This window comes from Diadema antillarum, unplaced genomic scaffold, assembly GCF_040938485.1.
Source record: "Diadema antillarum isolate AM-2024a unplaced genomic scaffold, OU_Dant_1.0 seq00001455_RagTag, whole genome shotgun sequence".
NCBI classification, from domain to species: domain Eukaryota; kingdom Metazoa; phylum Echinodermata; class Echinoidea; order Diadematoida; family Diadematidae; genus Diadema; species Diadema antillarum.
In genome coordinates this window covers 1,391,628-1,452,575 of record NW_027272201.1, presented here as the reverse complement: position 1 = coordinate 1,452,575, position 60,948 = coordinate 1,391,628, and the positions used below count along the sequence as shown (strand labels likewise).

Here is a 60,948-nt window from a genome sequence, read left to right as displayed (position 1 = left end):
AGATCTTTAAGAAAAACAAGAACTTGGCATTTGGTTGGTGATATAAGTTCTACTGCCTGTTGTAATTTGAAGTAAAGTTGTGTGTCATTTGGCTTGAACTGAATATTTGTGCAATTTGTCAGTCTTTTCAGCACATCAGAACAATAATTTTCTTCAAAGACTACAATGCAAAGTATTATAGTACTCTGAGCCCCCAAAGCACAGATATGAATCATTAATATTCATGAAGTGAAAACAGGAGGGATAACTGTTCAGAAAATGAAGTGACAATAAATACATAAATGGCACAAGTATCAATTAAATCTTCTGCACCCGTGCAGATGTTATGAACAATTGCAATTGACACTCTTCCCTTACACCATCTTGCTGGTGCAGTATAGATGCATGCATGATGCTTGTAGTGATAAGATGGTGTTTCGGGTTAAAGCAAAGTTTTGAAAGGTGAAGTGTTACACCTATATTGTTTCTATTACAGTGTATTAATACTTCAGCATGCTAAAAATCAATCTGAGATCTAGCATCTGGCAGCATCAATGTCATTGACCTTCGGCCAAAGGTCATTAAAAAGAGCTGGAAATTACTCTTGCAAAAGTATTGTGTGTCTCTCCATTTAAAAAGTAGGATGTTTCCTTCTTTCCAGGATATGATTTTTAAGTAGTCACCTCAAGAAGTCAGACACCTGTGCCTGGGTTTAAATCATATGTTGGAATGCCAGTTTGCCCTGTGTGCTGATTGAGGACCCTATGGTCAAAATACCCCAACAGTTGGAGATGTTTCTTCAGTACATGTATGTTGTACAAAACTTGTATATGAGTTAAGTCAATAAAATATTTTGCAATGCAAATGATTGTATTTGTCTTTATTGTCACTCTCAATTCTGTTAGGAATCATAGTGTGTAGATATGCTTGTTCTCTTCTGAGCATAACTTCTGCCAATGCCATGAAATTTTTAGCGCAAGCACCCAGTTTCTAAACCTCTATGTATACATGTACATTATATATATTCTTATATATTATATTCTTTCTCATAAACATATACAATATATTGTTGCCATATACACTTTAATACACAAAATATAAATTGTATTTCTGGTATGAATATACTGTACATGTACACCTCTACATTTTGATTTGAATATGGATATCTTTTACAGTATACTTTTAGTACTCTCATCATGCAAAGCCATTACAAAGACACACACTTTCCTCCTATATATGGACATTTCTGTTATTACCAATAAATGTACATGTATTTACATGTTTAGCACTTATGGGTAAGAAGTAAACAGCTTACCAACAATCTATTCAATCTGAAGCTAACAATCCACAGGAAAACTTGTACAATGTCGACAGAAATGCAATGTACTCAAATTTCTCATTGTACAGAAACTGATGTGAACTCAAAACAGTAAAATATGTAAATATACATGAATATTATCATGCATACACCTAGTCTCAGGCAGCAACTTGCTTGACGTTCAAATCAAAAACAAGCTGATAATATGTTCCATTTTAGAAATACAACACATGTGCCAATACACCACTAATAGAAATACAATGTACTATAAACTGCAATAGTTGAAAATGTATGTAAAAAAGAACAATAACTGGCATGAACCAAATATGATGAGTTCGAGTGTTGTACAGCAGTCAAAAGCATCTTACATCTACAGTGTAAACTCAAAGCAAAGACTCTGGCTCTGAATCCATTTCATTACAGAAGTGGTGTCTTGAAAGAAGCCCTACATCAAATAGCTTTCTTAATGCAAACCAAACCTGGGAAAGCATGTACAGTATAAAATCACAGTCTGATCAGCATAAAAGTATGTTCCTTATGCACAAATTGGGCAAATGAGGGGAATTTAACTTCATATTAAAATGCTTCTCTGAGATGCAGAACCACGGTTAGTCTACCTGAAGTCTGGGCTCATTCTCGGGAGAGAAGACATGGCGAGATGAGCCTTTTCTGGACTCAAAAGACCGAGTTTGACCATGGGTGGGGTAGCTGAGCTGCCTTTGATGCTGCTACTTTCTTGCCTTACATCCACCATCAGTAATTTGGCGGCTGCTGTGTAGCCTTGGAATGACAAAGGAGAATGACATATTACAAAGTAGACATTGTGTGTGCATCATGCATACTTGTACCAAGGAAAAGTTGATGAAAATGTGATATGTTCTTGTACAGTGTACTTGCGTTATAGTGAACACGGTTATAACGAAATTGTCGTTCCAAGGAAGTAAAAATTCTGTTCCCAAAATTCTAATCTGTATCTTTATACTGTTTGGCTATATGAATTTTCGATGTAACAAAAGAAAAGTGCCAGTCCCCAGGACTTTGCTATAATGGGAGTCACCTGTACAATAGTGAAAAAAAAGTGCTATACATTTGCATTTGAGGAGAATCAGATAATTTTCAATGAATTCTTATGATTTAAACGTCATGCAATCATCAAGTTAAATCTCCCTCACTCACATCATCTCAGTTGCTATCTTGCTCACATGACTCGAGATTTCATAACACATTAAAAAAATCACAGAACTCTTTCACATTCTTTGGAGAAGAAAAAGAAACATCTCTTTGATTCTAGTTAAGATATGCTACAGGGTATTCATGTTTTAACATGGTGCATATCATCCTTCACACAACGGTAAAGAAATACAATTGTAGCATGTCTCTGAATTAATTCATGTGACTGAAATAGTGAGCCATTTAGAGCAACATCATGTCCTTCAGCCACGTTGAATTAACTTAAGCAAAAAAGGAACTCATTTGCACAATATGACTACCAGTAGTTAGTATTCATCAAAGGTCAACGGGCCAAAATACAGTACTGGGACATTTCTCTTCATATTCTTTTCTAAACCATGCACTGATTACTCCAGAAAAATCATAAATCACACCTTCATATTACTATGGGGTTTTTGTTTTGTTTTAATTTTTGTTTTTCCAAAATCAACACAGCTTCTGTGCTTCTTGAAACAGCCAACTATGGCCTTCTAAGTTAAAGCTAAGATGAGTCACTCTATCATGCAATGTGTCAGCAACAGTTACCTGAGTTGAGTGCAATGTACATGGGAAGAATGCCATCTGGTGTACATGAAGCTGAATCAGCACCTGATGTAATCAAACAAAAAATATAAACAAAAATTAAACAAGACTGACAAAGATGAGGATAAGCAAAATAAGGCAACAGTTCCATATGGAGCTGGACAGTGCACACATGCTTTGCTCACATTAAGATTTAACTATGGAATCAACAAAACTGATGCATGAAAAGTGAATCTAGAATGGTTGGTATAACAGGCTCATGCATACGATGATGCCACAATATTTTCTCCAAAATGAACAATTACAGTGTCTAAAAATGAGAACTCATACCACGCAAAGTTTATAATTGACATGTTAAATAAGAGATCAAAACATCAATGTTCTGATTTCATTATATTCTATCTTATATTCAATTACAATGAGGTAGTTATACTATGCAGAAACTGTTTACAAGTGCACAAAATAGTATTTTTGTGCTACACATTTGAATGGGACACTCATGACATTTTCATTCCATTCAATATTTGACAAATTCAGGCACTTCAATTCCTGCAGATAACTCACTCATCCTTGATGATAACTTCACTTTTTATGAACAAATTAATGAATACACATCTGTTTCTTACATTTGGAACACTGCAGAACTGGGAACAGGCAAAGAAAAGTTTTACCATATCTCAAAAGAAGTTGTATCATGTCAGAATCCCCTTCCATGGCAGCAATGTGGAGTGGTGTGGTACCAGAATTGTTCCTTGCATTCACATTAGCACCTGTTGATTACAAGGATGAAAGTGAACTGTCAGACACAATAGATATAGATTTTTTTTTAAAATTTTTTATTTATTCATTAATTCATTTTTCATTATTATTATTATTATTTTTTATTTCTATTTTTATTCTATTTATCTATTTATTATTATTATTATTATTATTTTTTTTTTTTTTGGGGGGGGGGGGGTAATTGATTGAACTGCTGGACATCATTCCATTCTCTTCCTGGAAATAGGTTTTCTGTCTTTAAACCCAATGTTTTCTCAGTAGCAACAGTTCAACAACTATGCTGGCCACTTTGTAATCAGAAATAAAAAGATTTGGATGATTAACTTTGTTTAAAAATGTTTTACTAGCTATCTCCCAGGCCATTTAAACTTCACAGGGTATTGAAATAAAGTCTACTAAGCAGAGAATACATATGTACTTCAATGCTGAATTGCATGACATAAAGCTTTAGAAAGATGATAGATGCAAGATGAATTCTTAAACAAGCACAGAAATTACCTCGCATGTTACTATATGATCGACTCATCTGACCTGTTACATCAGGAAAATCAAATACACTTCAAAACATATCTCTTTTGATGCTGTCCCATCAATATAGACATATACCAGTATTTGTGTGATTTGTCCAGTAGTTCTTACCTTTCTCCAAGAGAAGATTGACAAGATCCTTGTTTGGGTACTTTGACCCAGAGGTGGCAAAGACAGCCAGATGGAGACAAGTATCACCATGGTAATTCCTGACATGATAATCAGCTCCTGGCAATGTAAACAACAGCACACAGTCACAATTCAAAGCTAAGCAAATGCATTTGCACACATACACATGTATGTACACATTTAAACAAACGACCTGATGCTTTACAATAGTTGTTGAAAAAGGTTTAAAATATGTGTTTGTTTTCACCCTATTTCTATTATATCCTAACAATACAAAGAACCTGCATAATATCTCATTATCTTACATCACATCTAATATCAACTGGACATAAAATACATGGACATCATACGACATCATGCATTAAATGAAAGAGAAGAATACTGCAGATGGTCAAAACAATCCCAGATAACATGCAAGGCTGACCATGAGAAAGTTACGTCTCCTAACACTAAGTCATACCTTTCTTCAACAAGTGCTGTGCAAGTTGAGCACTTCCACCAATGCAGGCACACTGAAAAAAATAGATAAAAACAATTTACAGTCTGTTGAAGTAGGAGCTGTTTTTAAGTTTGTTCATTAAACTTGAAGAAATTATGAAATATGCCATTATGTTATCAATGCAAAATGCACAGCTCAAATTACATGTGAAATTGTAACTCACCATATTTTCTGCACAAGTTTACAAACAAAATTATTATTTGCTACTTCACAAAATCAGTTCAGCACCTGTTATTACATGCAGAATCAATACACAGCAAGAACAGACCAAATGATAGGTCATATAACAACTTATCAACAGAGTAAAAATACACCAAAAAAAAAAAAAAAAAAATGTGACTGCTCCAGGGGCGGATCCAGGAATTCTGTAAAGGGGGGGGGGGGGGGGGGGGGGCGTGACTAATATTTCTGGTGCCACTTCCGGGTTTCATTTCATTTTTTTCTTTTTATTTCTTTCGGTATTTACGACAAATAAAGGGGGGCGTGCGCCTATTGTGCCCCCCTCTGGATCCGCCACTGCACTCCTTGTTAGGACTTATCAGTCAATGACTTTGTACAACACAAAGATTAAAAAGAAAAAATCATCTTGAGTATTTACCAAGAAGAGCGTCATGCCATTAGAAGGAATGTGGTAATTGCAGTCAAAATTGAAGACATCCACCAGTCTCACGACTTCTGAAGCATTCCGCTCCATGTAAGCAGTCTGCAATGATATGGAAATTAAGAAAATAAAGATATTGCTGATGAAGTTGTAACAAGCTATCCTTACAATGCAAGCAAGGTTCATGATAAATGTGTATTTTCTCTGTTTAGTGTTTACTGCCTACTTTTGCATGTACTTTCACAAACCTGATTGAGTGACATCAACAAAAAAAAAAATCACACCAAGGAAGAGCACTGACATTGAATCTTGAGTATTCAACAAAGCTTCACTCTTTCAAGAAGTATGTACATGGTTCTATCTGAAGTTGGATTGTGGAAATCATTGTCATCATTTTATAACACACAAGCATACTTTCTGTAGATCATGCAGAGGTAAATTCTTTTACAAATTTATCATGCATCATTTCCAGTGTGCCTGCCACAAGAACACGGATATACTGTGAAAGTGGTTTCTTTCGCGTACAGATGCTTTCGCAGTTTCCATCGGTGCCGACTTTTTCGCGTGTGTTTAAATTCGCAGTCGGCAAAATCTGTGAATTCACAGTCGGCAAAAACTGTTTTATTTTGCACATGAAAACCCAAACTATAATCCAATTGCTCTTTTATTTATTAAATAGAAATTAAAATTAAATGCAGGCTCACCTGAAATCCCGTCTCTCGAGTACTTTATAGCATGCTTTACCTACATTGCGCGGTATCGCTGTGTGTGTGTTGACCATCAATATGCACTCAATGCGTGGAATCTTCGTGTGTGCATGTGTGCAATAGCCTTGTAACAAGCGGAGAGCTCAAAACATTTCCTTGCGTGGTTAATTTTGCACGACTTTTCAAAACATTTTCGTGTGATGTTAAATTCGCGGTTCAACCTCAAAGCGCAAAAAGCGCCAAAATAAAACCACCGCGAAAGAAACCACTTTTACAGTAAGGTTATGAAGGAAAGTCAAATGAATCATAAAAAAAAAAGTTCTTGCAGACTACTGCACAACTTAACTCTCATCAAGTCACTACCTTTGATTCATTAGTAATACATAAATAAATCTGTACTCACCTTGGCAAGATCAAATATGCTGTATTCAGAGAAAGATTCTGAAAAATAAAGAATATTTCCTACGATTCAATGTAAGTCATTCATAGACAGCTATAAGAAAACAAACAAAACGATCAAAAAGTCATGCCAGGACAGATAATATCATGCGTCATCAACACCAATTTCCATTTAATTAATTGTCATACAGCACTGTGAGCGACAGGTTGCATATGATGTTTTTTCTTGATGAAGATACAGAAGAAAGTGTAAATGCTACTATTAGCTTGTAGCAAGAGCATTTGCTCAAAGAATGGATAACATAAAATGTTTTGATAGAATTGTGTTGTTGACAAAGGCCAAAGATTCCTTACACTAGCTCTTAAATGAATGCCGTAAAACTACCAGTAATGATATAGAAAACTTGAAACAAAATATTGTGCAAAAGTCCCAAGCACCTGGTATAGCTCTACCACAACATAAAATGAACATTTCCACAAGTCAATACATAATTTTCAATGAATATTTTTCCTATTCTTATGCCTTTTAAAAAGTGTATGCACCTTGCAAGGCTGTGTGGCACAAGAATAACAATCAGCACAATCAATGAAAATATGAAGAATTCTTTGTTGTTGCCATTTTGTGAGTCTTTAATTGCAGAAGTACAATGTGTGCTGAATAGTCAGCAAGAAAAAGTTTAATACACAGTTATGTCCATTACATCCCCTCACCACCACTGAGCTTTCAGAAGTAATAGTGATCAGACAGTGATGCTGAACATTTGAAACATCTCATCTACTTAAGCTGCTGGCGATCTACAGTAGATATCAATGTATTAGTTACACTATATGTAATATTACTGCACACTTGTTCGTTTCAGGTTCAGTTTTTTTTTAAATCTTGTCTACTCTGTCTTTAAAAGGTGTTGAGGATATTGTGCACTAATGATTGATAACCTCACAGATTAAATCATGAAAGCCAATTTCTAGATTCCTTATGGTCACTATCTGTTTAAAGATAATATAAAGTTTTGGTACCTCAAAAGTTTCCCTGAGTTTCCTTGTCTTAGTTTGTGTTTCAGGTTAATGTACCTTTAATATAACTAACACTGTGAGACTTACTCGCCCCAAAGTGCTCTCATGTCTTAGTAATCATGCAATAATGGTTTCGTACCAGAGTAGAGCGGGCTCTGAAAAATTCAAACGAGCCGTTAGTTTGACTTGACGCGGTACCGCGAGAATCAATATACATGTATTGTACGAAACCATTATTGCATGATTACTAAGACATGAGAGCACTTTGGGGCGAGTAAGTCTCACAGTGTTAGTTATATGAAAGGTACTTTAACCTGAAACACAAACTAAGACAAGGAAACTCAGGGAAACTTTTGAGGTACCAAAACTTTATTTTATCTTTCATGCGCCATCAGGATAGTAGTTCTTGACAACAGAGATACTTTTACGGACATCCTGCAATTTATTTCAATATTCTACAATTACAAATTACAATCATACCATTGCACCAAGGGAAAAAAAAGTATCTAAACGTCATTGTAGAGCAAACTTGGCTTTATATGCTGACAAATCTACTTGCTGCCAAATGGTATACTAGTATGTACTAACACCATCATATTCTTACCTGTCCCTCCTTTCGCCTGTGTAGACGCGGAGCATTGACAAATAAGCCACATAGTCCACAGGAAGAATGCAGTAAAGAAAGCTGCTATTGCCATTTCCCTCCATGACAGCTCCATGGCTACTTCAGACACATCATTGAACAGAATCTTGAGCTCATTTTGTGCAGCTGGAATGACAAGCAGATAGAGCAAGAGATATCATACAGTAGGTATAAAAGAGAGGTAGACCACAATTACTGCTAAGATTCTAAATATCTTCATAATCTCACATGACTTCATTCATGGTGTAATTGATCACTTCCATGTAGTTTCTATTTTGCTGAAAAAACAACAACACGTTGATCGAATCTTTGCCTTTTCCTGTCACAAAAAGATGTCTTTTACTATGGTACAACTTACTGCCAACTGAAATCAAGTCATTTTTTTTTCTTGTACATGAGGCCGTTCCTTTATCTTTTCCCTCCCTATCCCCTACTTTTTTTTTCAGATGATATATAATTATTTCTTGACAGCACAACATTTTAATTTGTTGTCAATTCTCATCCAAAACCTTTATTCTTCCACGATTGTTTCTCATCTATGGATCAACAATTTTACTGAACATCTATTTTTTTTTTCTTTCAAATGACACACAGATTTAAATACTTTTATAAGAAAGAGACCTACAGAAAGATGTTTACTCACAATGCAGTGATATTGCTGCTAATGTTTCCACCTGCTCATATGCATTCAGCCCTTTGGCCTTCCACATCTGTATGTCGATAGAGGAAAGTGCATCTGTGACGAAGGAGCCTGCTGTTTCAGCCCTGGAGATGGCTGTTTTTAACAGCCATATCACTCTCTGCTCCATTTCAAGCATTAGCTCCATTCCCCTGGTCAGGTAAATTATCTGGAACATAGTCATAGAGGTCTACAGTGGAATCAAACAAATTTAGACAAAAACAAAAGGCAATGTACTGGTAGGCCTACCAATTAGGCCCTACCCTACGTTGATGCAATTATTCAAAACTTTTGCTTTTGATATGTTGGGAGATCAAAACACTGATGACTTACCCTAGTACTACTAAAACTAGTGACATTACTAACTTTGACTCATGTGTAGTCTAGTAGCAGTTCTAACTTTGTTAGAATGTGTGATATTGGATCAGTAATTCAGAGATCATTCCTTTTTGGACAAGCATTGTCGATAGAGATGCATTAGGATATTGCAATCTGATCAACTCATGTACCGGTAGCCTATTTTCATCAACATTTCTTGGCCAGTCTGACTGATCACGCAAGCTTGCAAGCCATCGTCGTCATTCTTTATTTATAGGCCTAACACTAGACATTGACATTGAAGGAGGCAGACTTAACCTGAAGAAGAAGAAGAAGAAGAAGAAGAAGAAGAAGAAAAGATCAAGAACTTAACAGAAGAAGAAGAAGAACTTCAATTCAAGAAGATGAAGAATTGAATTGATGCTAGTGGAATAACAAGGGCAAAGCTGCTTCTTCTGGGGGTACCAGGTAATCTGCCTCCCCTTCAATCCTGGTTGAAGACAGTGAAGTCTTGCACAGTTGCAGATAGGCCTATCATCTATTTTTTTTTAAAATGACTAACAATTAGAAGAGGGCCTAACGTGAGACCTAACATTAGGTTCTAACAAATGATACTATATTGATAGTCGCTAGATACGGTACCGGTATGGCCTATAGATATGCTATGCATGGGTTGACCGAAAGATCGGTCTGTATCTGTCCGTCGGGGAATGTTCCGCGGAGACTGCATCTGGCTTCACGGATCCCTACAGAGGACAGCGTTAATGGCAAAATATAAAAGAGTCCTCCGGACAGACGGATCTTTCTGTCTATGCATGGGATGTGTTTTACCAGGTAACTTGTTAACGTTAGAGTTTTCTATTTGTTTTTCTTACATTAGAAAATGTACCGGTAACCCTACTCTCCAACGACTAACATGTTACATACTAACACGTTAGAACTCTAGATAGTTACTATAGTTCTATAAGTCTAGACATCTCTAGATCTAGTAGAATTCTAATCATCATCACAGCATTTATCATAATCAGTGTAACACACGTTAGTCAATACGCCTAGAGTAGAGGCTAGGGCGCCTTACTGTTGGAGTGTTAACGTTATTAGTCAGTAACAGTTAGTGTATTTCCGACCTTGGTTGGCTTTGCTTTGTTTGACAATTTTGTAGTCTCTAGGCCCTATTTCTAAGCCATAAATAGGCCACACCTGGCAACATCCATCATACATTCTACCACCCGTATGAGGAAATAAATCTTACCCTTATTCGCCAATTTATGGGCTTGTCGTCTGTAGCAAGCTGTCAAGTGTCAGTCATGTTTAGGGGCGGCCGCCGGAGGTAGGTCTGCGCTGCATACAATGCTGCATACGTACGTACGTATGCGCATATCCATGCCACGACCGGCGGCCGGCCGGCCCTGCCCGCCGGCCGGCGGGGCGCGGCGGCAGCCTAGCCAGGCTCAAGCTAGCGGCAGCCGACTGCCATACTGTTGAACGATCATGCGATAGCACTTTATCGATACCGGTAGCTGATGACGCCCATGAGCCGCCCCTCCCCTCCCGATCTTGGAGATGAAATATAATTTTCGCAATTCCGAGCATATAAATCAATTCAAGAGGCAAATTTAATGAATACAATCACATCTTTCCATAACTAAATGCGTAAATGTGTTCTTTCTCTGAAAATTCGAGCTAAAAGATTCAATTACCAATAACCAATAACAAAATACAAATAACCTCACATCTCACACCTCTTTCCCCAACCCAAGCATTAAATGACATTTAGCAAAGCTTCACAATTAGTGTTTTAATTCAATTTTATTCTCAAAGTCCAATGCTGCATACTTAGGCTAATCCATCACTGATTCATTTCATCCCTCAAAGCGAGAACACACACACACACGCACGCACACGCACACCCTACACACGGCATACACATTAATTTTTAACTATGTTCTCTTTTATCATCAACAATGATGGGCAGTAAACAGTTCCTTGCTGTGAGCAACCTTAAATGAACTGAAGCCTTTCCTGGCATTAATTTTGCACCACAAATCACCTTGTTTCATGTACTTTAATCTAAACAATCACCTCTGAGTTATTCATTACATATAAAGCATGCATCATTCAATTAAACAACATGGAAACATCTTGTCTTGTGCATCCGATGTATCAATAAATGTTTGTATTTAATGCACTTTCTGAGTTTGGATATCAAAGGCATGTTTTTTAGACGTACCGGTACAGCTAATCCATACTAGCTATCTTTCTGAATAAAATACTTACAGCTCTAGTTACAGTACATATCTATAACTCGTCTTCATTTTATGATGGGATGAATCCATTGCACTTGGTTATATCATTCACTTATCTCATTCTGATTATTCCCTGTAGTAGGAATGCTCCGTATAAACTGAGCTTGACATAAATTAAGTAGGCCTATAAAGCCACGAGGTGCTTCCTCTATTCACAGGAGTTTCCTGATGCAGCTTATCATCAGTAACACTGCAATCAGTAAGCTAATCAATAATCACTCTGTTGTTAAATAAAACAAGATGACAATTATTTGCTACTGTGTGTACTATGGAAGTGAGCAAAACTTATAAACCTGTCTATCTCCCTCTCACACTATTAAAGAAATAGGTGTATAAGTACATAATTGTATGATATGGTAAGAAAAAACTATTTTAAAGGGAAACTGCAGAAGAATATATTTTTTTGTGAACATTATGTCCAAAGAAATGTGTGGTTCCATAATCTTGATCACTGAGATGCATTTGCATATTACATAATATTGACATCACACTAATATATCAAACGTATGTCCTGCAATGCTGCAGCGACAAGCCACAATGAATAAGTACTTTATAAAGGGTACATTACGCCATAGGTTTGGCTGAGCATAACTTGAGATAGGCAATACAGACAAATTTCACCTGCCATTCAAGATTTCTGCCCAAAGGCTTGGTTCTACATGAGACATCTAAAAGTGGATATTTCGCATGAGTTATTTTTTGCACTCACCTGGGCAAGATAAATTTTGCATGTTTTTAATTTGGTGGAATCAAGACATTAATTACTGGAATATACAATAAGCAAAAGTATTTGCGTGCTTTTATTTTCGCACTTGTTTCTGGTCACACAAAATGCGCAAACATTTCGACACCGTGAAAATTTGCACTTTTACAGCACCAATGTCTCCAGCGTGGATCTTTTCAGATAACATACGGGTAAAGCCAAAAAAAGAAACAACACACACACACAAAACAAAACAAAAGAATTGTAAATTTCTCTGAGAAGCAAAATAATGGATATGAGTTGCGGAAATGAGTTGAAAATTAATGTAAACCTGCAAACAATTCTCTTCAGTGTAAAAATCACACACAAATTAATTAGGTGGTGTGCAAATACCTATCTATGTGATGTAGACAAGACTATAGTGCATGGATTGTCCAATAGTCTTGTTATGAGTAAGTTATGAGTATCTATGTTAATATCAACCAAATTTGGCCATTCACCCTACAGGTCATGTACTCTAAGGACCATGTCATATTTGTTGTTGTGGTTTTGTTTTGTTGATCTTTTTTCCAGGAGAGGGGGAAAAGAATTCAGAACAAATTTTGGCAAAGCTGCCCTTATCATTTGAGCTTGTAGGAAATAACATTGCACAACCTGTTTGCACACTGGATATAAACAATAAAAATTGCCAAAACGCTAACAATGTGATAATCAGTTTTACTACTATGACAGAGACAAACCACCTACATGGGGCAAAAGAAAACAAATTTGTCCTGTAACTTAAAGCTACGTAAGAAGTTACTGTATAGAGTAAATGATGTGCAGCAAGATTTTCCATTTCTAATTCCCTTTCTTGCCTACACAAAAGTGAAATGAATATTTACTGCGTAATGAACTTTTCATAAAGTTGGATGAACAGAATTCCCCATGACAGTGTTTCTAAAAGATATCATGGGCTTAGAGCACATTTAATCTGCAAATGAGTTGTGAACTAAGATTCTATATTGAAATATGACAAAGAAATGAAATGAGCATATTTTGTATTACAAAAGAGCTGAAAACTTCTATTGCAAACTACACGTAAAATGAGAAATACAGTGAAATATCAGGCCCTACAAAGTGTCATGCTAAAGCAATAAGATTTACAACTTGCTGACAATAGACATTACATGGGACTAATATTCTTGTCTCATCATTACATGCATAGACAGTGATAATCAACCCCATCATGAACTATCATTCTTTATGCTTCGGAAAGTCTTCGCAAAAATGAATTAGAAATCATACCTCTGAAAAGTGTGATGACGGTGGGGTGGGGGACGATAAAAACTGATTGTACACTGTATTTCTAATGTAATATGACAACACAATTTTACTCATGATGTCACTTCCTTGTTTTGCAAAAATATTAATACAATGTAGCAGCACAATCGCGATCATAATCTTGTGGATTTATCCATAAATTACTTTGTGAACAGTTCTAAGACTCATCTAAGTTGCTTCTTTTGCTTAACTGGCTGACATGCCATCACAGACAACAATGTAAACTAAGGGCAATTTTGAAGACGCTATTGTAAGGATAATGATAGACTTTAGAGAAAATCAAAACAACCTCAATTTAATGTCTCTCCACATCTTACAGAGCTTGCTGCGGAAGCCAAATACATTTAATTTAAACCCATTGCTAAATGACGTGCATCAAAGCAGAAAGATACTGTATATGCCATATATTTCGCGAGTCTAAATTTTCATGAATCGGAACTTCCGGATGGTTTTGCGAGTGGTTAAATTCGCAATCGTGGAGTCCTGGAGCGAATGGAGAAATGTATACGCGTACATCACATTCATAGATTGATCAGAGTCAATATTTCCGCGTGTTTTTAATTTCGCGAATAGCACCCGACTCGCAAAATTTGCGAAAATAAAAACCTTGCGAAATATTCGGCATATACAGTAAATAATCTGAGGACCTAAATGTAAGTGCAATCAAGAGTATGAAAATAAAACTGCAATTATTGCTACAGGTCTGAATAAAGGCTAATGTCATTGCTGTTGCTGTTTATGTTGCTTCAAACATGGCATGGAGCAGAACTTGAAGTCCATGTAGGAAAATGGAACTTTTCCAGTGAGGGATGAACCACAGGACCAACATCTCCTGTAGGTAGAGAAATTTAGAGACATAAGAAAAGATGACTTCAAAAAGGGGCAAGAAACAAAGGTTTTAGAACATCATTAACGTAATTACGTTTTGAAATGATAGATTGGTAAGGTGTCAAAAGAGAAGCTAAATAAAGCTTGAATTTTCTTTTTTTTTTCACAAAATTTAGAATGACATATGAAAAACTGCTATTACTCTATGCCATGTACACTGAACATTAGCACAGGACAATTAGGCTCTCCAATCTCATCATTTTACCTCCTCATCTCTGGAATTACCTGGCATCATATATCCATACTGCATCCTCTTTTCAAACTTTTGAAATGTACCAAAAGAAGTATAAATCCATCTCATTCACTTTCCTGCTGCTTAAAAAGTGCTGTGGAGCTGAATTGCCTCATAAGCACCTTACATATGAACCTGTTGTCATGCGTTATCTTGTACTCTAACCAGTTCACAGGTAACATGCGTCTAAAGTTAAATGGCACTCACTGGAGCTCTGCTGTGGATGTAGTCTGCATGGCGAATCTCTTTTCCGCTGCCAGTGCTCTCTTCTCCCTGTCACTGAGGGCAGCATACCACTGTTGTTTCTCCTCCTCCTTTCTCTGAGTCTCCTGCTCTTTCTTGTTCTCCTTCACATTGAATTAAAAAAAAGAAGTCACACATAACTTATTTTGTATGTGGATGTACTACATGCATGAATCACTGGTTGAGAACCAGAAGGCCCTAACTCCATTGCACAGTGTTAAGATCTTTCTGACTCTCAGCTGACCAGAATGGCAGTCCATGTGATGAAGACAAAGAAAGAAAACCCAGACTCTTTTAGGAAATTAAATGAGTGCAAGACTAAAATGGGGGGGGGGGGGATTCTGAAAGAACAAAGAACACAAGAAAGTATCAACTTGAACACAAACATGGTCAAAGAAAGTGAAATACTGGTACTGGTACATCATATAAATTGTCATGCAGGTCATACTCTACTGTCAAAATTATAATGCCAAAGGTAGACAGGAGATTGCTGACTTCTGTATTGAAGTGGCATTGGAAGTTCCTCATGAAAATATATTTCTGCAACCATGCATTGTACTGGCACTAGAGTGATCAAAAAGTCTGAACAAATCTGAGCTTGTTTTCTCAAAACATCATTCCAAGTTTACAGCAGTCTACAGGGAATAATTTTCCAACTCAAATTTGATTAGCAATTTCAGCTGATGGACAATATTTCACATGGTATCCTGTACATTTCTATGGAAGAAAACTGCTACACAAAAGATAGTTTGTGTAGCAGTGGTGTAAAAGTGCATAGCAAATTGCGATGCGATACCAGGAAAATTATTCCCTGAGTCTACAAGTCTTTTGCTCACCTTTTCTCTTTCTCGTTTGGCTTTCCGTTTGTTCTTCTTCCTCTCAGACTGCTTGGCTGCTTTCTCTCTCTCCTGATCCTCACTCAGAGGGGCCGGAATCTGGACAAAGGGGTTCATGGAGGCAGACAGATAAAAGATGGTGAAAACAGAGAGCTTCTATCAAATACTTTTAACATATGAAAGAAGAATGAAATACATGAAAGGAGAGAAGACATTCCATGAGATACCACAGATAGAGATACTAATAGAGATATCAATTAATGCCAGAGAAAGAGACAACAAATATAGTTAAGTACACAGGCCTGACTACATCTTTCCATAATTTCTTGTGAGGGGACGCAAAGGCATTAACATATTTCTAAGTAGTGTTTTTTTTTTTTGTCCAGCCCCCCTTCTCTCATGGGGGGGGGGGGGGGGGGGGGACTGAAATGGCTACAACCATGCCGTTCTCATCCTCCTGTACAACAAGTTAATTGTTTCTCAGAGGCAACTTCTTGGTTTACTTCCCAACTTAATATTCTAATTTAAAAGCACATATCACAAGTTTTTTTTCATTGTGACTCACACTCTTCTATACCTTGACAGGGGCGGATCCAGGAATTCTGTACAAAAGGGGAGGCACCTTTACAAACTTAATGGGGTGCACATGCTCCCCCCCCCCCCCCGCATTTTTGTAAATCTCTTTCGTTTGAAAAAAAAAAAATGAAGAGGGGTTGCGTGCCCGTTGCACACCCCCCCCCCCCCCCCCCCCCTCTTTGGCACAAGTCAAAAGAGACGTATTTCAAAAACATAGCAGTAAAAACATAAAAATGTCCTGAAGTTTAAGTTTAAGTATACTCACCTGTGCTCTCTCATAGTCGTATCTATCTGGGTAGCTTGCTCTGAATTTCTTGAATGTGTCTCTTGTCTTTTTGTCAAGGGAACATCCATACGGTGGCTTCCCCTTCTTGTTTCTATTTAGAGATAACATACACAGGAACAAACACCTGTTACAAGGCTGAAGATATTTCAAAACTTAACAAAACATTAAAGGTGATAGGCTTAACTATTTCTATTATTTCAATTAGATGATGGACAGGAGTTTGTTTGGCAGGTATTTTGTTAGATCAGAACTTGTAAAGTGAGCACCCCCAGTATAATGTAGCAGATTTATAAACAAATGGATTCACCATGGCTTTATGGACCACACATCGTGATGGACAAGTGTTCACTTTTGATTCACATGAAGAATTATTTTTGATAAGGGGACTTCTACTTCAGATGTCAGCAGTGCCCAAACTGAAAAGGCTTTGATTACAGTGATTTTTTAAAACATACAGAAGAAGTGATGTAAAGCTATGATCCTTTCTGTGCCAGGAAATTTGGACAGTGTGGACAATGTCTGATTGGATTTTCTATGCCATGAGGCACTCAAAGCTCGGGGATGGTTAAAATGAGTTACTGGGCTGCTGAACTCTGTATATAACAATATCATGAAAGGCTGAATCATAAGTTTGTAAATTTAACATATCAAGCATGCCATACAGTACATCAATTTTCAGAAAAAAAAAAATTAAAAATTTTGTAACTACATTTTCTTAAGTTGGATGGATAGTGAGAAAGGTATGCATTTCTGATACAGGTCTTCTCTTTTTTTTTTCTATGAAGTAGGTGTAATTACACAAAAATCAGGTATCTAAATGACAGACTCACTTAACACCTGGGTCAGCCCCAGCTTCCATGAGATGGTACATGACATCTGTCTGGCCATCCTCAGCAGCAACATGCAGGAAGGTGTAGCCAAGGTTGTCCAGCTGCTTGTTCAGGAACTTGTAGAACTTCTTGCCAGAGCGGGATGTGTCATGTCCCTCGGTAGATTTTTGTGGCTCTTCTCCCCGACATTCCACTCCAAGGTCTTGGGCAGCCTCATCTGGTTGGTGCTGCTGGTTATAATTCCCTTCGCTATCTTCTGCTTTGTCTTTGCTGCCTTCTTCCGTTTCACTGCATTGATGACTACTATCTCCTGTATCAGGTTCCTCCCTAAGTGGTGTATGACCTTCACATGTTTTACTTGCTGACTCGGATTCAGTGTTACACTGAGAGTTACACTGAGCACTGTTGGTACGCAGACTGCTGCTGTCACACTCAGTGTTGGTGTTAAATTCTCCAGACTCCTCACCAGTCCTTGAGCACATTTCACTCTTGAGTGATTGCAGGTTGTTACCACATGAATCAGTTTCACCAATATCAAGTGATTCCTGTCCCTGCTCTGAAGGAGCTGGAAGACTAGAGCTTACACCATCATCTTTTGGTGTCGATGCATCACTTTCCCTGGGTGTTGTCTGAGCTGACTCATCATTACCGCTATTTCCATTGTCTTGGTTTGGGGGATCAGGATAAGAGAGATATTTCTCCCTGATCTTGTTCAGAACTTGATTGAGTTTGTCCATGTTGCCCGTCCGGCATATAGTGAATAGGTCACTTGTGAGAGAGGTTTCTTCCACATCTGTTTGAATGATAAGAAGAAGATTGGATATATTACACGGAATGTTTGAATACCAATCAGACAGATGCGATTCATTTCACTATTCTATTCATCCCTACAGAAAATTTGTGCTCAAACTATGCCTACTGTAATAATCAGGATGCAACAGGTGGATAGTTTGAGGGCTTAACGCTGTCTGCACTTGAAGCACACATCTTTGCTAACTTTTGTTGGAGATTGGTGGGGTAAAACCATTTGCAGTAAAGAATGAATAAACATGCAAATAAGCTGTGAGTAGAGTTTCAGCTATTTTGAATGATCTGATATCCCTGTTTTACACAAAAATCAAGCAAACCTTCAAATTGACATGACTCTCAATCACAAATAAATACGTATTATAGTCTTCTTGGGTAATAATCCATCAGTGCTTAAGGACTGGGTAAATCTTGTTTATAGTCCTCCTCAACCCTTTGCAGGGTTGAGTGGAGCAGCTGGTCTACTACTCACTTGAATCAATCTTCACTGGAGAAAAACTGGTGACATAATCATTCGTCTTATTTTGTTTTGTTCTTTAACAAGTGCAAATCAAATGACATGAACCTGAAACACTGGTATTATCATTAACCCGCTGAAGACTAGTCCTGAGTATACTTGGGCAAGTATTTATGGAAAATGTGTGTTATAGCAAAATCAGCCTGTCCTCAATGGGTTAATCCATGACTGTAGATTTAGAGAAGATTTTATCTTTTCTAACCTTCATTGTGCTGTTTACTCTGCTGTTTCTTCTTCTTCTTCCTTCTCTGAGGCTTTGGTTGGGAGACCTCGTGACCTCTCAGATGATCGGTGGTAGATGTGGCATCCTCCAAGATGAATTCCACATCTTTCTCCTCATCATTCTCTTCCTCTTCTTTGTCCAATCCTTCGCTGACTCCGAGGTTGTTTTGATCTTGGTCATTTTTCTCAGCTGCATTCAGAAGACAGACAAAGACAATCTATTTTATGAACAACTGGGGTGATCCAACTTCACTCATTCCTTGTTTGAGGCATCTTTGTAGTCCAAAAGTAAACCTACCTACAGTGAAAGTATTTAAGGGCACAAGTCAATCTGTGAAAAGTTTATGTAATTCAATAAGAGTACAAGATTTATGATTGCAGAAATATCAGTTGAGTACGCCACAAAGAAACCTTTGTTGTGTCTATACTCATAAGTCACATGATGACATTGGTATCACTTACAGAGAGCCCCTTAGGCCTATCCATTTGGAACCATAAATATTCCTTCCGTCTTTTACTGTAGACCGGGACATTTCTTCATAGCTCAGCACAAGTATTATGATACCAAGGACACCATGGTCTAGTGGATGTGTAGTGTACTCTCAACTAGGTTTGAGGTTCAAGTACTGTCATGGTATTAACTTCCTTAGGTGAGATATTTCAAACCTGATAGTGCTCCTCGCTTCACACCCATTAAAAAGAATAGAATCCTGTTTGTGTCACAGTGAGCTAATCTCTATGAAAAAGAAAAATGCCACGATAAGAAGGCATATATCTGTTAACCCTATCTCTGCCAGGAAATTTGGACAGTGTGTACAGCACCGTGGAGTTTTCTGTGCAAACTGTACTCAAAGCACAAAAAGGGTTTAAGTGCAAAGAAAACAAAAAACAAAACACATGATAAATGAGATCCCGCAGAGCTACCAACTTTTGTAAAAGCCTTTCAGTACTTTGATGGCTGAAAATCAGTAATTTGCACCTTTTCTGAGTGAAAATCAGTAATCCTTAAAAGTGCAATAGAATACATCACAGACAATGATTTCTAAAATCAGTAATTTGCTTGTAACCTTCAGTATTCTTTCCCAATTTCAGTAGAAATTACTGAAAATCAGTACTAGTTGGCAGCTCTGGAGATGGTATTGAAGCGTGGATGTGTGTTATCTTAATATCTGATGCCATTACTAACCTGATAACGAATGCTTCTCCAAGTTGACTAGAATGGTTTCCATGGTTTCTGCATCCTTTGCAGGACCTGCCTGCCCCTTGGGTGCCTTGCTTGCCTTCTTCCATTCCCCCTTTTTGTCAGGGCTGGAAAACTTCTGCTCCACATCAGCTTTGCTCCCTAAATCCAATTAAGCAGATTTGTTTATCAACTACATTTTCATGGACATGCTCACAGGCATGTAATTTCAGAAAGAGGAAATGTACAACAAAACATACACCAGGGCTAGCAGCAGTGGTGTGATACCTCGTGGCCTGTGTTCAACATCCAGCCAAATTGAAGAATAGCGAAACAAGACTGGAAATTTCAAAACTGATCAAGCAAGAATACAGCTGATTTGTAAGTCACTGCAATACATCTTGACGTTTGCTATGGACATGCTACTGCCCAATGCAAATACTTGTAGATCCTCATTCATGCTTTCAGATCAAGAAATAGGATACATTTCTTCTTTTTATTCAATGTAAAAATGTCTAATTCATTACTGATAACAGAAGCATGAGAAAACATGTTCAGGGGGGCTCAAAAAGATGCACCAGCACAAACCCAGTTTATGTTTATAAAGATTGTGTGGTAGGGACTTTGAGAAAATGGAACACAGATGAAAGAAAGTACACACCATGGCATTTGATAGTCGCTAGCTGCTCCCAGACCCTCTGAAGTTCCTTGAATGTGGCCCGGCGGGTAGCGAACGGAATGGTCACCACCCTTGGGTCCCTTTTCTCCAGGGCGGGATTCTTGCCCCCAAAGAACATGGCCTTGTTGTAGGTGGGCACTCTGAGGAAAATCTTGTGGCAGGCGTCCAGGTGTGTCTTCCAGCTGACCAGCAAGTCCTGGACCTCCTGGTTAAGAGCCGCCTCATTGTACCGACGGAGAGACGCACCTAATGACCTGTGGACATTACAGATGGGGTTAAAGGTCAGTGGCAGCCCAGCCATCAATTTGCAATGCATCGTGGGAATCTATGAGATAATTTGGCTACTTGCAGCTGAAAGGTATGATTCATGTGAAACTACATGGTGTAAATCTTTTAATTTTTTTAATTTTTTGTTAATATCTGGGAATGGAAATAAATACATGAGATAAAACAACATGAAAAAACAAAAAAACAAAGAGGGAAATACTTACTTGGGAGCATTGCCCTTTGAATCCCGCACTGACTGTACCGTCCCTCGCTTTGCACGCACAGTGTAGCGATGAAACGTCTTATGAACTACGACATCAGACCTTTAGCAGAGAATGGAAGAAATGGGGATAATGTAGAGTGTCTATGTTGCACAAGAGGCATTCCTCATAAGCTAATGTACCATGTGTGTTATTTGCGCATTAATGTTAAACTGATATTTCTTCTTTTTATGATTTATCACTCTAATCACCTTACAAAAATCATAAATGTTGTAGGTGCACTGCTCATGAGGTAAGGAAGCATTATTTTATCATATTTGAAAATTGTTATGATTTCCACCTGAAACAATTGTGCAATTGACATGAAAGTAAAAGCTTTAAAAGAGAACCACTGACAAAAGTAGTTACACACACAGAAAAAAACCCACAACATACAAAGTCACAATAACTGTCATTTGTTCATCAAGATGGACCAACTTGATACACATGTCACCTAGAAATGCCTCCCTTACCCATCATACACTGCAGCTGCAAAATGGCCACCCCCAGTCATCATTATGGCCCACTTCCTGTTGGAGAGGAGACCCAGTCCTCTGGAGATTAGCTCCGAGTGGCTCGATGGTGAATCCTGAAAGGATGACAAAGTACAGTCATGAAGACAAAGACATTGATACACCCAATAAACAATTTAAACCTACTACACAAGTAAATCAACTGAAATCTTTTTGGCAGTACTGGGGGAAGGATATGTAACACTTGTTTAAATATAAATCAATAAATATCAGTAATTCAATAGCTTTGAGCAGATTGCACAAAACCAACTGAAATTTGAATTAAAATGTCATTCCACAGCACTCGGTTTTACTGATTGTATTTGCCCGAGGTGACTTGATCTCTGTGGCAATTCCAAGCCTATTCCAGACATACAGCAAAAGACCCCCACTGATCAATGATAACAAATTACTTTTCACTTCTATCAAAGGTTCAGGCTCTACCTTGGCATACCACAGGCTGAGAAAATACTTTTTCTTTATGTATTTAGATACGGACACAACTCATGGGAATAAAAGAATATACAATAGTATTACATGATGCCCTAAGCATGTATGCAGAGACTGTGCACACACTGCTACTATAAGGAGGGGTGTATGCTTCTATACTACACTATTCCTACTGGATTTGGACACACTATGATTTCTTTAAAATCCTGATCCTAGTGCCACTTTCCATAATCCCCTGGCTATATTTTTGGGCTGTGAGATATAAAAGGTGACATCAGCTATCAGCTTTTTTTTCTTGTTGTATTAGCATGACTCTACGGAGGACAAAGAGTAAAGTGAAGAAGAATATGAAGGATTCAATCAATATATCTGTTTTTAAATGTATCATGAATATGAAAGCAATGGTACATTTGATGCATTTTTACTTCTTATAATTTGTTCAAGTATTATTCACACATGTCATGCAGTTCTATATAATTTGCATCGTGAATGCCAGTAGAGGGGGAATTTCTGTATTTTAAAGACAAAACATACAAAATATATTCTTTAATCTTGAATCTCTGCATAGCTGCTGGGTGAAACTTCGTCCTCTTAGACAGAGTAGTATCAAAAGAAGACAAGGAAAAGTAGAAATTACGCGGTGCGTAATATATGTCCCCGCCGGAAGTAGCATTTAGTAGCAAAATGTACAATATAGGTAAAAAGATGAAGGTCAAAGGTCAAAGAAGTCAAAGGTCAAAATTCTATGTAGAAGTTTTGAAGCCCTCACCTAGTGCCATCACATAAAGCAAACGGAATCGAAATCGGGTTAGAAATGGCGAAGGAGTAGCATTTTGTAGCCAATGTACAATATAGGTAAAAAAATCAAGGTCAAAGGTCAAAGAAGTCAAAGGTCAAAATTCTGTGTAGAAGTTTTGAAGCCCTCACCTAGTGCCATCACTTAAAGCAAACGGAATTGAAATCGGGTTACAAATGGCAAAGGAGTAGCATTTTGTAGCAAAATGTACAATATAGGTCAAAAATCAAGGTCAAAGGTCAAAGAAGTCAAAGGTCAAAATTCTGTGTAGAAGTTTTGAAGCCCTCACCTAGTGCCATCACATAAAGCAAACGGAATCAAAATCGGGTTAGAAATGGCGAAGGAGTAGCATTTTGTAGGCAATGTACAATATAGGTAAAAAATCAAGGTCAAAGGTCAAAGAAGTCAAAGGTCAAAATTCTGTGTAGAAGTTTTGAAGCCCTCACCTAGTGCCATCACTTAAAGCAAACGGAATTGAAATCGGGTTACAAATGGCGAAGGAGTAGCATTTTGTAGCAAAATGTACAATATAGGTCAAAAATCAAGGTCAAAGGTCAAAGAAGTCAAAGGTCAAAATTCTGTGTAGAAGTTTTGAAGCCCTCACCTAGTGCCATCATATAAAGCAAACGGAATCAAAATCGGGTTAGAAATGGCGAAGGAGTAGCATTTTGAAGCAAAATGTACAATATAGGTCAAAGGTCAAGGTCAAAGGTCACAATTGAAATTCTGCATATAAGTTTCAAAGCTCCCATGTAGTGCTATCATATAAAGCAAACAGAATCAAAATCAGGTTAGAAATGGCGAAGGAGTAGCATTTTGAACATTTTGATCACACACGGACGCACACAGGATGGACACACGGACGGACACACGGACACACGGACGGACACACACGTACGGAGCCCGTTTCATAGTCCCCTGCTCGAACTCGTTCGGCGGGGACAAAAACTGAATAGTGGTCCCCTCTAAAACTGTACATCCAGCATGGACAATAAGCAGGCATACCACAAAAATTTACTTCCTGCTTTATGTCAAACTTCTGTTTGCTTGATAATGATATGACACATGATACCGCTTTAGAGGTTCATCTTCTTGGGTAGCTGCTTACCCTCTTGCCATGCACTATGCAGCGATATATCGACACGACTTGTCCGTCCTCATTCTCAAAGTAAATCCTGGGATGCCTTCTACCATTTGCTGCAGATTTCTTCTCATTGTTGGCGTCACCGTCATCCTCATCGTCGTCACTGTCATTCCGGGGCAGGTGGCTGGACGCCATCCTAAGAGGTGACGACGTGCCAAGGGTGTGGTTGCTATGGTGATGAGAAACGGGAGACATGTCCACATCGTCTTCTGATGAGGAGTCCCCACTGCCTGATATACTTGATATATCGTCTGGAAAAAAACAACAACAACATTTAGGAGACAATGCAAACAAGTTATAGTTGGTGTAAAATATATTCTGTATTTTATGATTTACATACATGGTACATTCATTGAAACGTTCTGATGATATCATAAGTTTTTCAAGTTTGTTAAATTTTTAATGTCTCAGATGTAATTGCCTACAGATATGACAGCACTTCTTCCATTTTGGTAGCAAATGCTCTCAAGGACCAATGATGCCTATGGCACCTTTGGGGAACAGGTATGACCATAATGCCACTATCTACAGGAACTTTTCATTTGAATGCAGACTTCATTCTTTAGATTCAGTTTTCTACCTTTTCCTACAAATTTAGCTATCAAGGCATTCTTGAATACATATCAGGGATGACATGACATCAATTTGAAATGAATCAAAAACATACTAGTATGTGTTGTAAGCGTAGATTATATTTTGATATTTTGTTCAATCAATACTAATGTGTAAATAAATAACTCTTTAAGACATATGTCTGAAAAAAAAAACAAACAAACAACAATGTCATGTTCCATTGCATTTTTACCTCCCAACTGTGCAAAAGCATCTTCAGAAATAGTCTTCAATCCCATCATTCTCCGCTTCAGGTTGAAGCGATGCCAATCCAGTCGGTAGTGCTCTTTCTATGTGTACAAGAGAGGAAAATCTCCCTTAATACACAACACATTGGATGACCTCATCTTTCTTTTCATCAAAGATTATGTCTTCTTCATTTAATAATAGTTTTCATTGCTACATTAACCTGCTTTAGGTCTAAAGGAAAACATTGAAATCTTCATGGTAGCATACAATTGAATAATGAAATTCAATTTTAAAGAGTAAATGCTGAATGAGCTTTTGAGACTTACCGGTACTCATACATGTGTACTTTCAGCATTTGGAAAATTTCTTTAAGCCATATTAATATGACACAAAAATTAATATTTTCAAAAATGCATTTAGAAAATATACCAGTAGCTCAATATTTCTGACACAGAATATCTTGACTGATTTTTTTCACCCCTACATATGTTACTGTTTTTTGGTTTTTGGTTTTTTGGCTTTTGGTTTTTTGCATATCTTGAGCATGCAATGGATGTTCCAAGTGCCATCTCAGTGCTAGGGTTGGCAATAGTGTTATATTCTTTAACAGCATTAAACATGTCCTTCAAATGTGCTTCGATGGAATAGACCATTCAAAATGACTTACACAAATTTGCAAATTTTTACATTAAGTGGAAAAAAAGTTGAACTTTTGACACACTTTAATATCATACACTCCATTCAAATATCTTTTTTTTTTTTATAGTACCTGTTGTTCCCTTGTTTCAAATTTGATGTCACATAGTGAACACAGCATGGCTGCTGATACAGTGTAGACTTCTGGTTCTATAGAAAAATGACACAGAGGAAATATAATAAAACAGCTGCATGTTGTGAGATGAATTCATGCACTGAATGGTAAACCGGTAATTTGCCCTGGAAATTCGTCTTGTTTGCTTTGGATTAAGAAATAAAACTTGGATATCCCGACTGTCAGTAGACTGAATGTTAATGTGTGCCATGAACAGACATTCATATTGAAGGACATAGTAAAACTTTGCCTCTGGATGAGTGAAATACCGTTGAGGAAAATCTGACCATATACAGAAGAGGTATAACTACCAGGAAGTCAGAATTACATAGCTTAGATGTAATTGCCATTTCTGGACACATACCAGGTACACTGCCAGTGATCAGCTGGGTCATCCATAACTGCAATTAACTGTAAATTCTTTTATAATAAGAGGATGATTCAATGTGTAGAAAATATTTTGTCAAATCGAGATATCTGAAAGTGGTCAGCACAAGATCCAGGTACATTGTGGGCGATTTTGCGGACAAAACGGGAAGTCTTGCCCAGTAGATGGCAGTATTCTGACATTGAACGTGATGTCGTCGATACAGGCCAGCTTTAAATTAATTCCTGTCTAACCACTTTTCTTCTATTTGTTTTCATATCAATTTCATGTTTTTCACTAATTTCTTTATTTCTTGTTTTTCTTTGGTCTTCCTGATATTCAATGCACTATAAAGAAAGAGACCACAATAATCAGTGTGCAAGTCTACTGCAACAAACTTCAAGGGTTTTCTCCCTGCCCTTTAGAAATGCTGTGTTTGTGATATTGGTGTGGTCTGTGGAATGAGCATCATGAAAGACTCAACACTTTGACATTTGCTGACAAAGTCTATTTTATGATTTCGACAAGTAGCGATATTCACGCAAGTGTTGGCAGGGCTGGTCTCTGTGGAAATTGCACATTGGGTTATTCATAATTATTCAATACCTTTACCTCACAGCAGACAGATGATAATATCTATAGTGGGCCAACTCACCTTCCTTTACAGTGATATCAGGTTTTACAGGCTCATCAAAGAAATCTTCCGACACCACGTTGGGCTGGAGAGAAGACAACTTGATGCCTGTGAAGAACTTCCAGGCCTTCCCTTTGTCTGTCAGAAGGCAGCTGCTTTCATGCTTGTGTTTCTCCATGATACGTGTCAGAGCTTTCTGTTAGAACAAGCAATCATGAAGTCTCACAACAGTGCATACTCAACAGCACAGAAAAAGAAGAAGAGAAGAATTACAGCACATTACATTATGGACATTGAAAATAAAAGTATTAGGCCTGAATATTGAACAGATGACAATCAATTAATCTATACATGTGTACACAGACGACAAACAACGTGACATCAACATCAACCAACACAAGGCAATCACTTTTTCATGAGAATGCATAATTTTAAACTGACTTTTTAAAGTATTTTACATAGAGCTACAACTTGTAGTTCTACTTCTACACATTACACATAATACTAGAAACAGCTATTTGAATAGTTTTTTTTTTTTGTAAACAACCACAGACAGGGCCTACACAAAATCTCATTATAGCTATAGTAGGGTAGATTTAGTAGGTGCTATGTTTTACATTAAATCAACTTGAACTTTGGCACTTGTTTGATAAACTTGTGAGTGATGAAAAAAAAGAAGAACTCAAATCGGTTCAGAGGTTGGACCAAATATCTGAATTTAAATCATTGTCATATTCTTAGCATCTAAAGGAGTCAAGCATTTTAGAATTCCATCCCTAGAGTACCGACATGAACATTCGGATATGTCATAATCATACATATGATTTAAGACCATCAAGTGTTCAAGATTTTCCATGTTCTGTTCTTTTTGTTCAGTGACAACATTATTTGCGCAAGTAACATGTGATCATGAGTTTAAATTGTATTAAGGAAGGTCTCAAACTAGAAAGAGGTTAACTCTTTCCGCCAGAGTGCTTAGCATATTCATGGAATAGCTTATGAGCAGAAGCTGTCTAGGCAACATCAGTTAAACACCTCCTCAAGTCACTGGAAGCAGAAACAAATTTAATCCAGATCATCCCGGCTACCGCAGATGGCATAATTGACCACCCACCCCCTGGATCGATGAAATCCTCGGCCTCAGGATTGGATCCTTTGAATGATCCTCTACAAGTCTTTAACTTACTGGGAGTCATCGTGGGTAATTCAGGTAAGGTGTATAAAAAAAAAATGATTTTGATAGCTTTGCCTTGGTATTTGGGCTTGGCTTTGCCATTTTGATTTGGCTTGCAACGAGCAACGTCAACCTGCTCACTCTGTAATGTTGACCATGATGTTGACATGAAATGATCGTGACTCATGACTAAAATCTGGTGATTCCCAATTTCAATTTTGCTCTTAAAGTTCTGACGAACATTCAAATATTCTTAGACCTAGCGTTAGTAATAAGACAACCCCAAATCACTGCCACAATTCTTCAGATGCACGTTCAACTTACATGAATATCAACACATGGGACTAAATGACACCAAGGACTACCATACCGGGAATTACTTACCAATCTGTTTCCGAATGTATTACCGTCAAGAGTACGATCCTGAAGACAAATGCTTCCAAAATGTCGTCTTGCAATTATCGACAAGTTCTCCTTGAATTTCAACTACAAGTGTACTGTATCTCACTCGTTAGTTAGTTGCGGAGGGGGCAGTGATTGCTTGAACTTTGCCAATCCGTCGCCTCCCGAGCGCGATTACACATGGGGAATCGGTGCGCCTTGAGATCGGAGCATAGCATGCATGCATATGAGCCACTGCACCGTTGCACAAGAGTTCAATGACTCACCGGATCAAAAATAGCACATTTCGGCTACGACATTTCCATTTGTTGCGTAAGCAAGGGAGGCTGTGTTTGTGTGGCCTGTGAGAGTGAGCCTGTGTTGGGGGATCGGCACAGAATAAGGAAAAGGCAGTTTAGTTTTGATAAGAAATTAAAGTGATAATAATTTTGATAACATTCAAAAAGTGCAAAGAACTGTTACAGAAAAAACAATAAGTGGAACAGAAGTTTCAAAGAAAGAGTTATAGGCCTACTAGGCCTATTTACTTTTCTTTCTTCTCTTTTTTTTTCTTACAATGATTATGATAATAATTCCATTAATTGTTATCAATTTTTTTGGGCCTACTGCTCGTTAATTTTTGTCTGCAGGTGAGTGGGTAACATCTTGAGTATCTTTTTTAGGTAGAAATGTGCGCTTTATAAGAGTCTCACTATTATTATTATTATTATCTCAGGGTATGGTACACAGGGCTGCTAACATTGGAAACTAGTTGAGAGTGAGACTCCCATAGGCCAATGCTGTATAATTTAGGAGTCAAAATGAGAGAGATCAATAGAAATGCATGCAAATGAAATAAAATTTTAGAGTGAAAAAGGACCAAAATGAGTGAGTCTCACTCTCAATGAGTGAGAGTTGGCAGCCCTGGATACATCACCTCTGATTTGCATAAGAAAACTGTGTGAGAAATTATGTTTCTATTAATACAGGCCCACACGCACATAGGCCTACACTTCTGGATACATCTACAGTATATAGGCCTAAAGTGTGAACACATGATTTTGTGTTACTTAATGCCATGATTATTTCCTTTCGGCCTCTTACCGGTACTCACACCAGAGAATATTGCAATCAATGAAAGAATGAAAGCATGTTTCAAATAGTCCATTAGTTTAGTTTCGTGCATGTACTTCTCCCCCTTTTTCAATACCTTCACATACATCTATCACAATGTAGTCACCATTGGATTTCCAAAGATGCACTAGAATGGCTTTCAAGATTTTCACATAACAAATCACAAATTACACTGCGACGTGTCTTTTCTAGCATATACAGTCAAATTACATATATTTTGGAGCATAGCTGATTTGCCTAGCTGCGTTCTTCTATAGGTGCCTACCAGTAGGCCTAGGGCCTATATCTAAAAGGAAATATATGGGGATGGAGCGAATGCAGTATAATATTAGTAGCACACATCAGTGAAACTTGAGAAAAATCGGACAATCCATTCAAACATTATAATTTGTGAAGTTTTAGTGCCACCATCGCTGATTTTGAAATGTCAAGCATTATAATCCCCCCAAAATACTAACAGAGAATTTAACCTACTTCAAATTTCTAGCAAAATGTAGTTTTCATAAGACATGAGCTAGTTTTTTTTTAATTTTCTTAGATTTCTCTACACAGTCCCTTTATAATTCAAAACTTTTTCATGGATTGTCTGATTTTCTTCAAACTTCATTGAGTGTATGCCCTATTCTCAACTAATATTGCTACATTAACTCAAACCACATGCATAGGCCTATATGGATTTAATTCGCCTCTGAACGAAATACATTGTATTCAGAAATTCTGTAAAATAATAAGGGTACTCCTGGCTTATCCCAAAACAGTGAAAAGTGGTCAGTTACTAGTACTCTTTCCAAACACTTTAACCTTTTCGTGTCCAGTGTGCAAGCAATGTCTTAATGAAAATAAACACAGCATTATAGCAGCTCCAACAGAATACATTTCATGATCAGAACAAATATGATTGATTAGACTTGGTTATCCATTTCTGGTTGAATCTGTTACTCTTTTACTCTTTGCAAAGGCAGGAGGTCAGCGATTTCTATTGCATAACAGACATAATTATACACTCTTATATAAGAATGTGGTGAATTTTTGAAAATGTCTGAAAGATGTTCTTACATGATAACCATGGCAGCAGAAAGAAACATGGGCTGCTAAAAAAAATAGAGAAGTACTATTTAAAGCTATCAAAGCATAATAAGGTAGAGTTTGGCATGAAAGGTAAAGTTTTTATTCACCCAATACAACACATTTTATACAGAAAAAATGATTATCATGTTCTGTTTGAAATGATTCCCTAGTTTTCTATAATTTTACTCTTGAAGCACCTTCCCAGTGTGATTAATGAGCTGTTCGTCATAAGTACACAGAAATAATTATGCGCATGTTTTAATGTAATTGTAATATTTCGATTGAAATACAGGGAAATTTACGTTATAACGAGATTGTGGATACAACAAGAATCTGCATATAGCGAGATAATTATGTAATCATCTGGTCCCAACTAACCTTGTGTGTTAACGTAATATGGGAATTGAAGTTCCTTTTATTTTAGATAATTCTCCTTCTGTTCTTTTCTTTTTGCCTAAAAAGCAAAGAAAAACAAAAACAACTTTATGCTTATAATAACGACACTTTTTCTCACCTGAACTAAACAGCGGGAAAATCCCGCGCTGTTTCAAAACAGACATGTTTATACAAGGTCCATTATTATTGTCTGAATTATCGTCAATATAGCATTACTGCCAGTGCCAAACTGAAAACAGTCAAGAAGCGACACAAGTTCATATACTAGTAGTTTCTTTCCTAGGGTTGCGATGGAACAACATCGGAATATCTAAAAGCTTTAGCTTTCACTAAAGAATAGACCTTCAAATTCAAATTCAAATTTATTCCGTTTTTCGACAACAAAAAATAACATGGCATACATCACTCTTTCTTCAGTGACAGGAATCATATAAAAGAACAAACAAAGTGAGTTTAACAAAGTAATGCAGTCATTATTATACTTACAGTAAAGATACATTGCAATGCCTGAAGTAAATCGAAATAAAGTGGAATATCAACGTATACAAGGCGAAAAACGGAGGGACCCACTAAAAAGACGGAGCTTGTAGAGTGTGGGCCCCTCGGGAGAAAGATTCAGTGGATGATATTGGTAGCAATCGGCATCAGAACAGAACAAGAATGACTGAAGCAACAACAGCAGGAAATAGTTGTGACAGCAGAAAAAGAAAAAGTAAAGAAAGAAGAAAATAGAAAAAATTAAAACATTTGACAAAGCAAAAATAGAAATAGACAAAACTAGAGATTGTAATTTGTCATCACTGACAAATTAAGGTGATCCGATTTTTTTTTATCAATGATTCGAGTCCTGATCGCAATAGGCATGACCATACAAGTTTCATCTGTGTTTAGAGACATTGGCCGTGTGATGTTTGCATTCTCATTTAGAAAAGGGAGTCATATCTGCCATCTTTGGTACCAAATTCTGCATACACTGAATAACGAAGATACAGCAATGAATACATATGACCTTTGACCCACCTTTGCACTCCCAAGATTGCATCTGATGAAATAGTGGTTATTTTGTGAAATGATTCTCGCGACATCGTCTATACGTGTGAAAAATATGGGAAAGATAGGACAGGTATTCACTAAGATACAAGATGAAACATTTATGACCTTTGACCCTAATTTACATACCCAAGATGTTGTCTGATCTAGTAGTTGTTATTTTATGAAATAATGTACGAGACATGAACTAAACATGTGCAAAATATGGGGGTGATAGGGCGTGTTTTTCTTGAGTTATTGCAAAGAAAGTTGCAGAAAGAAAGAAATATCTCAATACATAGAAGATAAGCTTTAATTTCAACCAATTTTTTATCGTAATTCCGACATCGTATGAAAAAACGTCGGAAATAAAACGATAGCGCAAAGTCTCAGCTACAATATATTAAAATCTGGGAGAAATTCACCGAAGGGTAAGTGAGCTAGTGCTCGATAAAGACAATCATGTCAATTTTCACATTAAAGAAAATTCCCTCCCATAGAGATAACACGTCATAACGAAGATACAAAAAGAAATACATATAACCTTTGACCTCAATTTGCACAGACAAGATGGCATCTGAGTAAAAAGTGATTATTTAGTGAAATGATCCTTGTAACATGGTCTTTGCGTGTGCAAAATATGGGAAAGATAAGACATGTATTCACTAAGATACAGGGTGAAACACCTATGACCTTTGACCCTAATTTACATACCCAAGATGGTGTCCGATCAAGTAGCTGTTATTTTATGAAATAATTCACGTGACATGAACTAAACATGTGCAAAATATAGAAGTGATAGAGGCCGTTTTTCTTGAGTTATTGCAAAGAAAGTTGCAGAAAGAAAGAAATATCTCAATACATCGAAGATAAGCCTGAATTTCAACCCAATTTTTTGACGTGATTTTGACATCGTATGAAAAAATGAAGGGCACACTTACGGTAGCGTAAAGTCTCAGCTACAACATATTAAAATCTGGGAGAAATTTACCGAAGCTTAAGTGAGCTAGTGCTCGATAAAGACAGTCATGTCAATTTTCATTTCCAGAAAAACTGCACTCCCATAGAGATAACACGTAAACTGGTCAAATTTGACAAGATTACTTTTAATCCATTTTTACGAGGTGATACCGTTATCCAATCAGAACACTGTAATTTTATGTTTGAAAGAACATTAAATAAGCTACATCATACTGAAATCTGGGTGAAAATTGACAAAGGACTAGTGAGATACGCTCGAATGAACTTGAAATTTGATGACGTCATTTTGAAAATTTACTTTTTTTACTTTATTAAGAAATTTGATATCTTTTAATCATTTTGTCAGCGTTGCCAACCCATGAAATGACATGTACAACTCATCAGTTTTCAAAATATGTATAGAAAATGGGGAGTCACCGTCCATCCTGACGAGTAAAATCGGATTTAAAATTGGCAGTTTTTTGGCATAGTTGTACTGCATATCGCCATTGACGCGCGCGCGGAATTTCAACTTTGACGGGCCCGTATGACGTCATATTGAGTCGGATTGACTTGAAACTTGGTAGAAATATTCCTTGACATTTCAGGCAGCCGATACGTGTGAAAAAACGGGAAATTTCTATTGCATATAAGCTGTGCGTGCGTATATGCGCGCGCGCGTACGCGTCCGTCCGATTTTTTCAATTTTTCAAAAAATGCTCCAAATGGTCTGAAACGTGTGCAAAAAAAATTTGAGCTCGATTTGAGCATACAAATATTTCAACGCGCGCGTACGCGCACGTACCAAGAGAAAATGTGAATTTTGAGAATATGAGTAAAATGCGCATAACTTGAAATAATTGTGACGTAAATTTCATTGAAAAACTTCATTCCATTAATGAGATATGACTGAAAATGTGTTTTCATATAATGACGTCATAGTGACGTCACGGTCGACTGATCACTTTGATTTAAGTTCGATTGCCGTCTTTGGGACACGATACATACATGGTATAAGTTTGAACTTGATAGGCATAGTACTTTCTGAGCTAACCTCTGCACAACTTTTGGGGAGAAATAAAGAAAGAAGAAGAAGAAGAAGAAGAAAGAATCCGTACAGATACAATAGGTGATCCGAGAGGATACTCGGATCACCTAATGAAAATAGAAATGGAGGCCCACGCAGTCAGATAGAAAAGGAAAAAAACACACATAATGACAGCACTAACATATAAACAGACATGAAACGACAAAGGGACATCGACGAGGCTAGTTAAGAGCAAAAGACAGGCTACGGCAGGAAGCAAGACTAGCACAACGGAGATAACGATACATGGGGTTGGACGATGGCAAACAAAATTTAGACAAAAACGGGACAAGACGGAAAGAACTCCCTCATTATATAAGCGTACAGAGAGCAGATCTCGAAGAAAATCCTAATCAATTTAACCCAAAACTTTATTCACGTACTTGGTGATGGTCATCTAGTGCAAGCAACAATGTAAAAAAACTATGTGGATTATACAAAGGGGGTATCAGCATGAAGAATTTATAAAGCTAATCCGATTCATTACAGATGTTATTGTAAAATTGCAAAAGAAAAGATTTTAGTACCCGTTTAAATGAATACAAAGAGGGAGCCATTTTTATATCGTGGTTTAGAGAATTCCAATAATTTGGACCAGTGTAGGTAAAAGAATTTTTCCCTAAAATTGTTCGGAAAAGAGGTAAGTGGAATTCATTTGACCGTCGAGTGGGGTAGGAGTGAAATGCTTGGTTTTTTAGGAACATAGAATCAAAAATAGACGGAAGTAAACTGTTGTTAAACATGTACATAAATTGACATAAGTTGAATAAAACAACTCATTTATTTTTAGTAACTTGTTAGACGCAAACAGTAAATTTGTATGTGAACGTGTAGGAGAATGACAAATAATACGGAGGGCCTTTTTCTGCAGTAACAACACTCTATTCAAAAGGGTCTGGTGAGTATTTCCCCACGCTAGAATTCCATAATTCAAATAAGGCAATATCAAAGTGGAGTATAACATAAGTAATGACTTTTGAGGAATATAAAATTTCAATCTATTTAAAATACCTATACTACGTGAAATGATTTTGCAGATATAATCAATATGTGTTTTCCAAGAGAGTTTATTGTCAACAATTATACCAAGAAATTTAAAGGCTGAAACACTTTCTATGTTAAAATCATCTAAAACTATATTAGAATTCAATACATCGACAGTGTTACTGAAAAGCATATATTTTGTTTTTTGAACATTCAATGACAATTTGTTAGCTCTGACCCAATTAGTAACTTTTAACAGTTCAGTATTAACTCTTTGGACTAAAATATCAGCATCTTTGTGAGCAAAGATAACAGTGGTATCATCTGCAAAATGAATAAAAGAAAGTACTTCAGAAACAGAAGAAAAATCATTGATATAAACTATGAACAACAACGGCCCTAAAAGACTACCCTGTAGAACACCGCAGTTGACATCTCTTATAACTGAATTATTATCTTTAATTGTAACAAACTGTTTCCTATTACCTAAATAACTCTTAAACCACTCCAAGGCCTTCCCACGTATGCCATAATGAGATAACTTATAAAGTAAAATGTTATGATTAATTGTATCGAAGGCCTTGGAGAAGTCCAAAAAAATACTAATTAAATGAGAGAGGTTGTCAATTGCGTTAACCACACTATCAACGAAATGAAGGATTGCATGAATAGTGCTATGTTTTTCTCGAAATCCAAACTGAGACTTTGTAAAAATTTTATGCAAATTAAAAAATTTAACAATTCTGATATAAATTATTTTTTCTAAAACTTTAGACAATGAAGATAGTAAAGAAATTGGGCGATAATTACTGACATCCAATTTATCCCCATTCTTATATATTGGTATTACTTTCGCCAATTTCATTTTGTCAGGAAATATACCATGAGAAATTGATAAATTAAAGATTTTTATTTGCGTTCGTTTATAATGATTATAAGTCATGCATTGTAGTTGCATAATTCTCTCCATTGTATGATTTCTATGTTATATTTTCATATCATTTCACGGCCTTATTGAGAAACAGCTTCTGATAGCAAGCTTTTTACGGTTGTTAAATAAATAATTTCAAACCTAACTCAACTCAAGTTGTAATTATAAGGGAAGCTAACTTCAGACCAGTTTAGTCACAGCTCTCATCCAAGCGAGTTACACTGCACGTATATGTACAAAAACACCCTTCATCTGCACCAACCACCAGGAAATACCCGATCATCTAATTAAAAAATGACAGGTATACCTCGAATTAAGCACAGGTACCTCGAATCAAGCATAGTCGGGGCGACGGTGCTATTTAGGCCCTGCATGTGCCCAACAGTTTGGAGCAACCTTCCAATCTGAGGCAAACACCTTCTATTGGTGAACTTCAAAACCCTCCTATTTTGTTTCATATATATATATATATATATATATATATATATATATACATACATACACACACAAGGGTGACACGACAATTTTTCTCCTCCAACTTTTGCTCCGCCGACATTTGCTCCGCCGACATTTTCTTCGAAGAAACGACATTATGCTTCGCCGCCAAGTGCACCTATACTCTGCTGACGATTGAATTCTCAAGTACATTTAATATAGTAATGTTGACTTTTCATGAATTCCGACCTGAAACTATGATTATAGCGACATATAAATATCATCCAGAAATAATTTCACACAATTGTTGTTTCTTTCTGTAGTCAATGCTTTGATCTGATTTGATTTGATTTATTTATTCTCCGTATGGCAATATTTACAATTCTTTTTTTAAAATCAATATAATCATAATATATACAAATACCCATCAAGCTATATAGTGAATATAGTTTTTAAAATTTCAACAATTTTGACTACACATAATTGTATATCTGTGACATGATTACAGTACATGTGTAATGAATTATACCATACAGAACGGTCGCCAATAATATAAGCTATAAGCTTGCCCCTTTGGCAACCGATGATACAATACGGTAATGCAATAAGAGAAGGGGGTCCAACATGATGATCGTGTATAAGAGGGATAATAGAAAGAGATGAAAGATGAAAGAGATGTAAGGGTTACGGTCGAATCATTAACCATCGATCGATTCATTCGAAATGTTTCGTTGGTTATAGCATCCGAAAATGCCATGATAAGCATATAGTTACTGGATCAATTAATTATCAAGCCAAGGGCACGACACGGATGTTAAAATCGATTCCGAGATTTAAAATGAAAAGGTTTTCGTTGCGTCCATAATTTTCTCCAATCGCAAATTCTAACGCTATATGATGAGACGGCGAGTGGAATGTAATTGCCGTTAATAGTAAGACCATTTTTGGAAGTTATATTAATCTACACGACTCACCAGGAATTGTTCCGCATGAGTAAACATTATTTGCTACAGCTTGATATTGCAAAGTTAATCAAATTACTTTGCATTAGCCATTTTGTTGCTGCTCCAACACAACGAGAGTTCATGAAGGAGTCGAGCTTGCATTCTGTTTGGAACCAGAAGAACGCCCATCCGCATGAGGTGCTTTCTTTTGCTTACTTGAATCCCTCCCTTCCGTCCTAAGTCTATAATATAGCTCTTTCTTGAAATTATTACCAAGTTGGTGTTAACTAAATTACTCAGTAACTGAAAGGGCAGGTCCACCGTCATATGCATGTGGATTGAGTGAATGCAGAAATAAAGTGAGAGTTTGATGAAAATCCGACAATCCGTTCAAAAGTTAAGAATTTTTAAAGCTTTTACTCAGTCACTGAAGGATGAGAAGACTAACAGCTTGTGGTGTCACATGTAGAACGATATAAAGAAAATATAAAGAAAATGGAACGCACTTTTCTCGCATATAAAAGAACACTTGACTTGCCTCTTTCAGGAGGCATGTGGAATGATATTACCCTTACTATACGTCAGTGGCAAGTCGAGGAAATTGATTTTTTGTTCAAAAAATTAAATTTTTGATATTCTCCTTTTTTTCCCTATTATCATTCTACGCATTATTGACATCATACACTGATTGTCTTCTCATCCAGCAGTGACCGCACAGAAACTTCAAAAATTCATACCTTTTGAACGGATTGTCCAATTTCCCCGAAACTTTCGCTGATGTGTTCTACTAAATTTGCTGCATTCACTCAATCCACATGCATTTATTATGACGACGTATTTCATTGGGTAATAGTCTGCAAGAATGTTTGACAGGTGAACTTGCGATACCCGAGCAAGCGCTACAACCCGATCTCTTGTCTCTATTCAACAGGGCGGGGAAGGGGGAGGGGGGAGGGCTCGGGCTCCTCATCATTTTTTCCCACAATATATAGTAATACAAGAATAAATAGGGTGTAACCACTTTGGACCCCCATCTTTTTTCCACCCCGAAAGAAGCACCAGAAAAATAGAATGTTATGAAGTGCCCCTCATCACTTTTAAAAACGTGGCGTCGGACATGTTCAATGTGTTTTCCTGCTCAAGAATAGTGACGTGATAACACCATTCACCATCACTTCATTAAGAAGACTGAAATTAATTTTGTTTTGCCTTTTAGAAAGGAGAATCTAGCTTTGAGAATGGGGTAAAGTGGGACAATCATATTTTTTCTTGCTTAACTTAAATGGGGCCCTCATGTCTCGGACCCAATCACAGGACTACTGGTGCTAGGCCACGTGATGGGTTGTTCCTTCATATCCCTATACAAGTCTAATATTTGAGTTATTATTGATTTAAAAACAAATTCTGAACGGGGCGAATTGGGCCACCCCCTGGAAGAAGTGGGACATTGGTTGGGGTAAAGTGGGAAAAATAGTAACTAAAGGTTAGATGATATTACAAGCATATCATATGATAATGTGTGTGTGTGTGTGTGTGTGTGTGTGTGTGTGTGTGTGTGTGTGTTTAATTAGCCATCCTAGAGTCTGGTTTCTGTCTATCGCTTATCTGCTCGTAATTCATGAGTTGTTGGTGAAGCAAAGATACATAGTACTTATAATTATCACCGACTATACTGCTGTATTACAAAAATAATGATAAAAATCCTATATGAACACTATTCACATCATTTCCCCCGTTTGTTATTCCTTATCTCCCAAGTCCCTCTTTACCATTACACACCCAAGCACATAAACACAGACACACGCATACACTTTAATTCCCATTCTATCTCTTGCTTTACGAAATACTTTCTCTTCCTATAGTTTCTCTATCACTCAGACAAAAGTATTGATTCTTCTCTCACCCACTCCATTTCCATCACTTCTTCCAATCACGACTTTCTTTCACCTCCTAGTGACATTATCACTGAATATATCTTCTTCCCAACGATCAGCGCAATCAAAGATATACTTATTACCACACAAGTGTATTTAAAGCTTTCTTTGAGGGGTGAATATAGCACAAATAATTGAATTAGTGTATATCTCAAAATGTTTCCTTCTTTATGAAAACAGTGATATGAGCAACACTCTGATTAAAATAAACACAATGAACAATATATATAAAATATGTATATATATATACATATATATATATATATAATATGTATACATATATATATATATATATATATAATATGTATACATATATATATATATATATATATATATATATATATTTCCCACATTCATGAAGATACACAATGTAATATTAAATGGGTTAGTCAAATACCGGTTAGTGATTGGCTAAACACAGTCACGTGATGGAGGCACATTGGTTATGTTCGCCAATGGGCAGAACATTTTTGTAATGTTCTCCCATGGGAAAACATTTTCAAGTAACAAATTAATGACAAACGATTGAACGATCATATTTTTCACGCAATCGATAGGATAAATTGCCTATTCCATACAATGTTAAAAAGCAGATGGCCAATTATTGTAATGCGTACGAAAGTTTGATTTGAAGGACCCGCGCACAGTGAATTTGGCTCTGCACGAGCGATCGAGTGCGTTGTGCTGGTGGTTGACGTTGCGAGTTTCTGTGACAAGTTGAAGGTAAGTTTTCTCAGATTACTTTGTCTGTAATATCAACCCATAACAGATGATGGTATTTGACTAACCCATATATCATAACAGATGATGACTTTTGTTGTCGGGAACATGTACCAAACGTTCCACCCTCAGGGTTTGAAATACTATTTCGGGAGGCTATAAGTCCCTCAACTTCGTCTTGGGACTTATAACATCCCTCAATATAGCATTTCAAACACTTCGGGTGGAACATTGGTTATGTTCCCTCCTCCGCCAGTCATCATCTATATAATATTTAAAAGGAAAGAAGGCGTGTGTGTGTGTGTGTGTGTATGCCATGTGTGAGCGTTTATGAGTTGGTAAAGAGATCAAGCAAACTTGCGTCATGCAACACTGCATGACCAGAAAATCAAATGCACGAATGATATAATTTTTCTTCTTCTTTTTTAAAGTAGTCATTTGGAATGATAGGAAGGGAGTTTCAGAATATTGGACCTGCATAAATGAAAGTCTGCTGAGCAAGCACGGTTCTTAATAAAGGTAAATGAAATTCATTTGATTGTCTAGTTGGATATCTATGGTATGTCCAGTTACGTATAAACATGGAGTTGAAAATAAACGGGAGGCAGTTATCATTATAAGTATACATAAATTTCCCAAGTTTAAGTAAACACAAATCTTTAATTTTCAGAATCTTATAATAAAAAAAAACAAAGGATCTGTATGAGAATATGGAACGGTATTACAAAAAATGCGAAGAGCCTTCTTTTGTAACAGTAGAACCCTATCCAATAATAATTCATGCGTGTTTCCCCATGCTAAAATTCTATAATCTAAATAGGGTAATATCAAAGATGAATACAATGTAAACAACGGATGTTGAGGCATAGACAATTTTAGTCTATTAATAACACCTACGTTACGTAAAATTTTCTTACAGACATTATCAATATGAAATTTCAAAGAAAGTTTATCATCGACTGTGATTCCTAGAAACTTACTATGGGAAACATCTTCTAAAACAGCATCACCAAAACAAATGTCTATATTCAAATTATCTAAAGTATTACTAAAAAGCATATATATATATATATATATATATATATTATTTTATATTCAAAGACAACTTATTTTCCCGTATCCACTCATAAATTTTGTAACTCAGAATTAACTGTCTGCACAAGAGTATTTGGGTCTTCATGTCAATAAAATACATTTGAATCGTCGGCAAAAAATATGAAAGATAACACATCGGACGAAGCACAAAAATCATTAATGTAAACAATTAACAGCGGGCCCAATAAACTACATTGTGGCACGCCACACTTAAATTCTCTCATATCAGAGTTAATTGTTCAGAAAAAAACAACATATTGTTTGCGATCAGTTAAATAACTCCTGAACCACTCCAAGGCCTTCCCGCGTATACCATAATGAGACAACTTGTAGAGTAAACTGTCATGATCTATAGTGTGGAAGGCCTTGGAGAAGTTGAGGAAGATATACCAATCATAATATGAGAGTGATTGTCTATTAAGAGCATATGCTACTTTCTCAACAAAATTCAACAAAGCGTGGCAGGTGGTATGCTATTCTCGGAACCCAAACTGCGAATTTGTAAAAACACCATGCATTTTCAGCAAATTCATTTTTCTTATAATTTTCTCTAAAATCTTGGACAAACAAGATAATTAAGAAATAGGCCTTATATAATTAATAATATCTAACTTATCTCCATTCTTAAATATAGGAATAACTTTGGCTATTTTGATTTGTTCCGGAAACACACTCGTTAACATTGACAAATTAAAATACGATGTATGTGCCAAAGGATCCGCAACAGAAGATATAACACCTTTCAAAATCATATTGCTTATGTCATCATAACCTGAACTTTTTTTTTGTTGTTTTTCAACCAGATACAATATCAATAACCTCATATCTAGTGGTAGGAGTAATTAAAGAAAAAAACATTGAATGCATACTATATTGATTTAAGAAATCAGAGAAACGTTTATTAGTATCAGGAATTTCTTGAGCGGTGTTTTCTCCAATTGTTGTAAGATATGATTGTGTTAAAAATATTTGCTATATCCACAGAATTATCAATAATTTCATCAATTCTTATTTTCGATGTACCAAATTTTTCAATTGATATATTCATTGCTTGTTTTAATACATTCCATGGTACTTTTTATATCACAGCTATATCTCTCTAATTGCTTATAACAATATTTTTTCCTTTCAATACGTATTATCTAAGTGAGGGTATTCTTATACGAAGTGTATTTCATTCGTGCTTGTTCATTTTTTCCATCATTTTGAATACATAAAACAATTTGTTTTTTCTATTTATCATATATGGACTTCGAAATCCAAGGAAGTTTTGGTGTTGTTTTATAATTCCCCTTCTTTTAGGGATGTAAATATCCAAATGATTAGTAAAGATATCAAAAAAAATATTCAAAGCCAAATAATGTCTTCAGTATCAAACACACAATCCCAATTGACATCATCTAAAGAAGCACAAAAAAGCAAACTTTCTTGAGTTACTCTACGCCTCAAATATCGCTGAGATGAATTATTGCTAATGTGGTTGAGTTTAAAATGGGTCATTATTGGAAAATGGTCATTGATATCTGATAAATTGTCGACGAATCTGGAAGGGTTAAAAACATTACTAATAATATTGTCAATTAAAGTGGCCGACTGGCAGGAAATCGCGAGTCGGTTTCGAAATAAGAGGTAGGAAGGAAGAGGATAAGAATGTCTCAAGATATTATCCATTGTATGTTTTAACAAGTCAATGTTGAAATCACCGAATATAAAGCAGTCTGAGTTGATAAATAAAGGGTTGGTAAGCAACTCAGTGAGATATGAAAAAAACCTTTGTTGTTGGAATTTGGAGGTCTGTAAATAATACTTATCACAGTGTTTTATGACAAGGAACAGAAATCTCAATGAAAAGTGACTTAACAATGTCATTAATTTTGCTGAGCTCTTCACGGACAGTGCATTCAAAACAGCGTAAAACATATAAAGCGACTCCACCACCAGAGCGATCAGGTCTGTTATTCATAAAAATATTATACCCTTCAAGTGCAAAAGAATGTTTTGGACATGAAGATAACCATATTTCAGTGAGTCCTATCACTGAAACTAAAGATTTGTATGGATTGTCTAACAATAACTGTAATTCTTCAAAATGCTTATTTATACTTATATTCAAATGTACCAGAGAAAATGTATCTTTCATAAAACCCTTACTAGTATCTTGGAATTGATTCAAAGTGACATAATTACAAAATGGGGGACTTGAGTCAAGTCATTAAAATCATACTGCATTTCTTCCGCTGCTGAATTAATGTTGTCAGAATGTCAGCAACTAAGTCATCATAAATTTACGATCTTCGTATGTGATAGATTGATACCTTGTTTTTGATTTGGTTTTGTGTTTCACCTCCCCCCCCCCCCCCCCCCCCCCCGGTCGAATCGTGAGAGATGAACCTTTCTGCGTTATGTATTATATGTGTACACATATCCTGCCTATACATTCATATAAAATTTACGTTTTTCCGAAACTGCAAAGGAGATGCACGATTTGCACAAAATCGTATTGCACAGTGGCTATTCCTTTCGTACGATTAACAAACAAAGCTGCATAAGTGGGTTCCCATTCAAAACCAACCAGTACCTCCATCACCACAGCCAGAAAAGGAATTCCAATTTCCTTCGATCGTCTAAGGATGTGAAGAAACACGGTTGTCCCCTGATACTCCGCCCGCTTGTGCCTATGATGGCGCTACGCATGACGTCGTCACTTCCGCGTCGCGAAGACACCGGCGTAGATGGCGACGGACAAACCGATGACTACGACTTCGAGAACTGCGTGGGCGACAATTTTCTGCGCCGACCACTGCCATAGGATAAGAGTAAAGGATAATGTTAACGTTCCTATTCAAAAAAAAAAAAATCTCTAAAGGCAGATACAGACACTCGCTCTTTACTATAGCTGAGACGGGGGTGGGAGTGGGTGTGGTCGCTCTCCATCTGAATTGCTACCTGCCTTGGAAGAAAAAAAAGTGATGGGTGCAAAAATGTTCTGGTATTAGACATACGGCATTTTCCTATGGTCATTTTGGGTTTTATTCGTAACAGAGAGAGAAAAAAATGATGTAATTGTATCACTCTTTGATTTCATTTCATCTTAATTATTAAAAGTTATTGCTATTAATCTGGAGATTTTCATCCCAAGTATCATCTTAATTGCACTTTGCTGTTATCAAAAATAAGAAGAAGACATTACGTGTGATAATGCACTCTCATTATTTAGAACCACCAGCTCCAGTATCTTTACAAATGAAGGTATTGGCTACTACCCATTCACAGTATTGCCAATAGTATGCCGGTGTCATTTAAAAGTTAATTTCATTTGAATTCTTCTACACATAATTCTAGCATAATCATTGGAATGATTATCACCACCCTTACCATGAACTAAAATATTTAATCCAATTATTTTCTCAAGGACCAGCTTTGGAATGATATGTCTACCTGTTTCGTTTGATTATTATTACAATTTACAGCATTCTACAAGCTTGGCTTGTTAGCAGTCCTCTCCATTTCCAACTTTTTCTTGGTATGATTCAGTTACACTTTGTCCATGCATTTCTTCATCTATGTTTATTTTCTCATTGTCAACAAATGACTTGCATTTAAATGTCATTTGAACATGCAAAGTTACATTGTACTTTATTATGTTTATATGCCATTGTCATATTGTATACTTTCGTCAGAAAAGAAATGAATAGTTTTTCTGATGAAATGAAAAATATCAAAATGTCGAAACGATTCAGTCAACGAATGTACAAAAGTAAAACGTTAGCCATGACTGAGTAGACAGTTTTCTTTTTATCTATCCTATCTTCTATCCTTATGTATACTGCATAATTATGTGTGTGTTGTGTATTCGAGCGTATATAATGTATGCATTAATGTGATGATGTCTTGTTTATCTACTGACTTTACACAGAATTGATTGATTGACTGAGAGCATCTAGAACTCTCCTTTATTTCTTTCAACATCTACAATATATACAAAAAAAAAGATGAAATATAACATGATTCACACATAATATACAAAGGGATGCAAAGGTCATCATATAACAAAGTGGTAACAAGTCAGACTTTTAGAAAAGAGTCAGACTTAGAAAAAAAGAACAAGAAAAGAGAAGTGAGGTAAAGTGAAAGAAAAAGGTGTCGCGTAAAAGCCTCAAGGGCTTGCAGTGATGGGATCACCTGACAAAAAAGAGTTGGATAATACAAGAATAATAGAAAATGCAACGCTATGTTGGGTGAATTATAATTTGACGATGATATATAATTCAATTTAGATAATGCGTATGTGAATCCTACCCATCAAAGATAAATCTCTTTGTTTCCACCAACTTAATAATCTTTTTATTTTACTACGTATCTGTTTATAATTCATTTCTTCTCTCAATTTCAGGTCTGTCGAAAAATAACCCCCCAATTTCTTCACCTCTCTCACTAAATTACGAAACGAAAGATCCCCTACCCTATCCTTGTCTTTTCCTATCCACAATATTTTTTGTTTTTTTTTCCAAATTAACCTTTAAACCAGTCACTTCATAAAAGCAACACAAAATTTCATACACTCTTTTAACCGAACTCTTATCTCTAACAAAAATTGTCATATCATCAGCATATAACACTTGTCTAACGTCAAAATCCCCCAGAGTAATTCCTTTAATACCTTCAGCATTTCTCAATGCTTGCGCAGGAATTTCAATCACAACCAGAAATAGATATGGCGACAAAGGATCACCTTGCATAACTCCACGACTAACATCAAAATAACCAGTTGAAAAACCACCATTCATTATACAACTTCTAATTCCATTATGCAAACTTTTAACCAAGAGCAGAAATAGGGCCCAAAACCAAACAATTCCAATACTTTAAACAGAAACTCATGAGAAACAGAATCAAAAGCCTTCTCTGTAGACTATCATTCAAACAATGAAAAACCATATCATCTATTAACCTAATAGCTTCCCCAATATTCCTAATGTTAATACCCACCTGATCCGGCTTAATTATATCCTCTAATACATCCTTCACTCTTTCAACAACATTCAAAAATATATACCGCCGCTCTTCATGACTTATAATCTCTTCAATCTTAAAATCTACTTCAGGGGTCACAAGAATTAAAACTCCTCTGCTGTGATTAGTGCCGTGACTTAAAAAAAAAATTCCCCGGACCAGTCACGCTTCCAAATATTTTCAATATCAGGTGTGCTATAATATGTTTGTAACAAAACAATCTTCCCTCCCTTCAATTTCGCCCAATCAAAAATCAATTTCCTTTTAACTCTATCCCGTATTCCCCTAACATTGACCGAAATCAAATTCATACCTATTTTTTTATCCATAATAAAAACTGAACCCTACACTATGAAAACTTGCTCCCCCACCCACACTAAATCTCCTGATCCAAAAATGAAGGATGCCACAATGAAAAACTTGCCATAACAATCAAACTCGTATACACAAAAAGAAACCTGAAGGCAAAAGGCACATGCATGGGCAGGTTAACGAGCACCCTCCCAATGAAAACATCCTCCCTTACACACAACATCCTTATTCTACCCACCCCTTGCGTGCTCACCATCCCATGACCTATTCTGGGCTCCGCCCCCTTTTCCTTGGTGCGATAAACCAAGAGAGGGCGCAAATTTCCTGATTGCGATAATCGAGAGACTGCGCGCCCAACGAAAAAGAGGTACATTTTGGTACACAATGCTTGGTACACGATAATCGGGGTGTTGTAGTTTGCTGCGGGTCGACGGGTGTTGCGTTGTGGAGGCAGGGCACACGCTCACCGTTTTGGTCAGGTCCATGCATGGTCATCATCGCAGGGCATGGACCTACAACAACTAGGTCCATGGTCAGGGGTAGTCTAGCTTCTGGACTCTTTTTACTCGTAGCCTTTTTTACGCGACAAGCCTTATGAGGGCGTGACACCCGAGGATTGCGATACGCCGAGAATTAATTGCGATACCCGAGAAAAAAAGAGTCCAGGAAAATACTTTCGCGGCACGGCACGAATCGAGCAGGGCAAGAGTTCACGCTAGAGTGGTCATGAATATTCATGATTCCCACTCAATCAGACAGTTAATGGGAATACCAGCTGTCGCACCCGTCCGTCCTCCCGCTGTAGTAGTGCTGCCCGTCTCACCCCCCTGATTTATGCATTGTCATTACTGTACATATCACCCATTCACGCTTGGTTGGAGATAGGCGTACGCCTTCAAGCGAGCCACGTTCGCCAGTGTTCGAACGCGAGTCAACGCGACAGCTGCTGACAGACCTGGCTGATCGATAAATCACCAAATGCTATGTGCAGAACAAAGAAAGCATTTCGCACGATTATTGTCACATGTAAAGACATGTAGCTTGCAATTTGTGTGATGATTGGCTACAATAAGCGGTGTTCTCTGCTGGATTTGCAAGAACATTTTGCGAGTAAATAAGTTTCTGTCCCCGTTTTGTGCAAAAGTCATGTGATCTCTACAATAATGTAGCTATACCGGTCAACTGAAAGAAAAACAAGCAGAGATTTATTGTACAATTTACATCGAAGCAAAGCTTGGCATTTTCTGACCCTTCGATCACGATATGGCCAGGGCAAAAGAAATCTATTAAGATAAGAACAAGAAAAAAAATCAACAAAATGTTTTCCCAAATCATGACTATTTGTGTCTTTATAGTGGCACAGGGGTTTCCACCATCGCACATAAAGAGTAATTCTAATAATTTTTTTTTCATTGCATTTATTTATTTCCACAACTTGCACAACTCGCAAGAATGAACAATACAAGACAACATGTCAATCATATGCGATATAGAGTGTGGAGGAAGAAGCAAAGGCCACTGACGTGTCAAGGCTTCTCCCTGGTAAAAGGTAACAATTATGAAACAATACAAAAAAAGAACAAAACAAAACAAAACAATACAAAAACTACACATATGATCATAATATATATTTACTAACATCAATGATAAGGGGATTATTGCGGGAAAACACTACAAAACATATAACGTATAACGTAGTCCTTGTCGTATACGAAATATTTGATGTAAACGTACATCCGTCAGTCTTCGTAGCGACACCTGTATCACGACGCTACACGCAAGCGCAACGCCAAACCATGGTACCAAGGATACGCCGTGATATTATGTGGTCACAACAATTCCAGGCTTTTCGAAAGACTCAATAGCTTGCATTCCTTAGGTATACTCTTGACCATTCATAGATTTTAAGGCTTAGAATATCAAGTAGGCCAAAGCACATACGTAAATGTCAGATGCGCGCCCAGATGAAAATAGATATAGGAGTATATCATTACATTGTATACTGATACTAATACACACATGCGTACAACGATATAACGAAAATAAAAAGAGAATTTCACAAAATTTTACTTTTTAAATAATAAATAAAGTGCACATTTCTTGGACTTGTTACTGATATATGTTAAGGATAATATTATTCCCCTTGCCTTCTGAAAGAGAGAATTCGAGTGTTCTTTTGTTATGCAAGAAAAGTGAAAATAAGGTGAATTTTCTTTATACTTTCTTTAAACCGTTGTACTTATGTGACATCACAAGCTATAGTAGTCTTCTCATCCAGCCATGACTGAGCAGAAACTTTAAAAATTCATAACTTTTGAACGGATTGTCGGATTTTCCTCAAACTCTCACTGATGTGTTCTACTAATATTGTTGCATTCACTCAACCCACATGTCTATGAAGGTGAACTTGTCCTTTAATATCATTGTCCATTACTATCCTGTTCGGACTTTCGGATATGTTTGATTCTAAAATATTGTCCATATAAAATTGAACTAAAGATGTAATTATAATATAAGTGTACTCACTTCATTTTTTACAGTCCCATCACCACGTCCCCTTACTCGTGGACAAGATGATTTTTTTTGTTTGGAGTCTGTGGTCTATACCAAGGGGGGAAAACATTGGTAAACGTGATATTAAAAGTGACAGCAAAAAGTGTTATAAACATTATATATATATATATATATATATATATATATATATATATATATATACATAATTTATAGCAATAATAAAGTTACAACAGAGGAATGCAGGGAATGCATTAATAGTCAATCTTGATTTAATGAATAATCCGAATTTTCGAGGATCCTTCCTCTTCTTCAGGGATGACAGTGCGAAGAAGAAGAAGAGGAAGGATCCTCGAAAATTCGGATTATTCATTAAATCAATATTGGCTATTAATGCATTCCCTGCATTCCTCTGTTGTGACTTTATTATTGCTATTTCTAGTACTGCCAATACGCGGAACAACTACAATGTTTTATACATATATATACATATACATAAAACATACAGATACAGATACAGTTACACATACAGCTTTGAACGGGCCTATACAAGAAGAACACCCCAGCGCGAAACAGCCGGTAGCGGACAAGACGGCGAAGCACAGGTACGCCTACATAATCATACTGTATGTATGTATGTATGTATGTGTATATATATATATATATATATATATATATATATATATATATATATACACATATATATACACTCAGCAAAAAAAGCAAGTTCCCCCCTAGCATTTGTGGATATATCTCAAAAAGTATTCAACCGATTTTCATAATTCAAACGGAAATGGATAAAGAATTGTATTACTCATAACATGAGTGGCAAACCATTGCCACCAGATATCATTATTGGTGTGAAAAAATGCATTTTATGTCAAAATGCATGGAAACAAAAGTTGCACTTTAGTGATTTGCAATGACTTTTACACAAATAATCAAACAATCACTCATGATTCTGAACATTTAAGCATGGGTTATTGCATATTTCTCTATCTCTTTCTTTTCATGAGCATACAGTGAAGCATTTGATAATTGATAATTATGTCCACCATCCGCAATGACCAGCCGCCATCTCCTCCTCATACTGATAACTAAAGTTTGTACTTAGCGCTGCTCAATGTTGGCCCATGCTCTCTGCAAGATGCGCTGAAATTCTTGCAGTGAAATGTCATCTTTCAATTTCTTGCTCGCTTTCCACTTCATGATATACCAAAGATTCTCTACTGGATTACGGTCAGGGGATCTTGCAGGCCACTCCATACGTTCGATGCCATTTCCCTCAGCAAACTGATTTACAACTTGAGGGCATGATGCAAAATGCCCACAGGCACATTAATGTGATCAACCTGAATTGGAATTACAAATCACATGGCTTCTACCAATATTTTCATATTGTGAAGGCCTATTGTTAAAAAAGTATGCATAACATATGTTTAATAGGGAAGCACATTGTACCTGAAGAAATTCCTGAGAATTACACAATTTAAAAAGATCATTATTTTGCTAACTTACATAGGACATGTATACAATATGCTTCCTATGGCCTAAAGTGCAACTTTTTTCCCATGCATTTTGACATAAAATGCGATTTTTTACACCAATAATGACATCTGGTGGCAATGATATGCCATTCATGTTATGAGTAATGAAATTCCCTATCCATTCCCATTCGAATTATGAACATCCGTAAAATACTTTTTGAGATATATCCAAAAATGTTAGGGGGGAACTTACTTTTTTTGTTGAGTGTATATATATATATATGTATATATATATATATATATATATGTGTATTTATATATGTATATATATATATATAGAGAGAGATAGATATATGAGGAATTTGTTTGCAAAAGCCAATAAGTCCATTTTCTTCAATTCTTAAATCACGATTTTTCTTTACACTCTGTTGGCGTAGAATGCGAATGATGTAGGTCATATATGAATGTCGGTTACATAATCATTTGACAGAAATTTGATTGTTAGAAATCTACACAAAGAGGAAAACTTCAAATTTTGTACTTTTTAATGTGTTTAGAGGCAACAATCCAATTCTCGTTTTGTTGCAAAAGCCGACAAGTCAACCGCTCGTGGTATAAAATCGGTGCGTTGTAAGTCTTCTCAAGTTTTTAGCAATGCTCATGAAGTTTAGCACACACACATTTGGCTCTGTAATGGAGATGTGCGAGACATTTTATCTTTTTCGAATGTATTGGAAACTACGTTGCCATGTTGACGGCATAAATTATCATGGCCATAAATCACGGAATAGCTTTTGGTAATCGAGGTATATACTTATATACATCTACTTCCGCATCATGAAATTTGGCGTGCACATTGGCCTTTGGTAAATGTGCAAGTCACATTCTTTCATGGCTCAAAAAAAAAAAACTGCCGTTGTCATGGTAACAGCCTATTATGGCGATTGATCGGGAAAATTTAAGGGATCGATTTTTTTTTAAAGCAAAATGCTTATGAAGCTTGGCACACAAATATTAGTGTCGGGATGAAGATGTGTAAGGCATTTTCGAATGTGTTTGCGTTACCATGGTAACAACGCATTATGGTATTATGTAAACGGCATATTATGGTAGAATGTAAACAGCATATTATGGCAATAAATCGGGATAATGTTGTGGATCGTAGACATTCCTCTTTTTTTCGAGCAAAATGCTCACGAACTTTGGCCCACACACATTGGTGTGGTGGTGAAAACTTTTTTTTAATGTGTCTGAAATTGGGTTGCTATGGTAACCAAATATTATGACAAGAAATCAGGACAAACTATTTGAATCAAACTACTTCCTCAAGTTTTGTAGCAACGCTCATGCAATTCGGCACACATGCTATTCTTTGGAACAAGGGAAGAAGGACACTATGTTTCGAATGTGTGGAAACTGCATTGCCAGAGTAATTTCATAACCTGCACTCCCGTTTTTGTCGCAGCCGCGGTGCTGGCGCTGCAGCCTACATGCTTACAGAATAGAACCTTGAGAAGGCTCTGCATGCCTATAGCGAAGCCCGTATTGTGCGTGTATAGTAGCCCTACCAGGGGGCACCTCCCTGGTCGTACATTATAGTACATAGTACATCAAGTTACTCTATACAGCATGCATAAAAAAGCGAAGTCAATGAAATCACCTGACGCATGATTATACGTAATCCTGCTTGGTTAATGTGGACTTATCGGCTTTGCAACAAGTCCAGAAGTGGACTTACCGGTTGTTGGTTTTTGTTTTGTTTCTTCTTTTTTTGGGCCGCAAAACATTGATTTTAGACTGAAATAATCCGAGTAACATTGCGTTGTATTAAAAACTGATTATACATCTTCAGATTCATCCAACAATTCCTTAGAGTGAGGCAGTCCTCACGAATTAAAAATATGTTGTTGTTGGTACCTCCAATGAACTACTTTCACCAAAAACAAACTTTCAAATCACCAAATAAGCTCGTAAATTTTGGTTGAAAAAGGGTGAATCTGCATGGTGAATATAATATGCTAATGAGCAAGTCTTGGCGGAGAGTCAGACGTCACCGAGGCACAACTCTTCCAAGCCAATAGAGTAAGCGCTCACGACAAATGAAAACGGGGCCAATTGAACAGTAGCGCGCGCGCACGAAAGAGGTCGATATCAGAAGCCGGAACCCGGAAGTGCCGATAGTAATAGTCATACACGTAAAATACGGCTTCGAAGATGGGGTTGGGTTGGAAAAATCATTCTAATTTTAAGGAAAATCAATATTTGTCCATATGCCTCCGGATTTAATAGGAGAGATACATTCTCAACACAGTATACGTGTTTTGATGAAAAAAGGACTTGCTCTAATGTGTCAAATGTATGCCTTAACATGAAGCCAAAATTGCCAAACATTCATTCATACTTCAATATAAAGATTGCAGAAAGGTACAGTGTATACTCTTTGGTATGGAGTACTCAGTACTGATTATGTCACTTAGAAACATCAGACACGCATACAACACACACTCCCACACACACCCACACACCCACAACAAACACACACACTCACAGAAAACACACACATACGCACACACACGTGCACACCAAATCATATTTTTTTTTTCAAATTCCAACACACACACACAACACACACACACAACACACACACACACTTTTTTTTGTTTTTCAATTTCAACACACACACACACACACACACACACACACACAATGCATGTCTTGAGTCCAGACCATGCATAACTCAAGGCACAGACAGCAGGAAGGACTGCAAAAACACTATTGGATACAGTACACTATACCTTGGAGGCTTTAAAGTTGATTGCAATAGTGCATGGACATGGTACACTATATGGACAGCTATTTGTGGCACCGGTTTATTAGCCAGTAGGTAATCATTCACTGACGGTAAGCACAAATATTGAATGCTTATTCATTGAGTGCATCATCATAGTAATTGTGAAAAAGGCATTACACTCGTGATACATAGTAATATAAAGCTTGGCGTGTACATACAGACCACACTTTGGCATGTTATTTCAGTACACAGTGTCATTGTAATACACTTTCTGCTGTGCTCTCTTACATTCCTTTCCATTATAAGTTCACATAATATGCATAGGCAATCAAAATAATGTGAATGTATAAATTACTATGCTGCACATCTTTGAGGCATTTGGGGCTCCTAAACAAAGTTAATCATGTCAGCACATTCCAAGTGGGAGTGGTAGGTATTACGTGTGGTACCTTCGCGAATGCTCGACTTCTCGACCTCTTTGCTAATGGCGGCGGGTCGTTCAATATTGGTCCCGCCTCTACATGCGAGCGCGCGCTCTATTTCATCATAGAACCTCTTTGTTCCCAGCCGTGTTCTGCTCGTTATGCGTACGCTCCCTAGTACCCGGATGCACGAAGAAAGCGATGGCTACTAGTATTTGACATTGTTTTTACGCACTGTGTGTGTGTGTGTGTATGTATGTATATATATATATATATATATATATATATATATATATGTGTGTGTGTGTGTGTGTATGTGTGTGTATGTATTGTATATTGTATATTCGCACAGTACAAGTGTGGGCGGTACTACAAGGTCTACACGGCAGATACCCCGGTTTGTGCCCTTCGCGCGTTTCCAGTCCATCACATGGCAGCTGCAGCCCTGTCGCCGCGAATGCAGTTAGCTGTTTTTATAAAATGGGTTCAAGAATGTAGCCGATTGGAAGCGCTGAAATGAGTCACGTGTGCGTGCATTAATTTCTCACTAACATGCACGGCCTGACGTCACAATGTTTACACTAGCAGTGCGCACTCAATCAGTTGTTACAAGTGCGTCGCGCGCTGCTATACGCGCTGTCAATCCTGTAAACAACTTCTAGTTCGGGCTGCCGGCCGGCCTTTCTTGTGCATAACATGTGTGGCGTACGCATACTCTTATACGTACAGTACTTATATGTGCGGAATTTCCGAGTGCGACGTGCGTAAATGTTTGGGACGAACATCTTCGGACATCTTGATTCTTGAGCGAGTGCTACATGTAGCTGACTGGTATTGACCCACAAAGGTACGTGAAAAATGCTGTTAGTTTTCGACCCATTTTATAAAACAAATAATGCACAGGATTATTTCGTGGCTAACGCCTCGTGCATGTTTCACAATTGTAAATACCCTCGAGTGCGCTACATCTCCACTAACGCACTCTATCCTGTGCATCATTTGTATAATGATAAATGGGTTAGTCAAATAGCGGTTAGTGATTGGCTAAACACAGTCACGTGATGGAGGTACTACATTCGTTATGTTCGCCTGGCGCCCATGGGCGAACATTCTTGTAATGTTCTCCCATGGGAAAACATTTTCACGTAACGATTACAGAAGGCCTAGCACCGCGCGCTCACAGTGAATAGGGAGCTTTAGATTTTAGACGCGCGGACGTTCAAAGGGAAAAAACATGTTCTGAGCGTGCGCAGAAGCGCGGGTCAAGCTGACGCACGCTTCTGCGCACGCTCAGAACATTTTTTTTCCTTTGAACGTCCGCGCGTCTAAAATCTAAAGCTCCCTAATTTGGCTCTGCGCGAGGGAGTGATCGAGTGCGTTGTGCTGGTGGTTGTGTTGACGTATTTGACGTATTTGACTAACCCATATAATATAACAGATTATGATGACTTTTGTTGTCGGGAACATGTGCCAAACGTTCCACCCTCAGGGTTTGAAATGCTATTTCGGGAGGCTGTTAATCCCTTGACATCGTCTCGGGACTTGTAAACTCCCTCAATAGCATTTCAAACCCTTCGTGTGGAACATTCGGTATGTTCCCTCCCCCGCCAGTCATCTACTAGTATTAGTTCTCGTACGTATGTAGAAACTGTTCTACACATTTTATTTACACTAGAGTGGCGACCACATTCGGCGTCGTCTGGTCGGGCTATCTTTCATCATGCCGATGTGTCGAACAGTATTTGCTCGAATCGTAGAGAAAATTGCCCAGGAAATCGGTTTTTCCATCCCAGACCCACAAAAGGATCGTGAAAGGTGCGCTGTATGGCTGAGAAATCTCGGTACAACGAAGCCGAACATCGAACTTCAAGCATTCTCGATATCATGTTGGAGGCCTATGGCTATGCGAGGACCATTTGAGAAGCATGTTTTGATGTGGACAACCGAGAAAACTCCTCAAGCCAGATGCAATCCCAACCATATTTGCTCATATTAGTTATAAAACAGAAACACCTCGAGCATCGACTTTGAAGAAAACCGAGGAAAGGAAGCGTAGAGAGGTAAGGAAAGTGGCTAGCTATGTTTCATTTACGATAGGGCTGCAGCCGGGGTTGGATTGCAGTACAGTGCCGCCACTGCCAGTGCCGACTGGACCTGCACGGCAAAGTGGAGTGAAATCATATTCTTGCGGTCCCCTGTTTTTACCCTGCCCTATAGAAGTCATATTCGTTTGATATCGGAGTACTTACAGGAATATCGAGATAGAAACAATATTTTCTTTGTAGAATTCGAGTCCCCTATGCCCAGGTAATCTTCGGTTTGAATGCTAAAGTCAGAACTACGACGGAGCATGATAAGCAGCGTTGCCAGGTCCCAACGGAACAAAATCACCAAAAGGCCTGTGAAAAATCACCAAAAACCACAAAAAATCACCAAATCTGAGAAAATGTTTTTTCTCGAAGTTTTTTTTTTTAATTGATTTTTTTTTAAGTTTTTTTTTTTTATTTTTTAATCTTTTGGCATATAGGATCAATGAACTTCCAAGGGAGTTCAAGCTGTGGGAGCTGCTGCTGCTGCTGTAGGTGTGTATAGATAAAAAAATTAGCGTACGCGCAGGTTTTTGCGCATGTCCTTTTCAGCATCCGAGATTTTGCGAGATATTCAGAGATGGAAAGCATGGTCGACGAGATTCACTTGTTGACGACATGAAGATCTATTAGCCGTGACTAATTGACATGGTTTGTGAATATTTAGCCAATACGGTCTGGACTTGTATATCTTTTGTGTCTAAACTGAGACTAATCGCGACACAACGATCTCGCGGACTAGATCATGCATTTGGGTGCAAACGCCATCTCAAGTGGGCTAGCTTAGTCTGCATTCAAGGCAGCGGAGGCATTATTCAAAGACTCAGTATACCCACACTAATGCGCGTGTTCATGCGTGTATGGGTGGAAATGAGCTGCTGGCTTGACAGAGGTCTGCGCTCTAACAGTGCTTTTTTTTCTATATCGTTCATAAAAACATACATTGTGTACATTCATTGATCTTGCTCTAGCGATCCACGTCCCACAAGCTTTGCTTTTTAGTGGATCACTATTTTCATATCGAATCTATTTTCCGCACGCCCACGAAGTATCCTCCTCGTATATATATATATATAAATATATGTTGTTATATAATTTATCTCGGATACTACATGAATCTTTTGCAAATCCTTAATGTTTGAAAAATATCATTTCATGACATGTATACTTTGTACTATGTTTTGATTTTCGTTGATCGGAAATAAACTATGATTGAATTGAATTGAATTGAATTGAAAAAATACAACCACTTACCTTCATGTTGTAGGGAACGTAACGTACTGATGCGCATCTGTTTACTGCATACACTTGGAAGCTAGTCATAGATGCTTGCATTGAATCTTTTAAGCATTGCTGCAGTGACCTCAAACTTATTACAGCAGCCAAAAGTGGTCTTGGTTAAGACTATGGCTTCTAGAGTTTTAGTCGAAAGCTGGTTGCGATACTTGTTTTTTGCCCATGTCACTATGGAGAAGATGCGTTCGACTGAAGCATTGGAGATGGGACAAGACAGCGCTCCGAGGGCATAAAGTCCTATTGTCCTGTATGGCTTGTGTCGGTCGGAGTTTTCATGATTCAAAATGCCCTTCCAAAAGGACTGGCTGTCATCTGGTATGCTGCCTTTGAAGATCTTCTCTTCCTTCCACAGATGCAAGCGGATCATTCTGTACTGTTCCTCAACCACATCAAGGTCCTCACACAGATGAAGAAGAGGAAGGTCTGAAAAGGCACAACATGACATTTGCGACAGTACATTCTTGGGATGAAGTAATGACAATTTTTGGAATGTCTTCTTGCTCTCAGGTAGCCTCTTTTCTATCTCAGATATGAGACATGCAAGAAAGTCAGCACATCGGGTTCTCACATTGTCTACGATCTGTAGATGGGCAGGCTCCCTCTGCAACCTGACTGCTTCAGCTGTAAATTTGTGACCATAGTCTATGAGATTCAGAGGACGTCTTGCACCAGTACCGTGATCATACACCCGTTCCTTCAATGACTTGTGCTGCATGTCTAACGCATCTGAGAGCCCTTCCGGTGATGCATTTTCAGCCTGGAATTTCTGATTCAGGCGGTCTAGGTTCTCCACAACTGGTGCAAGGAATGTAAAGTACAAGAAATTTGACTTGTCGTCAAACATGTGGAACAGCATCCTCGCTCGGTAACGGACATCTTGCGTGCCTTCGTTCATTGCCATTTGGAAATAGTTTTTCAGAGGATCCCAGTGTTCCCAAATCCTCCGGATGAGCTCCCCCCTGACTAGCCAACGAGTTGTAGACATTTTTTTGAAGGGCATCTTCTTGCTTGCAAGTTCTCCTTCCTCTAGCTCTTCAGCGCAGAATGTGTCATAGAGTGATTTATATGCTTCTCGGCGCAAGAAGCTGTGGCTGAAGAAACTTGGAACTTCACAGAGCATGAATCCCACATTTGAAGGGAGTCCCTCAAATGCCTTCTGTACGCACAATGCGATGGAATGGCATACACATTTCATGAGTGTGCATTTTGGTGCAACCTCTTTTACTCGGCTCCAAACACTGTTGTGTTCTCCGGTCATGTTTGAAGCTCCATCTGTTGCAAGACCTACACAACGGGAGAGGTTCAGATTGTACTCATCTAGAACGGTTTGTAATGCCTTGAAGAGCTGTTCGCCGGTGGCTTCGCAGATCTCTTGAAACCCCAAGAGTACGGTCAGTATTTCCATTTTCTCCTCACTAAAGTATCTTGCAAGGATGGCAAGAACTCTTGTTGATGACACATCTGTACTCTCGTCGATTATCAGAGAAAATGCTTTCTCTGACGTATCTTCCTTTACTTGCTCCTTTATGGTAGGAGCAATAACTTGTGTCACAAGTTTTGTACATTTGGTGCGATGTATCGAAATGGACTCTAGAGTGCTACCAGCTGCATACTTTTTGATCGTCTCAGACAAATGATCAATCGAGCTCAGAGGACTATGACAGCATGTCGTAACAGCCAAATGAAGCTCGGCGGCCTTAACAGCATCAGCAGGCTGGATCTTTTTACTGCATGTAGCGAATTTGGTCATTGAACTCCCTGCAATAGCTCTTCTCGCCGCAACGTGGCTTGGGGTATCTTGATGTTTTTTTAAGGAGGCATGATGAGGCTTTAGCTGCTTTCTGCAGTATTTACAGAATGGTAATTTCACATCGTTGTCCATCACAGAAGTAAGCCAGTTAAACTCAGTTTCCCATGAGGTCAAATACTTTCTTGATGCCTCATACTTGGTCTTAGATTTCTTTGCTGGTGGTGTGGCCATACTGAATATGCCTAGTCTGAAAATAGTGCAGAGATAGACAAGGGCAAGGGGCTATTGTAGTAGTAGAAGTATAGCATAGTAATTGCACATATTGGTATTACTTTTCAAAACAAAGATATAAATTAAATATCACAATATTAGATATCACTGTTGACAAGGGTTGATAAATCGCAATTCACTTTTGCTTTACATCTCATTTTTTTTAAATCAGTACACAGAGTAGTTCTAAGGTTTTGTAATTTAATCAGTTGTAATTCTTCATGTTTATGATTAATTTTAATCTGTCCTTGTTCGTTATGTATTACAATTTCAAAAAAGCAACTTACCACCACTGCTGTTTAAGTGCCATCACTTTGAAACTCGAAAGTTATGTGGTCTAGATCCTACTAGAAACATATTCTCATGCAACTCGAGGGAATTGAGGTAGTAGCCTTCTTATCATTCATGTTGTCTCTCTTCTTTTTTTTTCCTGAAGAATTCAAGATTTATGACTGATCAACAGTATTTAGGAGATATTGGATAAAAACCGTTCCTACACTGACAGCATGAATGTCCTCATAGTGGATGAGTGTTATCAATCAAACACTTCTGCCTAGTAGCAGGCAGCTACCTAGTACTAGTAGATATCTAGTCATCCTTTCCATTTGCATTTGCGTGAATGCACATTGCAGCACCACCGAACACGCACAACCAGCACACAGAATCACAGTCCTACACAGTATACAAGTAGTTGTCATTTGTCAAATATCGATTACAGATCTAACCATGATTTACTCGATGCTATTAGAGTCAGCTTATCATTTACTCGAGTATTTAAGATTTGCAACTCACCAGTATAAGACAGATCTTTCGAGATATCTGGGGAAAGTGGGTAAGGGTTTCAACTACAAGATAACCACAAACTGATATAATTATATCGAACACTCATTATCAGTAGTGAGCTCGCTGGTTTCCAACCAGTACTGCTTCCAACACTGTCCCAACCTCCCTGCTATGACGTAGCCAGCACAGCTGGTGGCCGCGGTTTGTAGCTTTATCAGCAGTAGACAGCTGAGTATGATCTGACAGCAGCGTGGCGACCATTGCATCGGCGCGTGTGCGTGCAGTACACACAGTCACACACATGCATTGCGTACAATGTGCGATGTGTGTTTTGTGTGTGTATAAGATCTGACAGTATACCAAGACAATAACGCACATGTTATGTATCTATGGGAAAGTGTTACGCCATGCTTTCTGGAAAATAGACTAGTTTTCATGGTGATTTTGTTTATTTCTTTCGAAATCACCCGAAAATCCCCAAAAGATAACCAAAAATCACCAAAAGATCACCAGAAATCACCAAATATGGATTTGGTTACCAGGATAAAATTTTGTCACCAAGGGTTTCAAAAAATCACCAAATTTCACTATTTTTGGTTACCAAGATCACCATCTGGCAACACTGATGATAAGAATGCGCGCGAGGGTGGTTTGTATACCGTACGCAAAGTTGTATGCAACACGGACGAAAGCTCGAAAAGGACAGTGCCTATTGATGGCATATTTTACTTTAGAATATGTATAAATTCATGTTAATAATTCTATTTTATACTAATTATACATGTAAATAAGCTTGAAATATTTTGTTTAAAATAATAAAACCACATATTGTCAAATTTTATTACAAAATCAGATATGATTATTTTGAACACTTAAATTGGTTTTCCGAGGCACGGCTGTCAACTTGGTGAGTTGGGCATCATGGACGTTGCACCTTT

At 37.4% G+C, this 60,948-nt stretch overlaps 3 protein-coding genes across 3 annotated transcripts; all 3 read right to left on the bottom strand.

Annotated features, from left to right (window-relative positions):
* Positions 1-1,910: 1,910 nt before the first annotated feature.
* LOC139709626 (uncharacterized) lies at positions 1,911-9,212 on the bottom strand. The gene is made up of 9 exons (XM_071621585.1): positions 8,993-9,212; positions 8,311-8,475; positions 6,697-6,734; positions 5,584-5,688; positions 4,947-4,998; positions 4,469-4,585; positions 3,721-3,819; positions 3,053-3,115; positions 1,911-2,077 (listed from the first exon to the last, which is right to left on the bottom strand). Exons 1-9 carry the CDS (start codon positions 9,210-9,212, stop codon positions 1,911-1,913), a joined length of 1,026 nt encoding a protein of 341 aa, XP_071477686.1.
* Positions 9,213-14,398: 5,186 nt separating this feature from the next.
* Positions 14,399-27,194, bottom strand: LOC139709625 (tRNA endonuclease ANKZF1-like). Its single transcript, XM_071621584.1, has 14 exons — positions 27,038-27,194; positions 25,974-26,050; positions 25,209-25,305; positions 24,368-24,654; positions 21,975-22,090; positions 21,466-21,564; positions 20,957-21,228; positions 20,302-20,457; positions 19,096-19,305; positions 17,570-18,362; positions 16,719-16,830; positions 15,878-15,976; positions 15,006-15,145; positions 14,399-14,510 (listed from the first exon to the last, which is right to left on the bottom strand). The coding sequence occupies exons 1-14, from the start codon at positions 27,192-27,194 to the stop codon at positions 14,399-14,401; spliced, it is 2,727 nt and encodes a 908-aa protein (XP_071477685.1).
* A 30,032-nt stretch (positions 27,195-57,226) lies between these two features.
* On the bottom strand, positions 57,227-58,612 carry LOC139709624 (uncharacterized). The gene has a single exon (XM_071621583.1). It carries the CDS (start codon positions 58,610-58,612, stop codon positions 57,227-57,229), a length of 1,386 nt encoding a protein of 461 aa, XP_071477684.1.
* Between the last annotated feature and the right edge of the window lie 2,336 nt (positions 58,613-60,948).

Excerpts from the sequence above, each read along its gene's own strand:
- LOC139709626 (XM_071621585.1), bottom strand. The coding sequence starts at position 9,212 with ATGACTATGTTCCAGATAATTTACCTGACCAGGGGAATGGAGCTAATG. Across the intron at positions 4,999-5,583 it reads ATGGCATGACGCTCTTCTTG|TGTGCCTGCATTGGTGGAAG; the intron begins GTAAATACTCAA and ends TATTTTTTTCAG. Across the intron at positions 3,116-3,720 it reads ACAACTTCTTTTGAGATATG|GTGCTGATTCAGCTTCATGT; the intron begins GTAAAACTTTTC and ends TGATTACATCAG.
- LOC139709624 (XM_071621583.1), bottom strand. The coding sequence starts at position 58,612 with ATGGAAATACTGACCGTACTCTTGGGGTTTCAAGAGATCTGCGAAGCC.
- LOC139709625 (XM_071621584.1), bottom strand. The coding sequence starts at position 27,194 with ATGGAGAAACACAAGCATGAAAGCAGCTGCCTTCTGACAGACAAAGGG. Across the intron at positions 20,458-20,956 it reads AGCGACTATCAAATGCCATG|GGAGCAAAGCTGATGTGGAG; the intron begins GTGTGTACTTTC and ends AATTGGATTTAG. Across the intron at positions 16,831-17,569 it reads GGGGCTGACCCAGGTGTTAA|AAACAAGAAGGGGAAGCCAC; the intron begins GTGAGTCTGTCA and ends ATCTCTAAATAG.